The sequence below is a fragment of the Argentina anserina genome, chromosome 7 (assembly GCF_933775445.1).
Source record: "Argentina anserina chromosome 7, drPotAnse1.1, whole genome shotgun sequence".
Lineage (NCBI taxonomy): Eukaryota > Viridiplantae > Streptophyta > Magnoliopsida > Rosales > Rosaceae > Argentina > Argentina anserina.
This window is the reverse complement of record NC_065878.1, coordinates 8,676,665-8,748,753: the sequence shown is the minus strand read 5'-3', so window position 1 is coordinate 8,748,753 and position 72,089 is coordinate 8,676,665. Positions and strand designations below refer to the sequence as shown.

General features: G+C 36.9%; 4 protein-coding genes and 1 long non-coding RNA gene across 8 annotated transcripts; 3 read left to right on the top strand and 2 right to left on the bottom strand.

Annotated features, from left to right (window-relative positions):
- Positions 1–6,779: 6,779 nt before the first annotated feature.
- LOC126802021 (glycine-rich protein A3-like) lies at positions 6,780–8,818 on the top strand. 2 transcript variants are annotated; one of them, XM_050529541.1, is made up of 3 exons: positions 6,780–6,861; positions 7,426–7,755; positions 8,378–8,818. In XM_050529541.1, exons 2-3 carry the CDS (start codon positions 7,458–7,460, stop codon positions 8,620–8,622), a joined length of 543 nt encoding a protein of 180 aa, XP_050385498.1. In that variant the 5' UTR covers positions 6,780–6,861; positions 7,426–7,457; the 3' UTR covers positions 8,623–8,818. The 2 variants fall into 2 exon arrangements, with proteins under 2 accessions (XP_050385498.1, XP_050385497.1); XM_050529540.1 differs by lacking the exon at positions 6,780–6,861 and having other exon boundaries at positions 6,869–7,755.
- A 12,079-nt stretch (positions 8,819–20,897) lies between these two features.
- LOC126803157 (uncharacterized) lies at positions 20,898–22,081 on the top strand. Its single transcript, XM_050530919.1, is given in 3 exon segments — positions 20,898–21,237; positions 21,240–21,296; positions 21,828–22,081. Coding segments are annotated over 3 exon segments (651 nt in total).
- Positions 22,082–32,938: 10,857 nt separating this feature from the next.
- Positions 32,939–36,500, top strand: LOC126801758 (uncharacterized). Its single transcript, XM_050529213.1, has 3 exons — positions 32,939–33,174; positions 34,392–35,067; positions 35,692–36,500. The coding sequence occupies exons 2-3, from the start codon at positions 34,460–34,462 to the stop codon at positions 36,383–36,385; spliced, it is 1,302 nt and encodes a 433-aa protein (XP_050385170.1). The 5' UTR covers positions 32,939–33,174; positions 34,392–34,459; the 3' UTR covers positions 36,386–36,500.
- Positions 36,501–38,064: 1,564 nt separating this feature from the next.
- LOC126801871 (tubulin-folding cofactor A) lies at positions 38,065–41,522 on the bottom strand. Its single transcript, XM_050529345.1, has 4 exons — positions 41,324–41,522; positions 40,466–40,625; positions 38,503–38,589; positions 38,065–38,420 (listed from the first exon to the last, which is right to left on the bottom strand). The coding sequence occupies exons 2-4, from the start codon at positions 40,616–40,618 to the stop codon at positions 38,316–38,318; spliced, it is 345 nt and encodes a 114-aa protein (XP_050385302.1). The 5' UTR covers positions 40,619–40,625; positions 41,324–41,522; the 3' UTR covers positions 38,065–38,315.
- Positions 41,523–58,698: 17,176 nt separating this feature from the next.
- LOC126802557 (uncharacterized) lies at positions 58,699–61,415 on the bottom strand. 3 transcript variants are annotated; one of them, XR_007672982.1, is made up of 4 exons: positions 60,666–61,415; positions 59,915–60,017; positions 59,189–59,272; positions 58,699–58,950 (listed from the first exon to the last, which is right to left on the bottom strand). It is a non-coding gene; the product is annotated as an uncharacterized LOC126802557 (long non-coding RNA). The 3 variants fall into 3 exon arrangements; XR_007672983.1 differs by lacking the exon at positions 60,666–61,415 and adding an exon at positions 60,490–60,648; XR_007672981.1 differs by lacking the exon at positions 60,666–61,415 and having other exon boundaries at positions 59,915–60,334.
- Positions 61,416–72,089: the final 10,674 nt, after the last annotated feature.

Sequence of the window (72,089 nt, the reverse complement as noted above, 5' to 3'; positions counted from 1 at the left end):
AATTCAACTTTTAGAGTCGTCACACTTAGTACGACTCTCGTTCCGAGTAAAAGATCAAACTATTATCGCCACGAATCGTAAAAGATTCGGGTCGTAACAATCATCGTTTCCGAAAAGGAAGTGGAAGTTTTATTTATGTTGTTTCGTACATTACATTCTTTTCTTGTATGACAATTCGTCACTTCTTAAAAAAAACTCTTAAATTAAATAATTCTAATCCTATTACACATTTAATGCATGTGCGAAGCAGTTTATTTATAAACAAAATACTGGTCACTCCTTGTATTTCAAGGGTTTCGACAGTTTATTTCTTCGAGTTTCAATTTCAACCAATCACTTCCTAAACTCTCAATTTCTCGACTAATTGATCTACTCCGTTCATTTCCATCTAAAATCTCTATTAGTTTGGTAACGTGGACAGAAAAATCATCTTATTTCCTCAAATGTCCTTTGGTCTCGTGCCTTCTTGTTGTCTTCTTCTGGGTTCGTCTTCTGACTTGAGACTTCATCTCCTCGAATGGCAAGTAACCTAGCAAGATTATGATGTCGAGAAGAGGAGGGCTGAGGCTGCTATGATTAGGAAGAAATACATGTATAGGAAGATGAAATTATGTTTGTAGACAAGTTCTTCCACCAACGGATGGAATTATGTCAGCCATAAATGAAGAGAACTAGAGAAGAATGATGAAGATGGAGTTCCCAAATCCCAAGTTAGCTCCTTGTTTATTTTAATATCAACCCCATGCCATCTTTCTTCCACTTTTGGCTCCTTGTTAAATTGGATACCAACCCCATCTTTCTTCCAAGTAGGGTGTCAATTTATGAAACCTTGTTTCAATATATGAGAGTGGGTGCGTCTTTGAAGAGGAAAGGGAAGATGGATCTATGTTTGAGGTCTGCCATGGTGGTGGATTTGTGTTACACCCCCGCTAATGCTATAGACAGGGGCGCGTAGGGCATGGTTTCACCTTGCACCTTGTCCATGCGTGAGAAGCTTGAAGCAGTGAGTATGAGCGTAGGAACAAGACGGAGAACAAGTGCAGACCCGTGCAGAGCTTATAACCTCGCTAGCAGGCATGCATATTAGCCTCACCAGCAATAGCGCAAGCAGACTGAGACCCCGAAGGCAACACAGACCCAGGCAAGGATGACCTGAAAGCAATGCATATCCGTGCAGGGATATTAGCCTTGCCAGGAGCAGCAGTGGCAGAGGGCAGTGCAGGCAGATTAGCCTCACCAGGCGGGGATATTAGCCTCGTCAGCAGGAGCAGTTGCAGAGCAAAGATAATGGCAGTTACCTAGAGAGTTATAAGAGCTTTATGAGAGGTTACTTGGCTACTTAGTAGGCCGTTATTCAAGGGCAGTTGGCGCATGTTGAGGGGAGGTTATGCAAGGGTAGTTGGTGCACAATTTGTGGGGAAGTTACTTAAGCAGTTGCATGCCTTGCCAAAGTATGACACCTCGTCTTGGCAGTTAATAAACCTAGTAGTGGGGGCTGTCTACTACACATATAGTTAAGGCATGTATGCCGTCTGTCCTAGGGAAGTTGGGGATGTCAACTTCCATGCTAGTTAGTATGTTCAAATAGTTTGTAGGTCAAAGCATGAGACTTTGGGGAAAGACTTGTAACGATCTATGCTAGATTTGTAGGTTGTACTTTGATTCTATAAATGAGAAAATGAGAAATAGTTCCACAAATTCGAGTGTGTGTATGTGCATGATCTTGACCCCCACACAATTGGGAAACACTTGTGTGTAGAGTGACTTGTAAGTTGTGAGTTAATTGCTCATAAGGGTAAACACGTAGAGATTTCTTTTTGTATATGTCCACATTGGAACAAGTTTGGAGTTGTTGCCTTTTATATGTGTTTTAATGCCTCAAAACTGTAATTAATAAATTAGAAACTTGATCATGTTGATGATGAATATGAAGTCTTCTACTTGCATGCTCTTATTAGTGTCATCTCATTCCAATATCAATATTTATACAGTAGCATATGAATTCTTCTACTCGCATGCTCTTATTAATGGCATCTCGTTGTACATGCTCTTATTGGTTTTTGCTACTGTGATTTTTGCATGATAAGCTTTAGAGCATTGTAGCATAGTATTCCTACACTATTTTGAAGACGAAAACAGCCTCTACTAGTACTCCTGTTTGTGCTACCATTTTAACTTTGAAACATAATTTAACTTGAAACTGAGAAGCATATAATCCTTGTTTTGTAATAGTTATGTTTACAAATTAATAGAGATTAAAAAACCGAAAAAATGAAAAAACCGAACTGAACTGATCAATTCAGTTTTTAGGTTTAACTATTGAAAAACTAAACTGAACCGAATTGAAGTTTTGATTCAGTTCAGTTTTCAGTTTTGGTTCAAAAATGAACCGTTTGAACCGAATGCCACCCCTAGATGGTGGGACACTGGGATGAGAGTTATCTAATAGTTTTCTTCATTTTTTGATTTCAGATTTTTCATTTATCATTTTCTAGTTTACTATAATATCCTTCATCTATTAAAATCTGTTCAAAATTAAAATATATTCAGAGGTGTTTCAGGATGAAATAATTGTGTATTATTGAATGATATGAGTGCCTATATATAGGCATTACAAAACCACAATCCCGTAGGATTCGGAGTCCTAATCTATTACGGAGATGCTAATTTATCTCCTAACAGGAAACCTATTAGGCTAAGACACACACAATGGTAGAATAATAATTCTCCCATAACACTCCCTCTTGTATCGCATGCCTAGGTTGCATGGTGCACACATCGTTGCCTCGGTAAAAACCTTGTCAAGCAAAATAAAAACCTCTTGGATAAAACCAAAAGCTTGATCAAAGGAAAAAAGAGCACAACGTACCGTCTACATTTGATAGCATCATGTGAGGTAGACTCCCCATGAAGTCTACGAAACAACTCCCTTGATTAGTGCCATAATCATGGAGTACAAAGAACAACGTATACAACGTTCATTACATGCTTCTCAAACGTAGTCTTGGGCCAATGATTAATAATTAATCTAGCCACACATCCTTAGATCATACATGCTATACTTAGCCAAACTTAGATCTTAGGAAACAAGATTGCATAACAACTCAAAACAAGAGTTTGCAATGAAAATCGGATTCTCGGATAAAATGACCTTCATTCACTTAAACGGCCATATCTTCTTTGTCAAAATAGGTATCAATGAACCGTAAAATGTTCGGGAAAGTAAACACCTGTGGCTTTCCAATGAAATAAAGTTCACAACCTAATTCGACCGGAGCAGTTCACAGTGCTCTGTCGAATTTGACTGACTTGCAAATTTCCAGACAGAACTGTCCTATTTTGCTAAAATGGCCATAACTCACTCAATATGATAGCTATGAACAAATGGTTGGTGTCCATGGAAAGTAAACACATAGACCTTTTCAACGGTACCAATTTCACCATATTTCATCAAGCGAGCTGTCTTGTAGGTCTCGTTGAAGTTGACCTACGAAACTGGACAGATTCTGATTTGTCACATTCAATGTGTCTTTCACAAAAAGAATGGAGGAATGGACCAATGAAGGACTGATTTTGGTTCGAAGCGGAACCTTATGTATCCTTTACGCTACCAGTGTTGACTGCTATATCAAGGCGTACATTGATGTTGCTGGAACTGCTGGCGGCATTGGTGTGGATATGATTTGTGTTGGTTCACTAACTGTAGAACTAAACCCATGTCAAATGAACAATGCAAGTCCAATGACGATGCATAAGCACATAGTTAATCACGTCATAATGAAAGCAATAGTGTCCCAACAACACTTACATATATGAATCTATAGCTCATTGAATCTCTTCATCATCTTTACTTAGACGGAATAGAGAATTAAAAACTAGCTTTCATATGAACACATATGGGTATAAGTTCTTGCAACCGACTGTACTACGTTCTCTCGAACGTCGCAATCTGATTGTATAAGCTCTCCGTGGTCTGGAGGCATTTAAAGTCCCTCATGCACTCTCATATCTGCGTCAAGATCCCTTTACAGATATTCTATGACTACTATCATATGCTGCAAATCAGTTATCATGGACACTACTACTGATCAAGTAGCGGAAAACAATTATGTCTATAACGAGAGAATATAACTCATCGTAGTCAATAGTAGGATAATGAGACAATCTTTGCGCCATAAGTCCTGTATATATCGCATGACTTCATCTTTCTCATTACACTTACGAACAACGACCAACATAACAGGTCTAGTTCAGCCTGTATTGATTCTTTCCACTTCGGTCAAGTTGCTCATCGTTGATGCTTTACAACGGAATAAGAGCGTAAGCGAATACATCATCAATTATGGGAGATCAATCCATTAAATACACGTGCGCGCTGTATATGATGAATTCGTGAGATTTCTATTCTTCTCTAATATCAAAAAAATGAGTCTGTAGCGTCCCACATAAACTTAGTTGATACACATGTTTAGAGAATATCTCTTGATGATGGGCGAAATACTTGTGCCTACGCACCTCGCTTCTTTCTGGTTTTGATTCCAGAGAATAATGGTCTCCCCCTCATCTAGGTAGGAGCCAAGATCGAAGCTATGACCCTTACTAGTCCATCTTTGCGTTTGCCGTCCTTGTTTTGTGGTGCAATACCACAGGCGCCGACAACACCACATCGTACGATGGTGTCATCAACGGCTTCCTTCCCACTATCAGGGATGGTGCCAATGGTGCTAGGACCAGGTCATATGAAATTCTCTCATATTCTGAGAGTTCTAACCTTACCGGAACATCACAGTATTTATGTGCGATCTCGTCACTTTTGCAATATCGGTAAAGTCATTGAGCATCGAATCTTTGACTTTCTGGAGATAGATAATACGTTGCACATTTGCTCACTTTGAGTAGTGTGGGATCTTAATGAGACATAGTGGCACACCACGTCAATTCCTGGCGTTAAAACCGGAATGGGAGCATTCCATATCTCCCCTAACGATGGGAAGTATGTCTCATCAAAGTGACCGTATGCTACTATCGTAGGATAGAGATCGAAGGTTGTAGATTGAAAATAGCGGGCAAGTGTTGGTGATTCATAAATCATAACCAACTAGAATACTTAATCGTTTCAAGTAGACCCATTGAGGCACATAAACAACTTTAACCAAATAGGCGTTTAATGAAACGAACGTTAGGATCGTATGCAGTAACCATCTGGTACGCACTAAACTCTTGGCAAGTTGTGGGTCTAAAACAAATAAAGGTCGCTGTATGCAACATCATTACATATCTCCATGCAAAAATCGGTAGGTTAGTACCCATAACCAAGTCCGAGCTCTGCTAGATCGTGCAATGAATGAACATGAGGAATAATATGTTCAACGACGATCCCAGTAAATATGCAAAACGAAATCATCAAAGTCGTGGAGGTGAACTCTCCAACAGTATCCAATCAAATAGATTTGAGAGGATGGGAAGGGTGGTGAGCCCTTAGTATGATGATCATAGCTAAAAACTTAGCAAATGCAGCGTTCCTTATGGAAAGCAAAGCAACGTGTGACCAATGCGTCGATGCTCTTAACCTATACCATAAAAATACCGAAAAACGTCTACCTTCGGTTGGATAGGGTCCACTAATGTCACCTTAAATACTTTGTAAGAATGGAATGTTCTCGGTTGGAGCCTTAGCAAATAAGGACTTCCTTAAAATCTAGCAAAAGAACAAGCTTTGCAAAATGAGCAATGGGCATCATAGATTGTCATGGAGGCATTAGAAAACACGGGAGGCATCACAAGCTCCTTGTGAAGGAGGGGATGCCGCCACCATCGGCCTAAATTCCATGATGAAATAATTGTGTATTATTGAATGATATGAGGACATATATATAGACATTATAAAACCACAATCTCGTATGATTCAGAGTCCTAATCTATTACGGAGATGTTAATCTATCTCCTAACAGGAAACTTATTAGGCTAAGACACACACAATGGTTATTTAATAATTCTCCCGGAACAAGAGGCTATTTATGTTATTTCACACTCATTTTAGTTGATAAAGTGAGTTCTCTTTATAATTTATATCTATACTAAGAACAAAATATCATAACATGGTCGCTAATTAAATGCATGAACGTTGTGTCTGATAATTAAACTTCGACAAATAATTGAAAGATGCAAATAATTTGTCCTATACCTTCATCTTTTGAATTTTTTTTGTTGATCATATTCATCTTTTGAATTTTGATATGACTTTTCTAATTTAGTTTTATAGACCATGTACAATACTTACAATGTCTTATAAAATCACTCGAAAAACAACGTGGGTGCCAAATTGCCAATCAAATGCATGAATACCTATATCATATTATAATCATGCAAATAATTTATACTTTTAGAACCATAACTCACTTTGTCACATAAATAACAACCATAACTTAAAACAAATTTTAATATATGAAGTATAATATAATAAATAGAAAAAAAGACTATAAATTGTATATATCTTCCATCTCATAATCTACCCATACAATAACTTCTCACTATCCAATTCAGGTATAAAAAAAGACTTTTAGAGGAAAATGTGTCGCACATGCATTACATGTGTAACACGACTAGTTTAGATTTTCGTATAAGATAATTTTTATCTTATCCCAAACTTTTACACAATTTCAATGAAAATGAGGGGGGGGGGGGGGGGGGGGGGGGGGGAAGGCACGCGTTTGCGTGTGACGTGTGTCTTTAATGCCGAAAAGCACACGAAAACGAAGAGAAAATCTTTATTAATAGGAGAACAAGGAGGCGGAGAGCTTTACAAATATTGCTTCAACAACTCTCTCAACACTAATAGTTAGTACCATCCAATCAATTTAGGCGAGCCAATCTCTCTCTCTCTCTCTCTCTACTTTTTTGTTCTTATGATCCCAGTTTGCTTCTTTTGTTTCTGAAACGTGATCTTTGATTCTAGTGACTACTTTTCTTTGTGGGTTTTTGGGTTTTTTTGTTTAGCTTTCTATGTAGACTGAACCGGATGATTGGTTGCAGCCGGCTTTGTCTTTTCATGCACATCAAACTCAGGCTTTGCTAGAACATGGGTTTTCTTGTTTTGAGTATCAATGCTAAGTTTGAGGGTTCTGTGTAGTGTAATCTGGTCCAAGACGATTCTCTTTGTATTTCATGAAGTTTTCTATTACGTGTTTTCGATTTTGGTAGTTATGGTTGCGCAATTTCTGTTGTAATTTGAGAAAAGTGTTCTGTGTAGTGTAATCGTCCGTTCATCCATTGCACCTTTTCCAAGATTGTGTGTTGTTCTTTGCTTGAATTGTGATGAATTAATAAGGCAGGGTGTGATGTGATTAGGGTGTGTGGGTTTTGTGTTCTGTTTCTATGTTGGTTTCTCTGGTTTGACTATTTTGAATTGCAATTTGATGTGGACAGTGGTTTCAAGCTGAAGTAAGAAGAAAGGTGCAATGGATAACAGGGATGATTCAAATGACAAGGACAAAGGGTTGTTTTCACATCTTGCTGGATATGCTGCCGGACAATACTCACATGGAGGATCATACCCTCATCAAGGATATGGATATCCCCCACAAGGATATGGGTACCCCCCTGCAGGCGGCTACCCTCCTCATGGAGGTGGTGGCTATCCTCCACATGGTGGTTATCCTCCATCTGGATATCCTCCTCCTGGCGGTTACCCGCCATCGGCTTATCCTGGCCCTAGTGGATATCCACCAGCTGGGTATCCTGGTTCACATCATACAGGTAACTAGTTTCTTGTCCTGTTACTGGTTTAAACTTTATATGCAAGTTGTGTTCAGTCTAGGTTATGCCGTTAGTAAAGTCTGATATTCTTTTCATTGATTGCATCGATGTGTTTATACATTGCAAGGACCAGAGGATTGTGTGTTTGTTAAGGTTGTGCCGTTAGTGAAGTCTGATAATTTTTTCATTGATTACATTGTGGCATGTATACATTACAAGGGCGGAGGATTGTGTTGTCTAGTATTACTTTGTTGTGCTCGTCAAATAAGAAGAAATTGACTATCTGAAACTTGCTTAGTGTTGGGACATTCAAAAGTAGGACTACTGAAAGTTGCATTTCACCATTGAACATGTGAATTTAGGTTGTTGGTAGAGTAGTAAAAGTGCATATACCATTCACTTGATTTGATATCACCAGCATTGGTTAAACTTTCAGAAATTTATTATTCTTCACCTAAATGTCATTGCTCTTTAAAAGGGGCATGCCTGCAAAATGTCTCTATTATCACTCTAGAATCTGTATCATACTATAAGCTGTATAAAATCAAAAGGTTTTTAGTAGAGTGGTGTGCTACATGTCAGTGCTTTACTGCAAGCTTTTGCTGACAAGATAATGTAACAGGGCATGGACCTAACATGGGAGGTATGCTAGCTGGGGGTGCTGCTGCTGCTGCTGCGGCTTACGGGGCTCACCATCTTGTGCACGGGAGTCACCATGGGGGTTACCATGGCTATGGTCACGGGAAGTTCAAGCATGGCAAACATGGGTATGGTCATGGGAAATTCAAGCATGGCAAGCATGGGTTTGGCCATGGGAAATTTGGCAAGCGCTTTGGATTTGGAGGCAAGTTCAAGAAATGGAAGTAATATATAAGATCTAAATGTGGCTTTGTAAGAGATGTCATATTACAATTGCCTTTCTCACAATTGCTTCAGATGAATAGTGTTTTTGAGTTTGGTATTGCATACTGGAGTAGTTTGTTTGCTTATGATGTTAGTATGTCCGAGTTCTTTCTGCGACTGTTTGCATAGGTAACTCCTATCTTTTTATCTTCCTTTGCAAGTTTTTTCTTTCGTACTTGTGCTTATTACTTGGCTATCATTACCAGTAAGACTGGCTTGGCAGTTGGATATTTTTGTTGCCCTGAGATTTTTAGCCAACAAGCTACACTTCTTCAGGGTGCCAAACTGCCAATGCAGTCAAGACCATTGAGCTTGATACCTTAAGAGTTAGACCTTAAGCCAGTATGTTTCACTTCAAATACGGTTGAGAAACATAGTGGTCTAGCTTAATTGCATAGCACAATTTATTTCCGTTTTGAAGTTATCTAATATGATACCAGTAGATAAAAAAAATAGCATAAGTAGCACATGTACTTGTACATCATCTAATTAAACAAAGTCCAAACTCCAAAGCTCTCCTCTCAGAGACCCTGCCATATTTCAACTTGAAAAGAGAACTCGAGATCCGCTCTACCTATCGGTCTATCACTGTATATACCAAACAACAATATATATGGTCCATCACATTCAAACTCCAATCTCTGACTGATTCTTGCATATGGTTTCTTACATATGGCACCCATTCATCTCCATTCCAGAGGTTGCCGTATGTTGCCCGTATGAGACACCTTACTCATTTTCATGAGAAACCACTATATCTTAGAGAAAGTCTTGTGTCAAACTGTTTCATCATGAAGCTTGTAGCGATTATGACATACCCTTAGGCTACCCTTATGAATTGGCTTATTAGCTAATTTGCTACTGTGGGGAAAACCATTATTCTGGACAAATATAGAAATGGGTTTGTTGAGAGAAAAGGCGTCACTTCGAGGAGAAAACAACTTGGCGAGAATTATCTCAATGAGAATCCCATCAGGGTGAATCATGTTGTGACCTTTGAGGAAAAAACAACTTGACGAGCGTTCGTTCTAAATAGAATATCATCAGGGTGAAACATGTTGTGACCTTTGACGAAAAAACAACTTCGCGAGAGTTAGTTCTAAAGAGAATCTCATTGGGGTGAAACATGTTGTGACCTAAAACAACTTGGCGAGTGTTATTTCTAAAAAGAATCTCATCGAGGTGAATCCCGTTGTGGCCACAACTTCGATGGAATAAATCACATTAGGGTTGAATTATCTCGAGTATGGTTAAAATATTACAATCTCAACATGAAACGAGTATGAACAAATATTGAAATGTGTTAGGATGCTACCAAATTAGGCTACGAAAATCATCTCACGGCCAATTTGGGCTACGACAAATCACATCGCATCCAAATTGGGCTTTGATCAATCTTGTAACGGTAAATTTGGACTTCAATTAAAATCACGCCGTGGTTAATTAAATTAGGCTCTACACGGATTGTGTTGTGAACAAGTAAGAACGTGGTTACATCATATAACAATTAAAGTAAAGAGGAAGAGGTCAACAGGTAGTGACAGGAGGCCATGGGAAAAAGTATGTTGATAATGTGGCACTAAGGATCCACTCTTGCATGACTTACAGATGAATCACACCACAACGTGCAGTAACCAAAGCGCTCACAAAAAGTACAGCTATAAATTCACCCGGATCACATGTTAGAAGGACAACAAAAACAACAACCGTAGCAGCATCGTAATCCCAAGCACCCCACTTCCGACATCCTTCGCCCGAATCACTCAGGCCAACCCTTAAAGAATGAAACCATTACTAAATTAAGTTCGTTATTGATTGAAAAAAATTTCATTCACACTCCAATCTAATGAAGTCAGTGAAAAATCTACTTGCGAATTTCCGCACCTGCAACTAACTTAGGGCGAGTTGTATTGGCAAGTTATAAAATGTGGATTACGGCAATATAAAAATTAGGGTAACAAATTGACACTAATTTTAAGGTAGCAAAGACAATTATGTCATATAAATTTGTACACTTTTAGTGAATTTTCGTGAGCTGATCGGGTTAGGGTCCACGTAAGAGTGCCTCCAAGCTTATCATTTGCTGTGCAGCAGTGTATGTTATACATACACTGATGTGTGGTATAGATTGGATGTCATAACATGCACATGGGGTGTGTGTGTGTGATAATATGTGGAGGATGAGGCTGCTGCATAACATACAGCAGCGTAGGCTAGAATTTTCCATAATTTTGTACACCTAAGATTATTTTCCATCTTCCCTTCCCATTTTCAACAACTCCACTTACTGTATTTCAAGATTTTCAGTCCATTCTTTGATTTAAAAAAAAAAGTTCTTCAGCCAAAAAAAAAGAGAGAAGAGAAACAGTTTCTAACACGCCTTCTTCAGTAGGACGGGCTTGGCAGTTGGATGTTTTCGTCAAACATAGGCTAGATAACCCCGAGACTTTTAGCAATCAAGCTAACTTTATCCATGGTGTCAATGCAGTCTAGACCATTGAGTTTTTTTTATACGACTAGACCATTGAGCTTTGATATGTTTCACTTAAATTACGGTTGTGAAACATTGACTGAAGGTATATTGGTCGTCCATGAAGTTGATAAAGATCAATATTGCAGAAGGAGAAAGAGGTGATCTCACATCAAGATAATTAAAGACGTTTCCTTGTGTGGCTAGGAGATCTTTATGCCACCGAGGTATTGCCAAAAAAGGTGGGTCTCTCTTTTGTTGATTGGAATTCCTTACGGCTAGTTTTAGTTATATTTGGGAGGGTATTCTCAAATATACTTTCAGTTAAAGTGATAAAATATTTGAACAAGAGATTGATATAGAAAAGGATTGTAGATTAGTGGGAATTTTCCTTACTTACTAGTTAGAGCCTTTTTAGGAAGGTTGTTAAGGATGATTTCTATCCTTATAGAAGAGATTGACGTCAAGGGAATTGGTGGATATATATCCAGTGGCTTGACGCAAGACAAAAGGGGTGAAGACAAAGAGAATAAATTCACACCAAAGAAAAGATTAGTGCTAGGAGATCTTTATGACTCCATTGAAAACCTTAGTGGCAACATCAATGTTCTTAGTGAGGTTGATCATCCATGTGACTACAACGATCTTAGTGAGGTTGTATCAACACTTGAAGCAACGATCTTAGTGAGATTGTTTCATACTTAATTGTGACTATTAAGTAAGAAGTATTTTACTTTTGACAATAGTATTATTATTGATTAAGGTGTAATCATTGTAATATGAAGTGTTCAATAGAAAAATGAAATTCTTCTACATATTCCGTTGTTCTTGTTCTTATTCTATTTTGTATTTTCATAGACCACTGAATTGCATCCCACATTTCATTTCCGAATATGAATCCGAAGTTATCTAATGAGATAGAGAAGATAAAAACACTGCATATAACACACATACTTGGCCATCATCTGATTAAACGCAGGTCCACTACTCTGTCATTCATGTTTTTTGCTAACCTTTGCTTTCTTCCTTTCCATACGATTCTCCAAATTTACTGTATTTGATTAGACAAAATCTAAAGCGCTCTCAGAGACGCAGACCATATTCTGCTCCCATATTTCAACTTGAACAAAGTGAGTATCTACACACCCAAGAGAATTCAGGATCCCCTCTAACTATCACTAGATAATAACAGCTACCTATATTTTCAGTCCATCAGTCCATCACATTTTAAAGACAACTCCGATTTCAGATTGATTTTTGCACATATAGGAACCATATAGCATCCATTCATACAATATACACAGTTGCTCATGAGACATGCAAAGTTACATAGATCATTACCTCTTAAAAATGTGTGCACTTAATCGCGTCGATGTGTTTCAAGGGAACTAAGAGTATATCTATTATTAGATATTTGTAAACCTATTATTATTATTATTATTTGCATCTTTCCTTCCCATTTTCAACAACCCCACTTATTTAATGTTTTTCAATTCTTTCTTTGATTAAAAGAAAAAACTTTTTCAGCTAAAATAAGAAACTGTTTCTTAACGCGTTCTATTAAAGGATACAAACAGCCTGCCGCCTGCACATGCAAATATTAACAATAAAACAATACACACTTCCCTCCTGAAATTTGTCACGCAGCAGACGGCAACATCTATTTGGTGATCCAACCAAAAACTCAGACATCATTTTAGTGCGAAATCTCTATCTTTCTCTCTATTCATTCCTTTTGGTTATCTCGGTGATGTTTAATTGCTGTTAACAATTCTCTTCTGGGTTTGTGAATGCATGACTCTCTTCTTGTTTGTTTCATTGTTTTATCGTCTTCTTTGTTGTTGAATGCAGTGGATCATCATATCACTACACCACAAAATAGATTTAACAACGTGTATTATATTTTGTCAAAAGTAATTAACAACACTCGGCGCGTGTTATAGATGTCAAAGTCGTTAAAAGTCTAAAACTTTGAACAACGCAACTTACACGTTGTTGTATTATTTTAACAATATAGATTGTTTGTTGTCGTAATTGTTCAACAACAAACAGGGTGCACGTTGTGCCTTTTAACAACACATTGCATGTTGTAGTAAGTTTTCAACATGCATTTTGCGCGTTGTACTTTTTAACCGCACACATTGCATGTTGTAAATTTTGAACAACATGCATTTTGCATGTTGTAAATTTTAACAACAAACTTTGTACGTTGTTGTAAGCTTTTGAGAACACGCTATGCATATTGTTATATTACTAAATATGTTGTTATAGCATTTCACCATATACACAATTGACACCCAATTTTCTGGGCTATTATTTCCTTTAACTCTTACATACTTCACCATGACTTAACCACAATTACATCACAATATGAGTACACACTTTAAACGAAAATATATAATTAAATGTCTCATGAGTTTTCATACATCATTTATGAAGAAACATAAGTACGCTTACAACAACTAAAATGAGAAAGATCAACAATATTACTCAATTAAAATACAAATAGCTAGTGATTGATAGCACAATTAAAACCAGGGTTGATTATGATCTTGCATTAGACAAGATGTTGAAGATGAACAATTGACTGGAAGAAATTGAAAAAATATAAATAAATAAAAAACATGAGTTGGAAGATTTCTGATTAGGTTAGTGCATTAATGAAGAAATAGAGAGGCAAATAGAAAAGAGGTGTACATGCTATTTTAATTACTAACGAAATAACTTAATGCCTCTGCGATTGACTCAATACAGTAGCTTCAAGTTCTTTAACTTCTGCAATTTTTCCAGTAACTTCTAGAATACCAGCAGCTAATTTGGCAACAAGTGCATAATACCTCAAAGTTGTGCATGTATGATAGGTATCAAAATCATGAAAGCATTATTCAACAACCAGGAAACTAACATCAATCATCAGTGTTTCAGCCTTTTAGGTTATTAAATTGATTAATATGTGGAGTAACATCTAATGGAGACAAGGATGATATGCTTACTATTACTAAATCCCAGCAATAAATTGCCTAAGAGAACACTAGAGAGACAATGTTTCTCAGTTCGATTGATTGGTGATTGAAGGTATCATTCGAGTCCCTGAAATCAATAAAGTGAACAACTAATCAAGCCTCAAAATCTAACAGACCAATTTAGATATAAATACACTATTTACATACCTAAAATACACTATTTAGCTCTAATACTAAACAAATAGCATCAACAATAGGTAGGCATCAATCACATCATAATCTCTTACGCTCTTTCAAAGAGACTGTCTCCTTTCAAATTTAGCAATTAATTTCTTGCAACAATAATGCATATGAATCTGACTCTGTCCAAGAGCATGTTTCCACATTTTCAAATCATAAGTCCTTATCCAAAAAATAAAGTACTACTCAGTTACATTACAACAGACTGAACATAAACTATTACCTAAACTATAATGCAAGCAAATTGATAATATAAATACCTAGATTGTCTGAGGTAGCTCCTCCATGCCTATATCCTCATACCCTTCAAGCAACAATAAAGTCGAATCCCTTCAAATTACTTCCCTTAAACTCCATGACAACTTCCATTTGTTCCTATTATGGTATCAGTTCATCATAACTTCATAGTAGAGAGTTCCCTTCTGCAATAGTTAGGTTAATTAGTCTTCATATGTGTGCTCCAACCATTTAGTATCAATCATATCAATGAAAAATCAGTAATGCATATATAGAGCAAGCATCAGTAACATCTAGCTATCATAACAATCAATAATCCCCCTCAGGTTCAACTCTTATAACTCTAAAGTCTACGTTACAAGCCAATTTTGACTTCATTTGTACATTAGATTTGTTCAAACAACCAATGTCAAGTTTTAGAGAACCTTAATCTCACAATCGAGCCTTCAATTCCTATCTAAAATTCTAAATAACATATTCAATGTCACCTAATCAACCATTTTACACTCCACACTTCCAATTCAGAACTAAAATTCAATTTAACAAAATTACACAGCTTCGGTATAAGTAATTCACATATAGAGATAAAAATAGAGATAAAAGACACCTTGAATTACACAGCATCAGTACTGACTGGAGCATAGACCAATTTATCAACATTGATGACCAGTCTCCGGCGCCGGAGTTGGTGGACGCTGAGGAAGACTTGCTCAACGGAGAGAGGACGTTCTTCCAACAGTACTTACTGTAAATCAAAATCCAGTTGCCCCGTCGCCATAGATAGAAAGCTTTGAGTAGATTCAAATTTTAAAAGCTACGGATCGATTGAGAAGTTAAGTTCAGTCACGAATCATTACCTTTTTTTGAGCCGCTGCGATATAGAAGATGAATTGAGTTGAACAACGGCGGCGTCGTGACCGAAGGCTTCGTCGAATGAACTTGCAAGGTCCTAATGCCGGTGGTGATGGGGAAGGAGGTGTAGGTGATTGCGTAGATGAGGTCGTAGCGAGTGGAGGAGCTAGCGCCGACGTCAAGGGTTTGTGAGATTTGAAAGAGGCAGAGACGATGAAACTTTTTGAGAGAGAGAACGAGATAGATGACTCAGATGAGGAGGGAGGGACTGAAAAATGAGGAATTATTGTACTCGTTTTAATTTTGTACCCCCACAATTGCCCTCTCTGTTTTTTTTCTAATTGTTTATCTCAAACGTTCAACTTTGTATGTTGTGAATATAAATATATCTAACAACGCGCTGCATTTCTACTTGTTGATAGCTCCATTGACAACTTGCAGACAACATCATGCAATGTAAGTTGTTGATAACCATATTAACAACACACAAATAACGCATGTTGTAGTAACCAACTTTCTACAACGTATATTGTCTGCATGTTGTGAAAAACTATAGATTACAACGAGCATTGAGAGCATGTTGTTAACCGCATTTCCATTTGGTTTTCCATTATGATTTCTATATATAAATATGGGTTGATCATGTAATATGTGACAATGATCGATTATCAATTCGACCGTAAAAGAGTTTCTTTTTCTTTTTCGATTCGTGGGTTTACATTGTTTTCATTTCTTTGTTGTTGATTGAATCATTTGAATGGATAATATATTTTGGTTCAATATTTGCCGAAGCTTTCTGTTTCATAAACATGGGACTATGTTCTCATTCAAAACAATCATCTTCAAGTTACTTAATGATCTAGAAATTATCATCTGCTTAAGTCGTAAGATAAACAAGTTTAATATTCTATGGCAAGTTTGAAGATGATGTCGATATTTTGATTAATTCCGTAGTGTGTGTACTTTATGCAAATGCTTCAATTTTAAGGTGTAAAATAGTGTTTTTCGATGGAGTGGTTGTGTATCTGGTGAACAAACCTTTTGATATATTTTGAGTTAGCCTAGTGTAACAGCAGAAGCATTGAAAATAGCCTAGTCAATCTAAACTTCACCAATCCTCAAATCAAAATCTCTAGTGATTTTTAAGCCCTTCAGGAGATCATAGGCCCTTTAAGCATTGAACAAATAGAACAATTCCAAGGATGATAACTTCTTCAGCCAAACTCTGCAATTGTACCTCAACTCCTCAAGAATCCCCCATTACATCAGTATCAAACCTTGAACCTGCCATTTGCTGGCACATTCCACAGTTTTTACCTCAGCGCGCTGCAAAATAACTCTACCAGGTTTTGAATTGCCATCTTATTAGTTATAGTTTAATTGCAAAAATAGAGGGAAAAAAATGTGATGAGGTTGTAAGGACACGTGGGAATATGAAAAACACAATCAAGGATAAGTTTGCCTCTCCATGCAAAATAGTGTCAGGGAACATTAGTGTACAATATGTTTCGATATCAACCTAAGCAGCCAATCAATCACTGAAAGTCATCAAAAGATCAATTAATCTAATAGATTGGGTGAAGATGTAATAACTCGATTTTTCGGGACGATTTAATAGATTATTTCTAAAGTTTTAAAGTTTGTGAAAATTATAAATCGTGTTTGTTCCGCCTTGTGACGTCGGAATCGAAAACGGAAACGATATCGGAACGTTTATTTAGAAAAACGTTATGTTTTGCGACGTGAGAATCGATTTTTATTTTCGTCGCTCGATTGTGAAAACTTCCTTCACGAAAGTTGTAGAGCTCGTCGATACGAGTTCGTGGACACATCACGTGTTCGAATCGGACGTCGGACGTAAAAGTTATTAACGTCGGAAGTTAGTTTCCGATTTTGGAAACGAGTATATAAATGAATTTTATCAGTTTAGGGTTTCCAAAATTGGAAACCCCTCACTCTCTATCTCTCTCTCTCTCTCTCTCTCTCTCTCTCTCTCTCTCTCTCTCTCTCTCTCTCTCTTCACCCCGCGCGCCTCCCTCTCTCTCTTTTCCTCTCTCCCTCCCCGATCTCACTCCCTCGCCGACGATCTCCATCACCGGTCGTCCGTGAACCACACCGTCGGCACAGCGAGCATCGCGCGGCCCCCCGCAGTCGAACCCGAGGTCGACGCATCGTCTCTCACCGTCGTGGAGCCTCGCCGCACGTCACCGAGCCCAGATCGACTGGTCCAAGCACTCCGGCGACTCTCCGGTGCTCCCACGACGTGAATGAGGTAAGGGTTGTGCAATTGAATGGGTTGTGATGTTGTTGAATTGATTTTGGAAGTTTTTATGGAGAATCGGAGGAGATCGAAGTTGGAGGAGATGCCGGCGCCTTAGGCGGCGCGTGTGGTAGCATGGAGGAGGCTAGGGGCGGTGTGAGGTCGTGGGAAGGTAGAGGGGGAGGAGAGGAAGGTTTTGGGGGCGGCAGTGACGTGCTACGCGCCGGCCATAGGCTCGGCGCGTGTGCCCCACGCGCGGCCTGCCGGAGATGGCGCGTGAACAGTGTTTCCGAATGGTAAATTTGTAATTTATTTTTACGTGCGGTAAATGTAAAAGTGATTTACGTATTGTAAATGTAAATTTATTTTACATATGGTCAATGTAAATGTAAATTACATTCAGTAAATGTAAAAAGTAATTTTAGAAGGGTAAATCAGTAATTAATATTTACTGAGACAGTATTTACATTTCAATAGTATTCATACGTACAAAAATACGTAAACAGTATGTATATGTACATGAATACGTAATTGATGTGTATTTGTACATAAATATGTGAATAGTAAAAACGTGAACAGTAATATCGTAAAACCAGAAATTGCTTAACAGTAACTTATTATTACTGTTTCGGCATTTAAGGTTTACGAAACGATTCTAAATTATTTTCTTATATTTTCAAGGTGATCGATAAATCAAGGAAATGAATTACCTTCAGAAATTGTGGAATTACGCTCGAGTTAATAAGGTGAGTAAAATCTCACTTAATTACGAATCTACCCTTGCGGTGATTCAAGATTATGCAAAGTTTAACGAGTGAAATATGACATGTATTTAATATAGTGGAATAAATATATTCGTATTAATGGTAAATAAATACATATATATGGTTTGCTATATAATTTACTGTCATGATTTCGTTGTGAATATATGTCATTTTGATGATGAGATTATATATTGAGCATGTCGATTTAATTGTACAATATGAGGCGATGATTATTGTATGTGGTTTTAACATGGGGTTTATTAAAACGTTTTGTCTTCGGACGAGTTTTCGTCTTCGGACGTGTTTATGTCTTCGGACCAGTCTTCGGACGTGTTTGGCATGTCGGAACCTAGCCTTTGGCCAGGCGAAAGTTACGATACAGTTAGAGCTCTAGTCTGTCTGCCGGAGTATTGCATGTGAGGTAACAGATGAGTTATCGGCTCATGAGTACTCATATTTTTGGACGTTGGGTGGCAGGAGGTTGCCCAATATCGGCGGTGTACTACATGAGGGGTAACGGAGGTGTACCGGCGCTCATGAGTACCCGTGTTATCAATGCATTGGGTAAACAGAGGGGTTGCCCAATTTCTCATGAGCACTTTCATTTTATTATTTATGGACAACCAGATGGGCCGTCCATTGACTCATGAGTGCATTTATAATTGATGTTTTTGTGGATTTTTGTATATGGTGACATACGAGTTTTATTTATATTTTACTCATACGAGCTGTAAAGCTTACCGGGTTTGTGTTTACAATCCCGGTGCACCAATACGATGGTGTAGGGGATAACTCCGCAGGTGTGGATTAGCGGAAAGTGACGGACCGCTCAGAGGATTTGAAGTTATTATTTCCAGCTTGTGGTGAGGATTTATTTGTGGATTTTTGTGAGAATTTGTGAGGACTATGACATTTCCATTTGATGTAACGTTGAATTATAAATTTGGTTTGTAATAATTGGTTTGTCTGAGTTATATTGTGAACTCAGTAATGATCCGCTGTGGCATTTAAAATGATTTCGATTCATTGAGATTGTTTTAGTGTTTACATGACTTCGAAATTTGAGTTTTTATGCTCGAAATTTTAGAGTTGTTACAGAAGAGTCGCCTAAATTCTCATTCCTGCATTGCATCTTTCAAAATTGGGATTAGCAGACTCAATATTGGTACACATAGGACATCGAGTATGGTGGCAGTCCTGTATACATTCTAGATTCATTAGCAAGAAGCCTGGCTCAGAGATTTTTTTAAAAAATAATGGAGGGATTAGGTGCTTTCATATTTAGCTCCAGTGACAACCATGATCAATGATCACAGAAGGGGTCTTATAATCATTTTCCCCTCTGAGTTAAATGGAAATTGGATGGTAAACCCCATATACAAACTACCCTTTACACTAAACACTCCTATATGAAGACCATTTATGATCCTGCCGGCCTCATCAGATGACAGTGTTGTGCCAAATGCAGATTCCATCAATTTCCAGATATATGCTTCACTAATAGTCAATGATTCGAATTTGGAGGACTGACTGAACAACAGTGCATTCCTCAAAATCAATCTTCAGTTCTTCACCTGAGCCACTGCTCCAAAATCACTTTCATGCATGTATGGAACAAAGAATTAGAAAGACAAAGGGCCAATTGCTGATCATTATTATCGTTTTGTCCTTTGTCATACACATGAGCCCGATCATATCATATGTCCGTTTAGGTTCTTTATTATATGAAATATCTTCTAAGAAAATATTCGGTAGTTTCATTTTGCTTCATCCATGTTTGTCGTGTTGATCACTTAATGTGCTCTACCATGCTTCTTTTGGTTGTGCTTAGATTTGTAGTGGTCTCTGTTTCATGTATATATATATCACTACTACCCAAACATCCTTAATTCAGGGCCTATAGTTACACCAGGTTCCTAGTCTATTGAGATTTGTCTAATGTTATCTAGTCATGCTAATTTGCTATCATCAACTTGAACATCCTCCTCTCCTCAACATAGATATGTGCTAGCATTTATGTTTGCATATTCAGCGAGTTGAAACTTTATATTATTTTCCTGGTGGTAGTCCATTGGAAGTTTAATATCTGATGTTGTGCTGCTTGATTTGGAATCAAGCTATTTACATTTGAATTTCTGGACAGCAGTTGTTGCCATGAACTGTACGTAAACCTGTTTATTAAAAATCATGTCGATAAAAAGGTCTCGTCCACAAATTATGATCCTGGTTTAGTAAATTTAATAAATTCCCAGCATATGTTGGACAATCTGGCAAGCTCTCTGTAAAATTGTATGTGTTATTTCTCTTTGGACTTTGTCTAAGTAGTGCTCTTGGCCAATTAGTGTAAACTGTTTGAGGGTTGCTTTGTGACTGCATCTTGTTGTTGCTTCGATCTGTCTCATTTATTTACCATAAATAACGGGTTTTTGCAGGCATTAATTTCAATTAGTAAGATGGGAAGTGGAAAGGACAACAATGACGATACTACTGACAGAGGGCTGTTCTCAAGTCTTGCTGGATTTGCTGCTGGGCACATGCCGCGGCCTGGATCAAATTCTAATCAAGGACATGGATATCCGCCACAGGCATATGCACCACCTGGTTATCCTCCCTCAGGTGGGTATCCTCCTCCTGCAGGGTATCCTCCCTCAGGCGGCTACCCTCCTCAAAGCGGGTACCCTACACAAAGCGGGTATCCCTCATATGAACATTCTCCCCCTATGGGATATCCACCAGCCGGCTATCCCCCATCTGGAAACTCTTCCCCGATAGGATATCCACCGGCCGGCTATCCGCCCCGAGTGGATATCCACCAGCTGGTTATCCAGGTCCATCAGCTCCACATCAATCAGGTAATGCAACCTTTCGCTTGTTGGTCTTTTAGAATACGAAGTTATATATATGAATAGAGTTTGACTAGAACCAGGTTAGTCTTCCATTTTGGTGTGACAGATGGATAGCTCAAAACATACTATTCGTTGTAGTTTTCCCTCTTTATAATCAAATTGCTGACAACCTTGCTAACAAACTTAGAGTTGTCCAGCAACCAAACTTAACACAAGCATATCGATCACTCACTCCAAATCAATGTATTGTCATTTGGAATATATTGACGAGATTATCTCTTTAGTTATATGCATTTAATTTTGGTCCATAGAAGACAATCAAGACTCGACTGAACAAAAACAAGGCTGATGGCCATTCGATTAGAAGATAGTTAGAAGGCTGTTATTTTGGTATGTAGCAAGCACCAGTAAGAATTTGAGAATATTGTTCTAGAATGTTACTGTGTAACAACTCATGCAAAATCAAAAGGTCCTCAGTGAGTATGGGTCATGTGCCTTAAATTCATTGCAGTATCTACCGACTAAAAATTACTGCAGGGCGTGGATCCGGTTTGGGAATGGGAGCTATGTTAGCCGGTGGTGCTGCCGCGGCCGCTGCAGGTTATGGGGTTCACCATCTTGTGCACGGTAGTAGCCATGGAAGAGGTTCCCAGGGCTTTGGTTCTGGGGGTTCCCATGGATTTGGTCGTGGAAAATTCGGAAAACGTCATGGAGGTAAATTTAAGCACGGGAAGTTCAAGCATGGGAAATATGGAAAGCGTCATGGTGGAAAGTTCAAGAAATGGAAGTGAGAGCTGATGTTACCTAATTGATTCTCTTACACTACAATTGACAATTCTATTGTCAGTCTCATCAGGATCCTGTGATTATTTTCCAGTTTTTACAAAAACTTGCATGATAATTGTTACATTTCTAGTTCTTAGTGTACCCACGATGTAAATAATATGTTACCTGTTCCTCAATTGTTATGAAAGTTTTTCCTTTTAACCTTCTTGTTTGATAGTAGAACGAGCTTAGACATAGGGTTCAAGCACCAATGGCAAGATTGTTCTTTGCCTCAAAAATGGATCTAACTTAAGCTTGGTTGGCTTCGCATATGGAGATACTTTGTTTTCTATCCAGTCACATTTGCAAATTATAGAACACCAATTACACATAAATGAATGGGGAAGCTTTTCAAGAGCTGTATTTACATTTGCTTGGCAATAGAAGAATAACTAGGAAAATGCCCGTGACAAGGTTGTGTTGCCCGAACACCCCTAGTTCGATAAATCTTCCCCAATTTCATTTTGAATGTGAGATACAAATATATCATGATAAATTCAAGGATTTTATAACATAAGAAAATTGAAGTGCTTTCTCAAGACTAGAATAGACAAAGTATTTGCATATGGACAACAGCATACCAAGAAAGAACACAATTCCTACATTTAGCACTGTGCAACAATGTACTATATTGTGTCATTAATTGTGAATCTATGACTACCAATTTCCATTCAAATGCTTCAATAAAAATTTCTATCTTAAATGACAATGTTTCACAAGCTTCAATGAACACTCGGTGGATCATAGGCCAACAAAATGAACATGTGAGGATAGGTGTTAAAACATTTAAGGATAGTTATAATTGTGAAAAGAATGTGGAAACTGCTACCTGTTAATTTCCTAGCTAGTTCACTGTAATAGTCGATTGACCCTGGTCAACGGCTACTGATTTCTATACAGTAAAAGCACCTATAAACATTAGAAGTTTGAACATGAAATATAAGCATACCAAAATAATTAAAAAGACAGTTTATGTTCCCTGAACATTTATCAAATTATAAATATCATCATATATTTATATCAATAGATAACTACAAACAAATATAATACTACATCTACACCAACAAAATAATGATGCAGTTCAATGTATGAATAAACCCAATTAAGGAGATGCAGTTCCTTTTGTTCCTCACCATCTACCATAATGATTCAACACATATGCAACTCATTAATACTGATCAAACTCACAATTAAGCCAATCAACCAAGTAAACATATATTGGTTTACAAATTTGTTCCTACCTTTGAATTGAAGGCAATGTCACCCTGATTTACTGTAACTCAATTACTCAAAGCTCCACCTACAAATCAGAAATTTCAACCAAAAAGAGTGAATTTCAAGCATCAAAATTATTATCAGCAACAAAATCACTACAATAACAATTAATCACCAATTATCTATGTTTACATAAATGCAGAAAAAGAAATTGGAAGTAAGGGGAGTACAACACAATTAATCTACAACAAATACTGCAACTGTGTCATTCCTTGCCATTTTCGACCTTTGTTTATAGCATACCTTGTTCTACTTATAAGATTTGACTAAATACAATCTAACCAACACCCACAGATGGCAAATAATAATAATAAACTGGAGAACATGTTTACCTTAGAACTCTCACAGACCAGTCTATGCCAATGTACATGCTCTAGCGGAGGTTCAATGCATTCAACTTCAAATGAAAAGAAAAAAAAAACTAAAAGCAAAACAATGATTTCCAGAGCCTCAACAGTTCTCTTACCTTCCCAGTCTAACCTGTCCACATTGAATTCAATACGATCTATGCACAATTGCAAGAAAACCAACAAAAACACTGCATCTAAATACAGTCATTAATAATAGAAAAAGGATCGGAGTGATACTGAAAACTTCACAGACCTGCCACGACAGTTATAACGAAAACCCAGATGAAAACTTTGATGGGAGTACACAGTAGACATGCCAACACTGAGAACATACTTCTAGCACATAGATTATCATCCTTGATCAACCTTACATCAAAACGGTGCCAAAATCTAAAATCTACATGTATTTTATGGTGGCCGTCATCTGGCGAAAAAGACAACAGTCCAAATCCAAACTATTCGGATCGCAATCCTATCAAAAATCTTCCAACCGATATCAAAATAGTTTCCTTCAGATGGCAGGTATCGTAAATTGAATCCCTCCTGCTTGAAATCGGAATCGTTTCCTTCAGATCAGATCACAACCCTGGGTTCCTCTGTTCCTCACTTGTCAAAATCGAGTTGGTCCCTTCATATGGCGGCCCTCTCTCTCTCTCTCTCTCTCTCTCTCCCTATCACGTTGTGTACAATTTTGGGAGAAAGAAGAACGATCTTTTTATGATCCGAGGGAGAAAGAACATGGAGAGGGATCAGGTCGCCACGTGCATGCAACAGCAACAGGCGTCAATATTTCGTTACAACAAATGTACACGTGTTTCCAATAGTTGTACACTTTGCAATATAATCCTACATAAGGGACCTCCTAACAATTACTAACAATTCGGGGCAAGAGTGCTAATTCAATAGTTATAAACAGTAAACGTTGGGTTCTCAATTACTAGTTAGTACTTGGTACAGTTGGTAGTAATGGTCTAAATATCGTTTTTGGTATCGTATCGGTCGAGAGGTAAAACGATATATTGGGGAATATATCGGTTTTATCGGGAATATATCGATTTTATCGGATTTGCTTATTTTCAATAAAATTTATAAAATTATACTTCAATATGTACCAAATAAACTAAAAAAACTAAAAAAAATAAATATTTGATTTAATGACAATTAAAGTACACGAACGACATCTAATAATAAAAATAAGTATTTAAGAATGATTATTTAGACTTGAAATTCATCATATATATTTAAAAATATATAAATTAAAAATTTATATGAAAAAATAAAAAAATATAAGTTTTTTTTAAAAGAGGAAATAAATATTAAAAAATTAAATAGAAATTGAAAAAATAAAAAAAAATCAAAGTTTGACAAATATTTGACCGTTGACCATCATTTTTGCGTTGACCGATAAATTTTAACTGATATGCTCTTATAGTATCGGATTCGAAATATCGGCGATATATTGGCTATATCAGCGATATTTCGACTATATCAGCGATATTTCGAACAAAGCTTGGTAGTATAACAAATATGACGTCTCCGATCTTTATAATGGACATATAAATACTCCATTGTAAGGGAGGTGGAGCATTTCCAGAACAAATAGTGACATTGTTCCGAAATCATGCTGTCTAGTACAAATGAATGAATTAGTTCACTCAATCATCGATACATCGTACTTGTTTCATTGTTATAGGTTTAATTTTAACATATATGAGATAAAATTTGAGAAAAATAATATACATTCACTAAATAATTTGGTTTTACTTCATCTTTCTTTTTGGGTTTTCACTCCTCAATACGTGTAGTACGTGTTCCGTTCAAATCAGTTGGAAAATGGAGCTGATAAAGATTTTATATTTTATCCTATGTTGTTTTGTTTCTAGTTATCGAAAAACAAAATGTAATGACTTTTGAGGAAAAAAAAAGATTTTATGTTTACAGTTTATTCGTTCAGTAACAGTCTTTCTCTCGCACGCCTTGAGCTAGGTGATGCCTCTTTCATTAGATCCATTTCTCGGTTTTGACAACATGATCAATGAAGTATACCAAATGATCTCAAGTGTTTTATAGTGATACATCAAAGTCTTGGTTGTTGGATCACTTGCATAATCAAATCCTAGATGCTTAATGTAAAAGCAAGGATTAACCAACTAATGTAGTCAAAGTCAATGATCAACTATTTGCAGAATACATACAACTTATTGATCACCTACCTGCAACAAGTTCCCCATTGTTTTTTTTTGGTCTTTCCTTATCCTATATATATATATATATATATATATATTATATATATATATATATATTATATATATATATATATACAGTCCCTATCCAGAGTGAAGTTTCAATTTTGGCATACTTTTCGGTCAAATTTTTTCACCATAAGCGATTCAATATTTAGTTATGCTATTCAAGATCATCTCTATAAAATTTCATTCAATTTGACAGTGATTTGAGCTTTCAAAATTGAGATTTACACGAACGGTTCACGTTGAACAGTTTTAATTCATTCATTGATTTAATCTAATTTCAATACCTTAACGATGTCCGAATTAGATAAAATTTTGTAGAGATGATCTTGAATAGTATACCTAAATATTGAATCGCTTATGGTGAAAAAAATTGACCGAAAAGTGTGCCAAAATTGGAACTTCACTCTGAAACTTCAGAGTGAACCTTCACTCTGGATAGGGACTATATATATATATATATTCCCCTCTCTTTCTATTTATCCACAATACTGAAATGGAAAAATTGAACAACTTTTGGGATTTGCATGTTCTTGCAAACTGAGTGGCTCAAGTGAGGGTCCATAATGATCCTGCCCTCACATGCAGTACAGTTGTCCTTATGTGCATATCCCTTTTGGTTTATAACTTTATATTAAATTGTGGCTTGTTTTATTGACTACATGTAGAGATTCTGGATATTATTAACTCAACAACAACTTTGGTGGTGACATTCCTACCTGCTAAATAATCAATAGTTCTATACCTCTCATGTCCGACAAAACAAAAGTAGCAAATATTTAATATTTCTAACTAAAAATATCCTTCCACACTTGTGAAAATAAAATAGTCAAAAATATTGGTATACAATGATTCGGTGCAATAATAATAATATATTAGTAGTATATAAGTATGTAAATATACACCACTGTGTATACGCACACGCTCAGATTTTAGAATTTTAAAACAAACTATAAAAAAAAAAAACTTAAACTATAATAGTTTAAACTTCTCATAACCCTCTTGTATATCTATTATAATAACGGAGATGTATGTAATCGTTATTCTGACATTTATTGATTATAAAATTGTATGATTTTCTTTAAAATATATATATATATATATATATATATATATATATATATATAACGTAGAAATGATACCAATGCCACGAGAGAACATCACCGAACTATCATCGTCCAACTAAGCACCTTTGTTTATCGGATAGATAGATCATTCGGCGGTGACTGGTGGGTTTATCAACTGATTAGGAGCTTCACGATGGGAAGAATGGTAGGACAGTGAATGGTTGTGTATTGAACTAGACAATAGAGATGTCACCTATGATGCACGGACACGCCAATTTGGTCGCGTGTCCGACACGGACACGCCAATTTGGTCGCGTGTCCGACACGGACACGCCAATTTGGTCGCGTGTCCGACACGGACACGCCCGGACACGCGAATTCGTTTTCGGACACGCATCAGACACACTCGGACACACATCGGACACGCAGTGTCCTCAATAGACACGTTTTCTTTTCTTCTTCTTCTTCTTCTCTGCGGAAGAGTCTGACGCCGTTGTTGGGATCAGGGGGCAGACCCGTTGTCGGACTCTCAAGGTGTTGCCAATCTGAGGTGGAGCGAGGGGTGGGGTGCGCCGTCTTTTGGGCCAGAGGGTAGCATTGTCTGATCTAGGACGATCAAATCAATAGAGTTGATGGGTTCCGGCCAGATCGTCGTCAGAGATTGGGTTGTCTCGGGACGAGCGGGGCTGGGTCGCTAGCGAAGAAATCGTCGAGTTCTCGTTGCATATCGGATCAAGTTCTCATCAGATCCGGTCTATTACGAGTCGGGGCTGATCCGGCGTTGGGGACGATGGCTCTGCTTTGAACAATCGACAGTGAGATGCTTCATTGGGATTGATCTTGATCTGGTTGGAGACTGTTTGAAGTGATACTCAAAGAGGTTGCAGAGGCGAAGGTCGACAATCTCATCCGATCTCAATGAAAGTAATGCCCAGAGTAGATTTCTGGGTGCCCAGACAAATTTCTTTTGTTTATGCATAAACTGTAGAATCTAGGGTTTTCCTTTTTTTTTTACTTTAGATTAAAAACTCAATTGAACGTATCGTGTTGATAACGTGGTGTTTTTCCTTTAACAAATGCTACTAAAATTGTACAGGTTTTTGTTTGACGAAAATGGAGCTCATTAATAGTTATCTTTATTAATAATTATCTAATATAATTTTTAATTAGGTATATATATATTTAAATTAATATTTAATTAACGTGTCCATTACGTGTCTGTGTCCAATAAAATTTTATTTACCGTGTCCATATATCGTATTGTGTCCAATACGGACACTCGTGTCTGTGTCCGTGTTCGTGCTTCATAGGATGTCACTCATGACAAGGTGTTTTTTCAAGCAAGACGTCTCTAAACTTTCGGTAAATAGGGTCATGTTCCAACTTTGGTTGAATATGGACTTTGCAGTGATAAACCGTTTCCTCTTCGAGTAATACTGAAGATCTTCTATTTCGTGTGTCCAATGGGCAATGAGTAGACAACAGTCTAGCTCTATGTATCATTGTGCGACTAATACATTTTCTCGGACAATTCTAGTATACATTGATGCATGTTATACATCTCACATCCGACAGTCGACATTGTTTTATGAGTGAGGTCATAAAAATAATATTTGTTATCAACCGTTGGATGTAGAATGTATATTACTTTTATTTCAATGATAGTTAAAGTGTACATGTATACAAGAAGATGAGCCGGACTAAGATTAATTAAAAGAAAATGATTAATATTTCATTTCATTGTCAAGCTAAATAGGCTTATCAAATCCAATGGCAAGGCTTCAATTTTTATTGATGTAGACTTATGAATCCTAAAAGAGATTGTTTCTCTCTTATTTTGCTCAATTTGTTTAACGAGCAACAAACCAAGCCAAGTATAACATCTTACTTGAGGTTGAAAATTTCCCTGATATTTCAGATTTTTTTTAAAACGATATATTTTAGGGGTAAATATCTTATTTTTTCTTGTATCTGCGATATTTCTTTGATAACATAAAGTATCTCCGATATATCTTCAATAATTTAGAGAAGTATCTGAAAAATTTCACTTAATTTTTTCAATCTCAACTTGAGAATGTTTCGGACTCTCGAAGATGAGTTTTTGATTAATTAATCACCTTGAGCCTCAAGGGATATAAAAAAGAAGACTAGAAGAGTAGTCTCTCAATCGGTTAATTTTTAGTTTTTCATAAAAATATTTAGATGAGTTTCAACTCTTAAGAGTTAAGTAATATAAGTGACAAGTGCTCTCATTGACTTTGAGAGAATCCAAAATAAAGAGTCACATAGTAGTCAATAAAAGCCATAAGAGGATATCCATAATTTCATGAAGTCAACTATTAATTTGGTTATCCTATTTACGATTATGGTCAGTTTGGAGAAGTATATGATCAATTATAGTATATTTCTCATACTAGATAAAGTTAATAATTATATATGTTTTTTTATCCTAGGAACGATATTTTTATCCTATTAGCGTCGTGAGTCTTTTAAGATGATAAATGTGTTGTTTGTTCCGATGTAGCGTGTTTATGACAAGCATGATCTAGATATTGTAATGATCTAGATTTGAAATAATTATTATAACAATTTGTCAATTTTTTTAGCAAATTTGAGCTCCAGCATAAATAATTGTGAAAGGATGCTAAATTTGATATTTACTAAATCTAATTGTTAAATTTGGAGACTGCTCATCCATTGCTAAAATAATAGTTAAATATATGCTTCTTACGTGTCAAATTACGATTTAATAAAATGTAACATTTAACATTATTATTGAAGTAACATTGTTAAATCAGAGTTTTAGCTAAATATAGCAATTTAACATAGACTACCGCTGGAGATACAGATACTCTTATTAGACAATTTTCAGTAATTTTGTGACGAGCTAATCAGATGTCATAAGCTTTATATCATAACTGGGAGACTCTGGTGGTTCACCCGCCAATTATTCTAATTTAGGGTTTGTAGTTCTATGCCCATTCGACTGTTGATTTTCTAGCATCAACATACTTCTATCAAAAGGATGAAAAATAAAACTCTTTGATTAATAAAGGAACCGGCCATTCACTCACTCATGTATCATAAAAAGGTTATCTCACTCCATATTGGACAATAGTCACAGTACAAATTGGCATTTTATCGTGCTTCTAGACTTTTTGTGAACTCTAAGATTGTCCTTTCGCCTAGCTATTGCCCTCTTCCTCTTCCTCTTCAAAAACACAAGGAGTAGCTGCGCTTTATCCCATTCCAACGCTTTCATTGGAGTTTAACCGAAAATCAAACAATGAAAAAAACCAAATTTATTTTGTCCAAAGATTCTGCTATCTTTGGAACTTTATCTCCCATCAAATTTTTACTTGTCTTTTTTTTAGTCCCTTCATTTTTATTCATATTCTTCATGTCACCATGATTTTGTTTTTTAGACTGCAACTGAAGATGTACCCTCTTCGATCATAGTAAACAATAAAAAATATAGTCAGCAGTTCACGGTATTGTCCTAATGTAACCACAGTCTAAAGCATACGTGTTGATTTTTAACGACACATTATTATCTCGGTTTAGTTAAGTTACTTAAGTATAATTTACCCACTCATAAGTTATATTAGATTTGTGATTTTTTCTAAGAGCATCTCCAACATCTTCTTCATATTTTCTCCAAAATAGATAAATAAATTTTAAAATCTCTAAAAAATTTATACTCCAATTCCAACAGCTTCTTTATTTTACAAATTTTTGCATTTATTAATTAAATATTTTTATTTTCTTATTTATTATAACCATAAAATATTATATAATTTCATATTGTTAACTTAGAATATTTATTGCATATTTTTTATTGGTTGTAATATAAGTTTGAGTTGTTGATGAAAGTGCAAACATTTAATATTTAGTTATGTAATTTTTTGCCAAATCTTGTAAATTTGAAGAATCAACTCTTTTCTTTCATCTATTTTTCTATTTTGGAGAATGAAATGGAGAAGCTGTTAGAGTGAAAAATGAGTATTTTTCTCCAAACTCTCATTTTTCTCCAAAATACATAATCTAATGGAGATACTCTAATACTCCATCTCTTATGTACACCATTCTGACTGACTCATACGTTTGAGTTTTGACACGTGCATATCCACTTTTATCCATATTTATAATCAAAAAATGAAATACTAGATGATCAGATCATTACAAAAAAATGAAGTACTAGATGAAAATTGAAAATGAAAATAACAAACAAACAAACAGAATAATGGAAATTATCCAACCACTGCATATGGTTTCCCTACACGAACCTGCTCTAGTAGCCTTGAAAAAACTTATGCGCGTGGTGCATCCAATCCAAACTGAATCAGCAATATGTTATAAACATGGCCAAATGATATCCATTTTTAACTTGATATTGAACTAATAATTTTTGAAATGGGTCACCTCAAAACATGATGTACGAGGAAAGATGAAACTACAATGGAACAAAATGGCCAAAATGGAGCATACAATTCTGTATCATGAAATCTATATCTAATCATAATATCTATCAAAGTGTTATAAAATAGATGAAGTCAGAGTTGAGGTAGGAAAATGATTTCCATTGAATAAGAAAGTGGTGGTAGTACTCATAAACTGAAAGAAAATTCATTAGAATTAGAAAGATAGAGAGATAGACAGAGAAGAAAGAAAAAGAAGCTAGCTAATGTTAGTGTTGGCAACAGCTGTATTCACGAATACCTCTCTCTATCTTACCTCATCTCTTTTATTTTATTTTTCTTTCTTAATACTCTAAGTAACTTCATATAATAACAAAACAAGCGTCAGCTCTATCTTCCCTAACATATTTAGATTTTCATATAAACCACTTTGGCTCAATTTTCATCAAACTTGTTATATTTGTCAATGATGTCCTTCTAGTTAACAAAAGTTTTCAATCTAAGTCACTACCTTAGATTTGGTGAGAAACGGATAGTATGTTCTATAAAGCTGAATGTCTATTTTCGTAGAAGCATGCGAAAAAATATAATCTCACATTACTCTCCTTAACTTCATTGATAGACTCAATAAGAGAGACATACTTGATAGCGGACAATTATTAACGTATCATTATCAAAATTACTAACTTCCTTAATTGCCGACTAAGTTTTACTTGTTAATTTCAACAAATTTTATTAAAAGTGAGCAGAATGAATGAGTGCCTTAAAATGAATCACGTCAGCACTCACTCAACCGGAAACATGTTGAGCTATTAAAATTCTTGACACCCATCATCCATTATCTGTTTATTGAAATAACTAACATAAACATGTATCATCATATAACTACTAAGTTAGCTCATACTAGTTAATTACATTTTTCATCAAATCTATCACATTTATGCCATCAATAAAGCATCTAGAAACACTTTCACGCCGACCTCGTAAGCAGCACAATTCGTCCAAATTTGTAAACGTAGGCCTCAAGTGCAACTTGAGAAAAATTAGAAAGGCCAAATTATAATTAGTCCTATTTTCCTTGTCAAATGAAGAAACAAACAAAGTAACCGAAGGTAGTGATGCAGGGTTGGGGAGGAAAGAAGCGTATGACGGATGGTGCTTGGCTTTGTTTATTGACTTATTCTGAGAGAAGAGAAGAGAAGAGAAGAGAAGAAGGGGTCTTGTTGGGTGTGTGCTGTGCTGTGCTGTGTGTACAGTGTACTCGTGATGCGTGGACGGCCTACGTGATAAGCAAAGCCAGACGCATTAGTACTAACTCTCTCTCGCTCTCTCTCAGTTAAAGTCTGAGACTTTAGCTAACAGCAGCAGCAGCAGCAGCAACAACAATAAATACCCACTTCTCCCATCTCTTTCTGTGTTGTTGAGTTTAACTATAACATTACCCAACCCCCCCCCCCCCCCCCCCCCCCCCCCCCCTTTCTTCTTGCCAAGTTCCCATCAATCATTTGCTCTTAATATTTATTGTACCCACATTCCTGTTTCGATTCTATTCACTCCCAAAAGAGACTTCTCTTATTGGGTTAGCCGATTCTTGGTCTCTCTCTCTCTCACTGGTCCTTGTTCTTGTTTTGTTTGCATACTTACCTTCCTGACTTGCTTTGCTGCTAAGTTTCTGGTCTTGTTTCAGCTCCACCACTTTGGTAAGCAAATTTCTTTCTTGTCTGGTTTTTCTCTTTTGGCTTTTTGGGCCTCCCGGACTCTGTTTTTTTCACCTGAACTATGAATGTTTCTTGCTTTCCTGGGGATTCCATTGGCTGAATTTTGTGACTTTTTCTTTGTTGGGAGTTTGAATATACTTGTGGTTTAAGTTTTGTTTGTTGAAATTCAAATTTAAGTGGGTTGCTTTGAAAGTCTCTGTTGGATGCACAGTTTTTGTGGCCGAGTATATTTGTGACTCACTCACTTGCCCTGTATTCACTACTTGACATTTTGTAGTAGTTTTGAACTGTATTTGTGTTGTGAATTCAAAGAAAAAAGAAGCTTAATTTTGATGTCAAATAGATTTGGTACTAAGAATTCCAACAGATTGATCAATTGATACTCTTAAATTACTCGGAGCAAAGGGATTTTTGTGTTAGCTTTTGCAAGTGTATGATCTTTCCTCTGTTTCTCAGTATATAATGGAGTGCGGTTGACTTAAGTGTGAAGGAATGTAAGTTAGCCTGATTTTATGTAATCTGATTGAGATGTTAGTTGTGTGAAATTTAAAGAAGGCTTGTAATTGGAGTTTCTAAATCTGTGATGATAAGGAAAACGAATGGAACTATGGAAGAAACGGTAATTGATTCCTTTGGTTTTTTTTTTATGGAAAATAAAAGCAATTTTGAACCACCTGTGGTTTTTTTTATTTTTGATAAGTAAAGTAAGTGCTGGGATATTAACACGCATGTTATATCTCCGCTTCTTTTTGGCGTACGAGGCCTGGAAATGGCAGATGGGTGTTATTATCATGATATGCACATGGATCTTTGTTAATGGAGTGAAAGAGTGAAACTTTCCAAGACTTAGGTATTTCCCAGTTAAAGCTTGTTAAGTATATCATCTTCTTCTAGATATGCTCATTCCGAAATAGAAATCAGGAAGGATAAATCATCCTACCACCATCGTTTTTGCTTTATAGCTATGAAAACCATATCTGGAGGGTCAAGACTGAAATACATCACTTGATTTTATATAATTCTATAGCAACCCTTTTCAGCTCAGGACGAGGGTTATCGTAGTCTGAAAAAGAGTTAACGTATTAGTTTTGCAGATGAGTCATTCCAAAGTATCATTATTTCATAGTTTTGTCCGGATTGAAACTATTGTACGTGTTTAGTTCTCCTTGACTTGTTATCTAATTGTCACTCTTCTTCAGATGAGAGGAATTCATAATCTGTTCAAGACTACGGCTGAGGAGAAAATGAGGAAAAATTTGTAACCAGAATGGATCCTCAGGCTTTTATTAGGTTGTCGATAGGCTCACTGGGATTGAGGATTCCTGGAACAGCTTTGAAATCTTATAAGTCTGGGATTCAAGCATTATCTTCTCCATGTTCGTGTGAAATTCGCCTTCGAGGATTCCCTGTACAGACAGTATCAGTCCCCTTACTATCATCTCCTGAAGCTGCACCTGATTCTCATAGCATAGCATCAAGTTTTTATCTTGAGCATTCAGATGTCAAAGCGATGCTGGTACCTGGCTGTTTCTACAACCCGCATGCGTGTCTGGAGATTGCTGTTTTTACAGGGAGAAAAGGATCCCATTGTGGCGTAGGGGCAAAAAGGCAGCAAATTGGTACATTTAAGCTTGGGGTTGGTCCTGAATGGGGAGCAGGCCAACCAGTTGTCCTTTTCAGTGGGTGGATAGGTATTGGCAAAAACAAGCAGGAGAATGGAAAACTGAGTGTGGAGCTTCATTTGAGAGTAAGACTTGATCCCGATCCAAGATATGTTTTCCAGTTTGACGATGTGACGAGACTAAGTCCACAGATTGTTCAGCTTCAAGGTTCCAATAAGCAGCCTATTTTCAGCTGCAGATTTAGCCGTGACAGGTGATATGGCTAATGATGTCTTTAATTTTTTTTCACTAATTTATATTCAGAAGGCTGCAATTTAGGTTCCAATTTTGTGCATGTGAGGGATTACTTAAGAGAGAATATCTACACTTCAAAAAGGAAAGGAGAGAAAAGAAAATAGAGGATAACAATATAACATTGACTTACTGTTAACTCTATCATAATGCTGTTTCTGAACTCTTGCTCGATATATAGTTTTCAAAGGCAGTTGTTCTTCTTAAGTTTGTCCTATATGACAGCGCAGATGCTGGTTCATTGTCATACAAACTTTGCTTTCACCGTCCTGTCTTACTCCTTGCATCTTATCCTGTCCCAAGCTTGTTTTTTTCCCTAATCCTTAATTCTGTTAGAGATCTTTTACTTTGGTTTGTTTATTTTGAATTTGGTATTTAAAGGTAATACATGTATGAGCAACACGAGTGTGTTAAAATTTCCAAGTATTCAGAATTGTTCACAAGAATTAGAAAGTTATGACCAATTTTGATGCTGTTCATCATGTATTCAACCTGTTGTGACTTGTGAACAAGTTGGCTTTCTATTTGATTTCTTCAACTTCCATAATGTAGTAATGAAGTTTCTGATAGCTAAATATCTTGACAGAGTTCCCCAGGTGGATCCACTGAGCAATTACTGGTCAGGTTCTGTGGATGATTCTAATCTCGAGACTGAAAGAAGAGAGAGAAAAGGATGGAAGGTGACGATACATGATCTTTCTGGCTCTGCTGTTGCAGCAGCCTTTATAACCACTCCATTTGTGCCATCAACAGGTTGTGATTGGGTTGCAAGATCAAACCCAGGAGCTTGGTTGATTGTTAGTCCTGATCCTTGGAGGCCTGAGAGTTGGCAGCCATGGGCAAAGCTTGAGGCATGGCGTGAGCGCGGTAGCATCAGAGACTCTGTTTGCTGCCGATTTCGCCTTTTGTCTGAATGTCCAGAAGCAGCGGAGCTTCTCATGTCTGAAATTCACATCAATGCTGAGAAAGGTGGTGAGTTTTTCATCGACACTGACAGACAGATGCAAGCAGCTGCAGCAGCAGCCCCTCCACTGCCAAGTCCGCAAAGCAGTGGAGACTACGCAGCTTTGGGTCCAGTTGAAGGTGGTTTTGTCATGAGCTGTAGAGTACAGGGTGAAGGAAAAAGCAGCAAGCCATTAGTACAACTAGCAATGAGGCATGTGACGTGTGTCGAAGACGCTGCCATCTTCATGGCTCTTGCAGCGGCTGCTGATCTCAGTATTGAGGCATGTAGGCCTTTCCGCCGGAAGATCAGAAAACCATCCTGCCATTCTTCATGAAAAGTTGAAAGATAATAGAGGCACAAAAAAGATGGAGGTGAATAATATCCATGTAACTCGGAACTTGATATAACTTTGCTTGATATCTGATAACATATGGTATTGTGTACAGAAAGCTCTTGCTTAGATGTCCTCAGGACATTCTTTAACTCGTGCATGAAAAGTTTTATTTCATGATAACATTTGATATCTGATAATAACCTGTTCTATTTCACGAATTCAGAACAGCAATGAACTGAAAAACTTGGCGATTCTTCAAATCTTCACAAAACCAAACGTCTTCCCCTTCTTGATTCCTCAAAAAAAAAAAGGAAAAAAGGCCTTGATTATCATACATTTTCCTTGTCAACTTTTTATATTTTATATTATTTTTTTGCAAAGACATTTACCTCGTTGTTTCTGTAGTGCAGAGCAGCACTTATATCGTTTGGGAATTGTTTTAATCACATTTTTTTGTTATTAACACTTTTTATATTTTTTTATTACTTTTTTAATGTATCATACTATTTTTCCTAGGTTCTTATTGACTTATATTATTGATGGGGTGTGTCAATAACACTACCCTATTTCTGGGAATGAACTTATCGTAGTAACTCAGCACTATGGGATTACGGGGTAAATTACTCACATAACAATCGAGGATTACTTGAAAACCGGGTTATAGGAACATCTTGGGTAAAAGGATTTGGATTGGATAATCTTGTATTTATGAGTGGTAAAACTCTCTGAGGATGTAGGTAAAGATATTGACTGAAACTTTGTTGTCTTCTTTTCATCTCTACTTTTGATATTTATGTGGCAGAAGAATTAATTTCGTAACAAAAATTAAGCAGATTCAAGCTAAGTGCTTGCGAATATCTGTAAATCATATAGCCAATTACGTAGTTAAGCTCTCCGGCTATGTGCGACATGACCATCGAATTAGTCTTAAAATGACTTGACGCCTGGAACTTTGGTGATATATAGCCTTGTACTCTTGCGGTTGGCTACTATTTACAACATACGAGCTTTCTTGATTTAAACTCAATTTATGGCCCTCCTCTTTTTCTTTTCTTTTTTCTTTGAGAAGATTCACGACTTTATGACCTCCTCGTAAGAGTCAGTGAGTCACTAATTTAATTTTGCTAGAGATGCTCCAAGTCGACCCGGCTAGTTCGGTTATTTAGAAATAATATGTACACTACAATTTCAGAATACATCAAATCCCTTGGCCGGGTTCATTGCTTTAGTTTTGATGTATTTAGAATTTTAGATGGTAAGCAAAAATGATGGAACATGGGTTGCCAAAAACTATTGTCTGCAAGTATTGGTGAAATGGAACGTGCTTATAAGCCACAAACTTGGGTGCCAAAACTTTTATAATACACAAGTTGTTAAAAGCTAAACTCAATAATAATTAAACTCACCTCAGCCTCCAACCTAGGAAAATATTGACCTTCAGCTCATGAGGAGTGGGAGAGCGCCAGATTTGATTTATACTGGGAAATTTATAGGTATAACCAAGCTTGTTGGTGCATTTAGTTTTGGTTGGCACGGACATAATGTACAACCAAGCGTGGCTGAGGCTGAAGCTACAAGGATAGAAGAAAATCCAAACTCAGAGTTTCAGAAAGTTCGCGTTGTTCAATTCCCCGAACTCATCAGGAAGGACTAAGGATGTTAAAGCCGAGGCGTTCTCTATACTGTTCACTCGAAGTTTGGGATAGTTCCAAATGTATTAAGATTCAAGATTGTCAATGGGAACAGAACTGAAAGACGAGAGTCAGGAAGCTTTCAGTTTACTGTGTTTACATATGCTTGAAGTAAGCAATACAAGGAGACTAAGGTCCTTGCTTTCTCAATGCCAAGGAACTCCTCTTGTTAGGGAACAAATAAAGTCTGCAGATTTCAAACCACAGAAACTTGGGTCACTGTTACAAAGGACGGAAAATCAGGCTTCTGTTGTCTGGAACAACTTATCAACTTCCGCAATAATGGTTTGAGCTTCTTCAATCTCAGGGCCTTCTTTCTGGTTCAACTCCTCTTCTAACTCAGCCTGAAACATAAATGCAGTGCTTAACAAACTATGGAAGAGAGCTGAAACTACAAGTAAGATTAATCAGGACATATACACATACCAAATTTCCTTTTAAGTCGGCTAATGAGGCCTCCAGGCGCTTTCGACAATCGGGGATCATCATCCTTGATTCAGCCAGCACATTTTCCTGTAAGATAATTAAGAGCAGATGACTTTAATTAGATATCAACACATGGAAGTACATCAATGTTGTTCTTAGTAATACCAAAACTGTCCCAACGAAAGAGGAAGAACACTGGGTCTGCTGAACAGGACCCATTGGAAGAAAAGAGTTATATGCCATTTGCATTTCGTAAGGGATCAAAATAAGATGCATTTAGAGGGGTTAAGGTGTGAAATGGTATAAAGTAATCGGACTTGTGAAGAAATGGTATGAAGAGGGAAACCCTAAATGTCGTTAAGAGCGTTGACATGCAATTTTCCACTTACCTTATCTGGGGCCAGCAGACATCAGTGTAAGTTCTTTAATGGTCAAGAAGGTTGTAACTACTAAAGGTCTGAAACATATAAATTTCATTAACTGTCAAGAATGTTCCTTGGCTCACATAGAACAGCATGACAGGATACAACAAATCACAAAAGCATTAAAAATCAAGAGTTAGGATACAATAAATAGAAAATTACAGTATACTAATTCTGCTAGAGTTGAAGAATTTTTGTTTAACTCAATAAAAAGCAAAACAAAATTAATAGGTGACGATAATTTGAAAATCAAGAGTTAGGAGACAATTTTGTACAAATAAAATCAAGACGAAACCAGTAATAGGTGACCGGCAGAGAACATTGCAGCAGATATTGATTCACATACAACACCCAAGCTTTATGATGCACATCTATAGACAAGACTTGACTGTCACTAAAACAACCTAGACAAACAACCTTAGACCACAATAGCAACATAATACAAAGCAGATAAGAAATCCACAGAAATAATAAACGACAACCAGAGCAACAGTCCAAGAAGACTTGATCGCCACTAAACAGACCTAGACAAAGAACCCTAAACAATAATAGCAACATATTACAAAGCAGATAAGAAATAGATGGAAATAATTCAAAATAACTAGAGAAAGACTTGACTTTCACTAAAACAATCTAGACAAGGTCTAGGACCATAACAGCTTGCCAATCTAGCAATAGAGGAAAAATATTAACCTTTAAATTCCCTAGATTAAGAGACCCATAAAAAATTCGCAGAACTCCACTCTCCCCCAAAGATTCTCCAACTCCAAACCACCATAGGCTTCAAAATTCCTTGGGTTCATTCCAACAAAACCAGCTAAATTATAGCCAACACACCCAGCCATGTAGGATTTTGGCCTCCTTTGACTTTTGTAGAAGCATTAGGCTTTTCATTCAAGAAAAAAAAAACCTAATGAAGTTGCCCAAGCCACTCCCTCATCCCTAAGCAATGTTTCCTATTAACAAATGCTGCTACACAATGCACAAAATCGTAATCAACAGTCTCTCCATGAGATTTGCACAAAAGTGACAGAACAACCAAAATAGTTTGGAAGTATTATATCCAGGTTCAGCAGTACTAAGAACCTAAAGAGGTAGGGAGGTCATACTGGGTATTCTGATGGATCAATGGACAACAAGTCCACATTATATGCCATCAGCATTTCGTAGGGGTACAGAATGCAAACCCATGAGTAGAAATAACGGGTTTAAGGCATGCAATTGTTTCAAAAACTTAGAATTGTGAAGAAATGTATGGGGGAATGGTAAATCTATTCAAACCGCATCAATAATATTGCAGAATATCTCTTAACATTGGCACTCGCTCCATGAGTTACATTAGTGGGGGCCAGTTTTAGTTGACAACCTTTTTTTTAACATATGAGGCTCCAACACGTATTAGCATAAAGAAAAACAGACTTCAGTGTCAGTTCTTTTCAAAGAAGCAAACTATGCAAGACGAGATCAACAAAAGTGTGTCATCAGAAATACAAATCTTTAATATTCTATCTGCTGCACCGGTACCAAGTAGTAGTCCATACCTGTTGTTTGAGGTCATAAGGATCAGCTCCTTTGTCCTTCATGTCAGCTGTCTTCGCGGCTTCTCTCTCAACCTCTTTCTCATAAGAATGAAACTCCTTAACGAGACGCTTGCAAGTGCCCGTCTTGATTTTCAGATTCCTTAGGGTTGCCATATCACCCCTATTAAAAACACAAACCCATATCACCCCTATTAACAACAAAAACCCATACTTTGGAATCAACCCAACTCCAAATTACAAATTACTAGCCTACCTGCAAGCGCTTTTCGCGTGCGGAAGACTTTATTTATTGTCAACTTATCCAAGTGAAATAGTACTTTATAATGACCTAACAAACATAAAATTTCTCTTTTCAGCGAGCCTTGTTACCTCTCCCTAATCAATTAAGTTTCTCTTCTCACCTTCCAATTAGGTTTCTGTTTGCACTTTCCAATTAGTAAACACTTGCCTGAGGGTCTATATGTTCCTACTGACATTCATATAATTGTACTGGAAACAGACACTATGGTTAGCTATATCATACTGACCTATAATTAGATAAACCCTCTGCCTCAGACTAAAACCCAATGATTAAAGCCTCTGCATTGCAATTTAAATTCTAGGGTTTTTTTTTTACTTTTCACTCCAAATTGGTGTAACTAATCAAGTCCCCAAGTCCCTAAGACAAAGAACAAGATTAGACGCGAAAATGAGATCGAAGAGCTGTAAAACATAGCTAAGAAACTATAAGCAATGAACCCAGAGAGAGTATTAGTGAACAAACAAGGCTAAGACCCGTCGATTGCAAACAGTTTAAGCATTACTGACCAAACAAACGAAACAAAAAGAAAGCCCAATGCAAGGTTAAGACGTAGCTACCCAACGACGGCGGCGGCGGCACTCGGCAGCTATAGGTTTGAGAAACCGCGGCGGACGTTCGACAATGGCTCCGATTCGTGAAAGGAAAAAGGTTCTGGTGACTCCGGGGTTGCGGTCGTCGGAGATTGATGGGGTCGTTGTATAACCTTGGGCTGGAGAGAGAGTGAGAGAGAGATGAAGACGGCGACGGTTTAATTAAGAAAAGAAAAAGGATTTGATGGAGTTTTTAGCTGTGTTCACCATTTTGCCCCTGGACTCTTTGAACTGGATAATTTTGCTGTTGTTTGGAGATGATGATGCAGGTCGATCCTGAGACCACCAGGTCAAGAAAGGACCAGCGAACTGGATTTTTTTGATGTTTAGAAGCCGTTTACGAATGTAAATAATTACAATAAAATTTCTATAAATTAATAAGTAAATTATACAGCAGTATAATTTCTTATCATAAATTATGAAAAGAGTCATAATTTATTTCTCAATTATAAATAACGTCATCTCAATTAGCTAGAAATTAGAAAATATTATCAAATTTTGAAAAAAATTAGAAAATATTCACTATTTAAATATTTTCCAAACTGTTTTGCCATTTATTCTTCATCATTTTCTTTTTCCTTATTCTCCGAATTCTGACCATAACTTTATCGTCCGGTGATGAATTTCAGCGTGGTTGGTACCATTGAAAAGATTTTTCTCCCCTCTTTCATTTGATATCATACCCACTCTGATCAACCACCGTACAAGGCGTAGCAACCCTTGCAAGGGGATGTCGTCTTCTATGGTGGTGCTCTAAACTATTCCGCCGAAATTGAAGCTCAAAACTCCATAATTCTAGTTATTTTCTTCAATTTGAGCATACTCATACAGTCATACCAATCTCTTTTGAATTTTAGAATCATTTCCCATATTTAGATATTTTATCTCGGCATGTCACACTCACTGTCACACATACTGTCACACCCATTGTCACACCTACTGTCACACCCATTGTCACACATGTTGTTACACCCGTTGTCACACTAACGTGTCACACCCCCTATCGCACCCGTTGTCACACTACCTGTCACACTGTTTATCACATTAACTGTTATACTAACTGTCACACCCCCTATCACGTTAACTATCACACCCTTTGTCACAGTACGTGTCACATCCGTTGTTACACTACTTTATGTGACTATATTGTGACAAGAAAAAAATGAAAAGAAAAAAATGAAAAAAATGACTAGAAATAACGAACTTTTGTTTATTTTTATGGATCTTGAACTTCTCAAATCAACAGATACAATCCAATATCGACACTCATGTTGTCATACATAACACCACCAGTCACACTACCTATCATACTGCTTGTCACATTACCTGTCACAGCACACTGCATATCACATAGTTTATCACACTACCTATCATACTACTTGTCGCAACACAAAGTTAGTGTGACAGATAGTGTGATATATATAGTGATAGGTGAAAACAATTTTAACGTTGTAGTGTGACATATAATGTGACAAGTACAATTCTAACTCTACATCCAAAATCTTGCTTTTATGTAATAATTACAATTCCAACAATGACTTTTTTTTATTTGGGCACCTAAAAATTGCTCTTGGCACCCCATGTCGCAATCTTCTCCATATCTACGTTTTCTGGCAAGCCATAAATCAGTAGAAGCCGTCCCCTCCTCAGCCATTGACACCGTCCACACCCTAAACCTAATTACTCAATGATCCACGACTTGAGGCTCGCGGTTCCTCTGATATGAAATCGGAGTAAGATGCCCAACCCCTTATAGCCTTCATCTTTATTCCTCAACTTGATTTTTGGATAATCTGACACTTATACCCGCTATCACACCCCATGTCACACTACCTATCACCCAAACTGTGGCAAAGTTCAAAATATCGGTATCGGTGGATATATTGTTTTTTGGGCATAAATGCCGATTTGCACCCTAAACTTGGCTGAAATTGTCAATTTGCACCCCGAACTTGCATTTGAGTCAATTTACCTCATAAACTTGGTAAAAATTGCCGATTTACACCCCGAACTTGTATTTGAGTCAATTTACCTCCTAAACTTTGTAAAAATTGCCGATTTGCACCCCATCTGTTAAATTTAATTGTTTCTATCCAATTTTGCGTCACATGTCATACACATGAGGGGTAATGTTGTCTTTTTCTATTTATATTTTTCTTAAAAACAAATAAAATTATTCTTTAAAATGAGGATTATTTTGTTAATCAAATTATTTATTTACATCTTTTTTCTACCTACTTAATTCTATTTTGAATTATATATTCAATATACCCACCCATTCAAATATAGTGTGTTGTGTATAAATATATTTTTATATGTACACATTGTTGGAGGATGAACAAAATGAGAATAATAACGACATAATAGAACAGAACGTAACCGTTTATTGATTGATAATTAGGCCAATATATAAGCATTACATAACCACAATCAGTAGAATTCGGAGTCCTAATCTATTACAGAGATGCGAATCTATCTCTAACAGGAAACCTAATAAGGCTAACACACACAATGGTAGAATAATAATTCTCTCGGAACACACATTTATTTTTAATTTTCAATGTATTTATTTATTTATATTTTTTCTAATATCTTTTAACATACTATGTCACATAAAATAATAAATATATAAATCAATAACATGTTTCAAAAAAACAAACATTGTAGCAAGTGTTCCTCTTAAGTAATTTTATTAATTTATTCATTATTCAATATGAATAAATATATAATGACAATACTAAATGCATGACATGTGACTTAAAATTGGATTGAAAACATTAAATTTGACGGATAGGGTGCAAATCGGCAATTTTTACCAAGTTTAGGAGGTAGATTGACTCAAATGCAAGTTCATGGTGTAAATTGGCAATTTTTACCAAGTTTAGGAGGTAAATTGACTCAAATGCAAGTTCGGGGTGCAAATTTACAATTTCAGCCAAGTTTAGGGTGCAAATCGGCATTTATGCCTGTTTTTTGAAAAAGTGAGATATCAGATATATTGGGGATATTAGAAAAAAATATTGTTCATGTTCCGAAATTATTTATTTATTTATTTATTATTGAATTACATAAAACATATAAAATTATTAACTTTATCTAGTACAAAAAAGAGACTCTATGTGCTTGAAAAGATGCACGTTGGTCAACAAAACTACAATACTTTGTTCAAGATATACGAGTCATATAGTACGAATTATAATTGTTAACATGATAGTCATATATCTCTTTTGAGCTGCAGACAGTTTCTCCCATAAAGAAATAGTAATGATGAATCCAACTCGATAATTGATCATATACCATAATCGTAAATATGATAACCAGATTGATAGTTGACTTCATGGAATTATGGATATCCTGTTATGAGAAATTCCTATAACATGTGGTCCTCCTTACCTGTTATATTTTGACATGTGGATTTATTACACTAAAATTATAATTTAACATATTTTTATTATTTGTAAAATGACTTTCATGAGTATTGATGATTTTGAACTATGATTTCAGGTTTAGAGTTTGAAGTTTAGGGTTTAGAGTGTAGGGATTTAGAGTTTAGGGTATTAGAGTATAGGGTGTAGGGTTTTAGAAAGAAACCCAAAATAGTTTTTGGCAAAATAGCTTAAATATAATTTAACTAATTAAACCTTGCATGTCAAATTGTGATTGGAAAAATATACTACTAGACATTGTCACGTGACTTCTCTGTGACCATTTATTTTCAATACCCTTAAGGTCAATGAGAGTACTTGTCTATGATATGACTTTACTCTTAAGAGTTAAGACTTGAACTTTCACTACTCATCCGAATATGTTTTACGAAAAATTTAAAATTAGCTGATTGAGAGATCACTTTTATAATATTCCTTTTGATATCTCTCGAGGCTCAAAGTGATTAATTAATCAAAAACTTATCTTCGAGAGTTTGAGACATCATCAAGTTGAGATAAAAAATTTAAGTGAAATTTTTCATATATTTCTCCAAAATATCGAAGATATATCGTAAATATCGGAGATAATTTATGTTTTTGGATAAATATTGCAGATACAGGAAAAAAAGATATTTATCCCTAAGATATATCTTTTTTTTTTTAAAATAGATATCAGAAATATCGAGGAGAATTTGAACCTTCACACCCGCTGTCACCCGAAAGACGAGGGTGCCCAGAATAATTTTATAGGTGCCCATCAGAATTTTTTTCTTTTTCATTTTCGTTTCTTAGTTCTTCACTTTCGGTTCTTCTTTCTTCTTCTTCACTGAAAAAAGTGTGATAGGTAATGTGATAGTTAGTGTGGCGGGGGTGTGACAGGTAGTGTGACATGAGGTGTGATAGTTAGTGTGATAGACAATGTGACAACGGGTGTGATAGGTAATGTGACTGCATCAGTAGCTGTTGTCATCATCCTCTCCTCTTCTGAGCGTCTGCCTCTCCCTTTCCTCCAGATCATCACCGTCATCACCACCACCTCCTGATCTTCATTGTCCAACTCTGATGCAATAGTAGCCGACATCGTTATCATTTTTGCTCCCACTGACGCCTCCCTCTGTGCTATCGAGGCGTCAGTGGCACAAATTGCTCTAACAAATTGTGAATAATTTAACATATAGATTAATATAATCACATTAATCAACTCATGATCAATTATTTGTCAAAAGATACTCACTTTCAAAGAAGTGCATGCTCACACTGAAAAGATACTCAGAAATCTAAAGACACTCGCATCAGAAAGAAACACAGAAACATACTCAAACGAGAATTGAAAAGATACTCAAATAGGAATTGAAAAGATACTCACTCTAAAAGAAGCACATGCTCACACCAGAAAGACACTCAGAAATCAAAACACACTCACTTCAGAGTTCAACCCAGAATGATACTCAAATGACAATTGAAAATATACTCAAATAGGACTGAAAAGATACTCACTTTGAAAGAAACACACGCATACACTGGAAAGACACTAAGAAATCAAAGCACACTCGCATCAGAAAGAAACACAGAAACATACTTATACGAGAATTGAAAAGATACTCAAATAGAAATTGAAAAGATACTCACTTTCAAAGAAGCACACGGCCACACTGGAAAGACACTCAGAAATCTAAAGACACTCGCATATGAAAGAAACACAGAAACTTACTACCCAAATATCATTTTAAAACATTTGTACTCATGAGACTCGGGCAGCCCACCTGGTTACCCAAATATCATTTTAAAACATGTGTACTCATGAGACGGGCAACCCACCTTGTTACCCCTCATGCAGTACAAGGCAGACAGAGTATAGCTCTAACTGATCGTAACCAACACCCGACCAAGGTTTGGTTTCGATTTAAATGTCATCACCGTCCGAAGACCGGAAAACGTTTTAACAATACACAATGTTAAAACCACGTACAAAATAACAATCTATGCATGTTTATGTACTACAACCAAGCGACTCTTGCACAACAATATATAACAAGTCATGCCAATAATCCATTATACCGGAAGGTACATTATCTCCATTGCCGGTCCCATCCGCCAAAATTAATCTAAAATAATAAAATTTTATAATTTAAATAAAAACTGTAACGTTATATAATATAACAAACTATATATATGTATTGTATTTACCATTTTTATACACATACACATACACAACTCATTATATTATATCGACGTCACAGTTCACTCATTTAAATAATCACAAATATAAGTCACCGACAATGGTAGACTTATCATAGTGAGATTTACTCACCTTATTTCCTGCGTGCAACTTCTACGACACCAAGAGCGATTCTCTCACTCGTTTCGTCGGTCACATAGTAGCATAACAATGTGCTTAGAAAACGTCCCGCAAAACAACAGGTGAATATTAATTACAGTTAAAAAATTGTTTTCACGCAAACACTGTTCACACAACAATGTTCACGAAACACTGTTCACTAGCTCTACAACTTTCGTGAAGGAAGTTTTCAGAGATGAGAGATGGGTTAAAAGTCAACTCTTGAGCAACTGAAACGTAACGTTGTTCAACCTTAAATTTCCGAAATCAGTTTCATTTCGCAAAGACATCGACGAGAAGGCGTAGAATACGATTTTACTCGAATTACCAAACATAATAATTGCATGAAATTAAAAGATACGAACTGGCTCAAGTTGATGAGTCAGTTCATGAAAATAAGTGGAGCTCAAGTTTGTGGTATTTGTACTGAAGGGCACCCTACTGATCAGTGTCCTCAAGTTGATTCTAGTGGAGGATATGAGAAAATGAATGCCCTTGGTTATCAAGGAGGTCAGAGTTACAATCTGTTCTCACATACCTACAAGCCTGGCCTAAGTGATCATCCAAATTTTCGGTGGTCCAATAATGAGAATGTACTAAGGCCACAACAAAATACCATGCAATATGGGCCTTTTCCATCTGGTTTATTTGCAAGACCTCTTTCTTATGAAGCTTCTTTGTCGACTTATCCAAGATACGAACTGGCTCAACAACAAAGGTGGCATTCTCCTTCACCTTAATTGAGATGTGATCAATCACATGTGACTCATCTAGTACATACTTCCTCAACATGGAAATATGAAAGACGTTGTGAACACCAGACATGCTTGTGGGTAAAGCTAGCCGATAGGCTAAATCTCCTACCTTCTAAAGAATCTCAAAAGTCCCAACATACCTCGGAAAGACCTTTAGGAACACATGATCACCAATCTCAAACTCGACATGTCTCCTCTATAAGTCTGCATAGCTCTTCTGACTATTCTGGGTGGTTCAGATCCTATCTCGAATGATAGAGATCTTCTTCGAAGTTTTCTAAACAACCTCAGGACCCATTAGCCCTTCATCACCAACTTTGGCCCAACAGATAGATGATCTACATGGTCTACCATAAATAGCCTCATAAAGTATCATGCCGATGCTAGAATGGTAACTATTGTTGTAGGCAAACTCAATCAACCTCATGTGATCCTCCCAACTTCCCTTAAAATCAAGAACACAAGCTCTCAACATATCCTTCATCACCTGATTCACCCGTTCTGTCTGCCCATCAGTTTGAGGATGAAATGTTGTACTCATATCTAAGGTTGTACTCAGAGCTTTCTATAAACTACCCCAGAACTTCGAAGTGAAACGTGCATCTCGATCAGAAACAATAGAAACAGGTGCACCATGAAATCGCAATATCTCATCCACATATAACTTCCCTAACAAATCCACTGAGTACTTCATCGATACCGGAAAAAAGTGTGCCAACTTCGTCAATTGATCAACAATCACCCACACTACATCGTGACCCTTCCTGGACCTAGGCAATCCTGTCACAAAGTCCATAGAAATTTGCTCCCACTTCCAAAGAGGAATAGGCAATGGCTTCAACATGCCAGCAGGTCATTGATGCTCTGCCTTCACTTGCTGGCAAGTAAGGCACTTTGATACGAACTCAGCTACGTCTTTCTTCATCCCATTCCACCATAATTGTCTACGGAGGTCTTTATACATCTTAGTGCTCCCTGGGTGCACTGTATAACGAGATCAATGTGCTGCATGAACGACCTTCTCCTTAAGATCTGCACAATCTGGAACACACAATCTTGTCCCAAACCTCAAACCTCCATCAGATCCAATTCTCCACTCGAATGGACATTCATCAAGCAAATCTACCACGAGAACTGGCAACCTAGTTCGTGATAATCTATCTTGTGTCTGACCTTGAATGATCCTTGAAATTAGTGTAGGCTGTATTGAGACACTACCAATAAAGACCTTTGGTTCTCCTCCTGATTACACAAGATCAAACTCAGATGTGGTCTCAATCATAAGCCATTCCTGAACCATGAGAGAAGCTATCATACCTCTCGGACTCCTATCATACCTTTCCAGGATGATAATCCAAAAGTGAAGTCATAATCTTTAAGGAGTTCCATCCATCTCATTTGCCTCATGTTCAACTCCTTATGTGAGAACAGATACTTTAAACTCTTATGATCAGAAAAGAGTTGAAATTTCTCACCATACAAGTAATGTCTCCAAATCTTTAAGACAAAAACAACTGCAGTGAGCTCTAGATCGTGAGTGGGGTAGTTCTTCTCATGACCCTTCAAATGTTTAGAGCCATAAGCTACCACACCTCATGCTGCATCAACACACACCCTAGTGGGAATTGTCAACACTGGTGTCGTAGTCAACCCAAGGAAACTACGAATCTTTCTAGGAGTCTTTGGATGACTCTAACTTTTCACTGCCTCCACCTTTGATGGATCTACTAACACGCCATCCTTCAAAACTCACACTTCTCAAGCTTGGCATACAATCTTACTTCATTTAGAGTTTGCAGCACAATTTTCAGATATATCACATGCTCCTCTTGGGACTTAGAGTATATCAGGATATCATCAACGAACACTACTACAAACTCAACCAAGTATTGGCTAAAGATTTGGTTCATCAAACTCATGAAAACGACATGAGCATTTGTCAGACCAAAGGGCATGACAACAAACTCATAGTACCTATACCTGGTCCTGAAAGCCGTCTTAGGGATATCCTCCTCCTTCACCCTGAGTTGATGGTAACCGGATCTCAGATCAATCTTAGAGAATACCGTAGCCCCTCTAAGCTGATCAAACAAGTCAGCAATCCTATGCAAAGGATACCTATTCTTGATGGTCACCTTGTTCATTTCCCTATAGTCCACAGACAACCGCAGTGAACCATCTTCCTTCTTCACGAACAACACCGGCACACCCCAAGGTGAGACACTAGGTCTAATGAACCCTTGGTCCAATAACCCATCTATCATCACCTTCAACTCCTTAAGTTCGTTATGTCCCATCCTATACGGTGCCTTCGACATAGGTGTTGTACCAGGTACCACATCAATGCAGAAATCAACAATTCTCCGAGGAGGTAAACCTAATATCTACTGAAACAACTCAATATACTCGGACACCACAACAATGTCTGCGATAACTACCTCCTTATCCACAGACTCCACATGTGTTAAGACTCATGTCCTCATGGCATTATCTAACTTGAGACAACGATAACGAAAAGCTGGCTCCTTGGGACTATGGAAAAAGACTACCATGTGAAAACAATCAATCAAAGCCTGATTTGGCCTCAACCAATTAATTCCTAAGATCACGTCATAGGTGTGGTCTGGAATCATTATTAAGGAAGCAGAAAATTCTCTACCTCCGATCACCAGTAAGACAGGCCTTGCAGATTGTCTCAAGCTCAAGAGACACTCCAAGAGGTGAAGTGACACATAAAGGGCTTCCAAGAGATGTAGGGATTAAACCTAACACCTCCACTACTGAACCAGCAATAAAAGAATGTGATGCTCCCGTATCAAACAGTACTCTAGCAAGATACTCAAGCTCAAGTTCTTTATTCACCGTAGATGGAAAGTACTTCTCTCGACAGAGTTCCACAAAACCCTCCCAAGTCAGAGTGAAAATATCCACAGTCCTTCTTGTACTCTTCCACCTTTTTATAGCATCATCCTTTAAGAAGAATGTGGTTATCATCCTCTTCTCGATCTCTTAGCACAACACCATCCCAAAGTAGGTTTCCATACTCTCGATCCAATGATCCGCCACCATATGATCCAGACCCCCATGAAATAATGGCGTTGATAGACTACTGATGTCCTTAATCAGCTTAAGCATAAGACCCTCGTCTCTAACGACAGCCTCTGGGTTAACTTGTTCGACAGGTGGTGCCTCCTTCTCATAAAGGTTCTCCACATTGCGGACTCGGCCTCCACCCCTAGCTCGACCTCGGCCTCTCGCCCGACCTTGTCCTCTAACCCGACCTTTCTCTCAATTCATCACCTTGAAACATTTAAACACTTAGTCAATACATGTATAATCTCGGATCCAAATAAAATCGATTCAACATATATTAACCAAGATATTTAGAGGGGAGAAGAATCATTGAAGTATCACCACAACACTAAACTTTAGAGGACCAAACCTTAAGGTGGGGCTCCTAACACTCATGCGTACCCAGTGACATATCAATACCGAAGAACATATGATGGGGATCCGCTGCAGTCAGGGCATCGCTCCTGGATGAAATTGATAGATCACCAAATACGTAACCTACGTTCTGATACCAACTGTCACAGCCCCGAAATTTCGAATGATAAAAATTTGAATTTGAAGCCATGAAAACTCTAAAAGAATCTCAAATATATTGAAATCATCTTACAACAACAGTGTATCGAAACTGAGTTCACTATACGACTTAGTTGACTTGAATAATACATCACCAGTTTATACACTCAAGTATTAAAATAATTGGAAATGTAATATTCACTCAATTCTCACCATAAACAGAAGAAGAAAACCCTAAGTAATTCTCTGAATAAGCTCTCCGAATATGCTAATCCCCACTTGTAGAACTACCCATACACTATCGATTTGGTACACCGAGATTTTAAACACAAACCCGGTAAGCTTTCCAGCCCGTATGAGTAAACCAACATTTAAACATACATCACATATAAAGGAAATGTACAATTAAAATTTTTAAAGCATGTGTACTCATGAGACTCAGGCAGCCCACCTGGTTACGTGTAACAAATAACATATTAAAATATGTGTACTCATGAGACTCTGGTAGCCCACCTGGTTACCCAAATATCATTTTAAAACATGTGTACGCCAATAATCAATTATACGGGAAGGTACATTATCTTGCATTCTGGTCCCATCCGCCATAATTAATCGAAAATAATAAAATGTCATAATTGAAATAAAAACCGTAACGTTATATAATATAGCAAACAATATATGTATTGTACTTACCATTTTTGTACACATACACAACTTACTATAATATATCGACGTCACAGTCACTCATTTAAAGAATCATAAATATAAGTCACCGCCAAGGGTAGACTTGTCATAGTGAGATTTACTCACCTTATTTCCTGCGTGCAACTTCTACGACACCAAGAGCGATTCCCTCACTCGTTTCGTCGGTCACCTAGTAGCATAACAACGTGCTTAGAAAACTACCCGCAAAAACAACAGGTGAATATTAATTACAGTTAAAAAACTGTGTTCACGCAAACACCGTTCATGTGCTGCCGCAGATGGCCGCGTATGGGGCTCACACGCGACCCTCAGACAGCCGCGCGTGGTGTTCACGCCCCACCCAAATAGCCATGCATGACCTCGCTTGCGGCCACCAAAACCACCCATCTTTCCACCTGCATCAACCTACGGCCTAATACATTCTCTCTGCCGCCCCACTTCCTCCCACGCACCGCCCTTGGCGGCGACACTCGCACCACGAACTCCTCCACCCAAACTTCATTCAATCACAAAACTTTCAACACCAAAAATGTAGATCACAAGGAGTAGAACACAACCATACCTGCAGCTAATTGTAGATCGACCGAAGACGACCAGAATCGCTGTTGCAAGAAACCGGATCAGAGATTGAAAATGGGAGGTGAACCAGTTCGATTCGAGCTTCACCGCTAGTGGATTTGCGCCTAGGTGGAGGGAAGACTTGTTGTCACCACCTTGTGCCCTAACCTCGCCGGCGACATCGAGCTCGTCGGTACCGCAACTGTGCTCTCTCGGTGGTGGCTGAGACGCGGTGCGGGGTGGGTCACCGCTACCACCGGTGGACACGGATCAGTCGTGTCGTGCGGTTCCAACGACACCGGCGGTGTCGAGCACGGCGGCCGGAGGAGGGAGATCGCCGGAGGGAGAGAATCGGCTGTGATGGAGCTTGGGTCGGGGTCGGGCCGGCTCGGGTTTCCTGTTTTGGTTTTTTGATTTTTATTTTCCAAAAAAAGTCCTTTTATAACCTTCTAAAATCGGAATTTCCGTTGCTAACACCTTTCACATACGACATCCGATTAAGGTGTGCCGCATGTCCACGAACTCATATCGATGAGATCTACACCGTTCGTGAAGGAAGTTTTCATAGATGAGCAACGGGTTAAAAGTCAACTCTTGAGCCACTGAAACGTAATGTTTTTCAACCTTAAATTTCCGAAATCAGTTTCAATTCGCAAAGACATCGACGAGAAGGCATAGAATGAGATTTTACTCGAATTACCAAATATAATAATTGCCATAAATTAAAAGAATTTAAACCCGAAAATTTAGATTATTACATTTCTGGATTTATATGATCGAGTTTCTCTAATTTTCTCAGCCACATAGCCAAACTACTCAACACTGTCAAACTACTTAGACTACGTAGTTCCTATTGTTACTATTCTCCAATGATTTCGTTTTGTCAACGGGAGGAACTCGAGGAAGGAATTAGTATTGAGAATCACAGCACCCCTATACTGATTACTTAAAATTAGTTGTTTTTGTTGAACATTCATATGCATCCAAATATTTCAAAGTATTCTCTGTATCTACAATGCACACGTACTTGGCTATGTCAGCTGATGGATTACTTTCTTGAATATTTAGGGACACGCATACATGCAAAGATTTCTCCAGAATTAAGATATGGATTGATCGGAATCAGTTCAATACAGATGAAAATATATCAACATTGTCAATCTGATCTTCATCGAAATACATTGTCAATCTGACTTTTTATTCACCTCTGTCCAAAAAGAAAGATGCCTTTCCCAGATTACCAGAAGTGGAAGACATAGTGTAAAGTACTTGTACCTAATTACCATCTATATCTTCCTTCTCTATTCTGGTTTCCTATTCTGTACCTAAATAAACAGAATGGTTTTTTATTTTTCTTTTTTGGTTTTTATTCTTTTGCTGAAGTTGAAATATTACCAGAACGGTTCCTTCTAAAAAAAATAAAAAATTTACCAGAATGGTTAGTAAACAAGCTAGCTAGGATACTATAAGTAAACCTAAAAGATTCAAAAAAAAAAAACCTTTACGTTTGACAGAAAACGAGTAAGGGACTGTTAGAAACTTAGAAGTGACATATTTTCAATTATGATCTTGAGTGGCAAGTTATGTTTGTTTACAATTCAAACAAGATGTTACTATGCAAGTTGTGGAATCACTATCGCTGAAGCACTTTTATGAAGTCATGGAGGGGAGAGGGGAGAACCACCCTTTGTTTAACTCCAATTATTAACCTTTTGAGTGAAAAAACTGGGAAGAACTGTAATACTTCAAATTTTCGGGTTTAAATTCGTATAATTCTTGTAGATTATTAAACTTAAAATTTGAGTAAAAATTGCATTTTTCGAAACTGATCTCGGAAATTTAAATTGAAAAAACATTACGTTTTATGTGACTTGAGAGTTGACTTTTATTCCGTCGCTCATCTCTGTAAACTTTCTTCACGAAAGTTCTAGAGCTTGTCGATACGAGTTTGTGGACACGTGACACACCTAAATCGGATATCGCATGTGAAAATTATTATCAACGGAAGTTAGTTTCCGATTTCAGAAGGCTATAAAAGGATTGTTTTTGGAAACTTTACAAAAAAACATATTTTTCCCGAGTTTCTCTCTCCTCTCCCCCTATCGACTTTTCTCCGCCGACTTCACCACCGGCGATCTCCTTCCTCCGACCACCGTGCACGACAACGCCGGTGTCATTGGAATCACACGGCCGAGACGCTTCGACCCATTGCAGCGGCGACCCACCCCGCGCCGTGACGCGTTGCCACTGAGGAAACGTAGTAGCAGCTCCGGCGAAATCAACAACGCCGGCGACACAAGGGCTCAAGGTTGTGACGGAGAGTCCTCCTTCCTCCACCTATGCGCGATTCCACCGGCGGTGAGTCTCAAATCGAGCCACTTCAACTCCGATCTACTCTCCCCAATCTGGGATCTTACGGCGGCGATTCTGGCATTGCCGGCTGGCTTTTGATGAACTGAAGGTATGGTTGTGTCTCTCTCCTTGTCATGTTGGGAGTTTGTTGATTTGAGGAGTTTTTGGCGGAGGTGTTGGTGGAGCGCGTGCCGCCGTCTGTGGTGGAGCGCATGCCGCCGTCTGTGGCGATGCGTGGGAGTAGGTGAGGGTGGCAAGGGATCGGCTATTGATCTAGGACGGTGTAGGAAGAGGAATGGCGGGTTTTTGGGCTACGTGTGAGGTCATGAGCGCCTGTTTGGGCGGCGCGTGAGCCCCACGCACGGCTACTGTAATTTTAGGAAGAGTAAAATTATGAACAATACTGAATCGACACCTAAGATTTTACGTATCTTTTTCTAAGCACTTTATCATGCTATTAGGTGATCAACGAAACGAGTGAGAGAATTGCTCTGTGTCATGGAAGTTGCACGCATGAAATAAACTGAGTAAATCTCACTATGACAAGTCTACCTTTGGCGGGGACTCTTATTTACGATTTCTTATAAAAATTGAACCGTGAGATTTATATAAAATAGTGGGTTGTGTATGTGTACACAAATGGTAAATACAATACATATATATGGGTTGTTATATTATATAATGTTACGGTTTTTATTTCCAAATGAGATTATATTGTGGTGACTATATTTATATTTTGTGCAGGAGTCGCTTGGTTGTAGTACAAAAAACATGTGTTGATTGTTATATTGTAAGTGGTTTTAACATTGAGTCTTGTTAAAACGTTTTATGGTCTTCGGACGTTGTTGGCAGTAATCGGAACCAAGCCTTGACCAAGTGTTAGTTACGATCAGTTAGAGCTCTAGTCTGTCTACCGGTGTACTGCATAAGGGGTAATAGATGGGTTGCCTAGGTCTCATAAGTACCCATATTTTTTAGTGATATTAGGTAACATATGAGTTGCCCAGTGTCTATCGGCGTACTGCATGAGGGGTAACATATGAGTACCCGTGTTTTAAAATGATATTGGGTAAACAATGGGTTGCCCATTGTCTCATGAGTACACATATTTTTTTTCAAATATCTGGTTGTCCAATGTCTCATGCGTACACTTATCTTTAAATGTTATCAGTTATCTTCTTTTGTATGTGATGTATGTTATACTATTAGTTTACTCATACGAGCTGCAAAATTTATAGGATTTGTGTTTACAATCTCGGTACAGTTATTCGATGGTGTATGTGATAGTTCTACTGGTGTGGATTAGCAGATTTGGAAGACTTACTCTGAAGATTGTCGAAGTTTATTTCTTCTATTTGTGGTGAGGATTGAGTAAATTTTACATTTCCATTTGTCATAATACTTGAGGTATAAACTAGTTATGTATTATTCAAGTTGACTGAGTCGTACTATGAACTCAGTTTCGATACATTGTTACTATAAGATGATTTCAATATATTTGAGATTGTTTTAGAGTTTTCATGGCTTCGATTTTGAGTTTTTATTATTGAAATTTCGGGATTGTGACAAGAAACTTCTTCAATCACTCCTGGTGGATTGAAATTGTTGGGGGATGGTTAGAGAGCAGATCAAATTTGCATTGTAGATGGCTATTTTCTATGCTGATTTTTTTGTACTCGCTTTCCATGATTTCTCGTTTGTATTCTTTTATATCTGTAGGTGGTGGAGGCCTAGTTTTTTTTTACCCAAGAGACTACAGAGACGACGTTGTCGTAGGCGGTGGGGTTTCACAAAATAGAGAAAAATAAGGGTATAATCAACGTTTCCTATTTTGGGACAGTCAATGTTGAATCCAGGATTCATAACTCTAGGATTTGAATATTTTTTCTTGACAATCGAATGATAGAAATTTATAAAGCATTAAATATTTAACTATATTATATTAGATCAATAAAGTATATATGTGAAGTTTGCGATTCATCCAAAAATACTGTTAGTAAGTAAATATTTTTTTTTTTAAATTGAGCAAAGAGAGTTGAAGAAATCAAGGATGATAGGAAGCAAATAGAAAAAAAATAGAGCCAAAAGTTTGCATTTGTTGATATTTGAACTTCGGTGGGGCTTGATATTATTAAAACACCAAAACCAAGCCCACAAATAAATCTAATTCTGACTTTAAAACATGGATTTTTGATATTTTTCTACAAATAGATCTAACTCTGATATTTTTTTTTTTGAGAATGACATCTAATCCTGACTTTAAAATATGGAGTCCCACAGATTACTCAGTTTAAAAACTATGTACCCAGCCCTGCACAGGATGAGTAACATGTGTATTTGTGCAAAATTAGAGCAAAACATATTATTAACTCAATGCAAAAAAGAAAACAACTCAGACATAGGACGAGCCAAAGTAAAATAACAATAAAACCAAGTCTTGCTACTCATGTAGCGTAAAATAAGTCATAAATCATTTCGCAACTTCGCATCACATACACATAGTAGACACAAAGATCCTAATACATAAGGGGATAACACACAATTAAAGAGGATGCATGATGTAAAACTGAAGCAGATCATCACTTCCCCTCCATATTTGGAAGACTGTGAAGCTGTGAAATCCACTCCACAGGTACATATCAGACAGCCATGACGACACTCGAAAGACTGATAAAGTTGTCCATCCAACAATCACCTGCAATGGTGTGAAAACTCCAAATTTTAACATGATGTTTCAAATTATTCATCTCACAGAACATCGCAGGTGACCATAAATAGTTATCCTGCCATGTATTTATGGCTATAACAAAATTAAGGTTTTTTTATGGGTTGTACCATCTGGTGTCACATAAGAAACAACTTGGTCTGAACAACCTACGCAATTGCTAATTCCAGATCAAGAACTTGCATTTATATTGCAATTTAGTGGTTGATTTGTGAAAGGTAGGGTTTTGTGATATAATTTATAGAGAAAATGAAGAAGAAGCAAAAGATAAAGAGAGCTATTTGATTAATTGAAGAGAAATCTGTTACAGAGAACTATATAAAGGTTTGGACAACATCAAGATAATAATGACACGTGTCAGGTAACGCTGAGACTAAAAACCCGCTTAATAGAGCCTAAACATCATATTAAGCTAATGAAATCTAACAATTTGTACAATTCTGAGTCTTCAAAATATTCAACCACAACCACAATTATCCACATTGTCAAATCTCAGGGAAAATTTCACTATCCAAATTTGAGCTCAACCTAGCACTGCACTCGACTACTTGTATATCAAGATAAGTAAAACCAATTTTCTGCCAATCTAACAATACTTTCTATACCTAAGAGCACTTATCGGTGGGTTGTCAACCAACCACCCCATTGAGAACATCTGATTAGCTTATCTTTTCACAGTAGCAGGAAAATGATCATACATACTTGGCTCTAAGGTTGGAGGATTCTCAAACTTGCCAGCCAGGCCTGTTAGACAACTATTCACTAATTCTTAGTTTATTGTTTAGTTACTAGCAATGTTGCCCGCGCTTTGCTGCGGGTTGTGAACACAGGTACTATAACTCCATTTATTCAATTGATGTTGTTATGATTAACAAACTTATGATATAGTATAGATTATTACTTACAACCTGAACATATCATTCTCAAATACTCATTTATATATTTAGGAGTGTATCCAGTGGAGAAGTTCCACCAAGTTCACAGATTATTACTTACAACTCAAACAAAAAAACATATAATAGTTGGGTCGTTCCTTTATCTATTTATATGTGTGGTCTGAGCGAAATCCATGTCAAGCTCCTCCAGCAATTCCCTTAATCCTTCTTGTTTTCAATAGAACAAATCTCTCGATTTTGAGCTTTGTCCTGAATCTTGATAATATAAATGGAGTAAATGAGTCCCACTGTGATTAAATAAAAACATATAACAGATGTTTTAAAAAGAATCTCAATCATTGTTATCCCCATTTTTTTGTTTTTCCAATCTCGTAAACGATCATCTCAGATTCTCAGTTAATGACAATAATTAAAGACACCCAAATCTATACAGACGTCATTGCAAATGGAAAAGAAAATTTACTGCATCAATTGAGATACCACAAAAGTTTACCTCAGACTAAATTGTCTTGTCATTTCAGCTTTCCATGCGTATACAAATTTCAAGCTGGTCTCTTGTACCGGCTTGTGTCAAAATCTACAGGAAAAAACATTGAATTACTATAATGGGAAAATTTTAATATTATTAGTAATTTAGTATACAACAAACAGAGCAAATTCACATTTATTAACTGTAAAACATGAAGCTTACACAATCCTTCCATGAACCTTTTATTACGGACTTGAGTATCTATTAACTACTACAAATTTACAGTTTTCATCGATTTCCAAAACACATAAAAGCAATTGTTACATTTGTGATTTTCACCGTCATTTGATCTTTGGATCTTTAATTTTTCAGCCGATGTGTTAATGTTATCTATTTAACTTCCTATCAGAACATCCCCACAATTCCTTATTCAATTTGACAACCAACTTTTGGGAGATCCTCTGTACACCACCATCAGAAATTTTAGTTTGAAGGGAAAACCTTTTATCTTAGGCAACTTTTCTCAATAAACTCAAACGTAATACTGCTATAGACAAAGCAGTGAAATAAGTTTGAAACATTGCTATAGCCAAAGAAATGAAATAAGCTTGGCAAATGATTTGGAGAAGTATTTTATATGTTTATCATAAACATGACTCCCCTTAAAAGTTCCATGAATAAAAGTAAACATATATGATCAAATGCCAATACATAATCAATAACTTGCAGGGGTTAAACACAGCTGCTTACTTGATTAAAATTTTGTGGTGCTCAGTTATTCTGACCACAAAACAATTCCAGTACTTTTTGCAAATAATTTCAGAGTAGGCCACAATAGCTATACATCAACAGTCTGTAATAAAAGGAAAAATCCAAAATGAACTTCAAGTTCTATAAGCATGACTAAACTGATTAATGAATAACCATCTCCCTTTCACAATATAAATTTCAGAGAACAATAGTTCCTAAAAAAATCTTTACCATTTAGTCAAGGATGATTATAAAATAATTGCCAAACCCAAACCACCTAATCAGACAGTGAAACCTAATGTCAACCATTATGTTCCCTTATGGTACAAATATGGTTTTAAAACATCATCTATAGTACTCTTGGTTATACAGAGAATTGAAAAATCAAACACAAACTTTATATGATGCAATATATCAGGAGATCCAGTACACCTTTGGTGAAGTTCTAATAGATTAGCAGCAAGAATATAAGACAAAGAAAAACAATATAGATTTTAATTAAGCAACACATTTGATAACGAAAACAGAACCACTTACTTATGAGGCATAAGTCTTGCATAAGTCTTAATCATTACCTTAGTTTTGTTAAATAGTTTAGATCAAAGGCATATAAGATGGGTAGACTGGTGCACAACATCATGACTAAATGACGCCCTGAGAACTTGACAGTTGTTAGATATCTATATCATAATGATACAATGACACGATAAGGGGAGTATTAATGGTGAAATCAATACAACATCTATCTCACCTCTTACCGTTGAATTGGTCACAAGAAAGAACAACTTATTAGAGATTACAGCTTGGTAGGTTGCAGCAGCAAGGGCCAGATCTGTCCAGGGAAGAAAACTGAATTAATCAAGAACTAAATTAAGAATTGACATTTTTTTAAATATAGCTCGGGTATGAAGAACTCATCCTCTTCTTTCATTCTTCTGTCTCTCCCTCCTCATTACTTGACTTTTGACTCTGAATTAATATGACAGAATCACACAATAAGCTAGAATATAGTAAATTAATATCACAACCTATAAAAAACCTTACCCATGTGACCTTATAAGCTATCAAGAATTCTACCCAGAACGATTAAGACTGAACCAAATTGGATATTAAAGATTAGAATTTCATGTGCAATGACTCTGATAAGTTGTACAGTTGTATTTTTTGTGGATAGGACTGTAAGCAAACATTGTATGATTTTATCACTGTGAGGCAAAGAAGGCAAATTGACTTTTAAATTTTTATAGTTGAAGCTGCTTATTTTGTAGGACAAATTATGTAGTTTGTTTTACAAAATGGCTAAATCACTGTGCTTAGATCTGAATGACAAATGTCTAGTTAATGTAAGATGTGGTCACTGTACAAACCAATTTTTCGAAAGGGAAAACTAAAACTATATCATTGTTCTAACTATTGAAATAATAATATCAAAACTCAAATTAATAGGCAAGCCAATAAATTCGACACTCCATATTTAAGATGTAATTGGAAACCAATCCATTCCAATTACAGCACGTCGGTTTCCCTCTTCATTCTTTAGTTATGATTATTATGATGTTAATTCGAATAAGTATGAATTTGATTGTGTGATTGGGTTGGTTAAGCTGAATTTGTGATTGTTAGTCCTTGTGGTAGGTTGTAAGGACAATGAAAGTATTTGATGACAAAGGTAAACTGGAGACTGTGGGATTCCTGAATCTGGTAAGGGTGTATTACTAATTGATGACTGTGTGTGATTTTTCAATCTATTCGTTTAAGGCCACCTGTCTACCCGTTGTGATGGACATGATTTATTTCAGTTTATGCAGCGCGAGTGTGGTGGCATTAAAACAGCTTGTTATCCCAGAGATTTCAAATCAACATGCGAATCCCCATCAATCACTCAGATTGCACCAGTGGAGGAAATGGGATTTGGGCCACTTATGAAGATCGGGTGCTTAAATCTTAAATGGGAGTTGTGCGAAATGGTTGTTGATAACCTTGAAGTCCAAGGCAAAATGTGCAGCATAAAGATTAATGGGAGTTATGTCCCGGTAAGTGTTGCGGACTTTGGACGTGTAATGGGTATAAAGAATTATGGATCAGCTGTCGTTAGTGACTTTCCTGATGTTGTAGATGATCCATATCTGAGAGGACTGCAACTTTCTGGGGATAATGGAGACACAATTGCTGAGAGGTTGAAGCATGCACTATGTAGGAATGAGGAAGCAGACGATGAATTTAGAAAATTATTTGTCGTGTATGCTCTATTTACATTTTTATGCCCCAACATGCCAGACAAGGTAGAAAAGAAAATTGCAGCTGCAATGCGCGACATCCCAAACATTAGTGGGAAAAATTGGGCGACATTTTGCTTTGAACACCTATTGCAGGGTGTTGTTGAGTACAAAGATAAAAGGTGTGGTTATATGAGGGGATGCATAGTTATTATATTTCGATTTAATTGTGGATCAAAGTGTGGTAGACATTGATATATCAGTTGACCCTATAGTTGCATGGAGCAGAAAGAAGTGCAAGGAAATTTTAGAATGGATAAGAGGACAAGGCGGATTCCACAGCAAATCAATTTGTGCTGCCGCAAGCCGTGGTATGAAAGTAAGTTGCAATAATTCAGAAGTTATTACTTCCCCTATAGAAGTAGTTACAGTAATGCACGAAATAGAGATTATTGAAAAAGAAGTTTTGAAGATGAACTCAATGTTGGATAACCTTGAGGGTAAGATTGAGGAAGTTACAAATAATGTCACAGAAATAAATAAAATGGCTGCTCTGATGACGGAAACAAGGATCAGATGTGTTTTTGTGGAAGCGGGGGAATTTTTGTTTTATAAGGCGGGGAAGTATTCACCAGTAATTGAGGAACTAACTTACAATAGCCTTAACGATGGAACAGAAGAGGTGGGCATAATTATACACCCACTAATATTTTTGTTTATTACGCCATTCATTTATGAATTGCAAGTCCTTTGGTGGATGGTAGCATTTTTCGGGTGTTCCCCTACACCCTAGTAGTAGGAAAAATTTCTATTTGCATACATATTTTATGATGGGAATAATTGACTTTGCTTCATGGTAGGAAATGGCATGTGATGGAGCGGGAAATCGAGGTGGAGGTGAAACAGAGCATGATCCTTATGGGAATGAGCACGGTGCATTTATAAATGACAACCTCGTTTTCCCATTTGCTGGGGAAATGTCTCCCACTAATTTGCAAATAATGAGATTTTTGTTCATCCAGTCTGACCGAGCAGAAGAAATTTCAAGGTAAAATTCAAACTAAATGACGCAAAATCTGACGTGTCACCGTCCGATAGGAAATATTTTTAATTTAGTTTTGTGATTGAAATTTATAAATAACGACCTGAAAGGGACGTAATTGCTCGTTACGGTGAATTTGTCATGAACAAGGAGGATTTTTGGTGTATTAGACCGGACAACCGAATAACGAGAAAGGTATATTTGATATTTTTGACGCAGTTTGCGTACATTGTTTCTCAATCAATATAGATATAATTATTACCTTGTTGTTTATGGATAATGTAAGGTGATGAACCTGTGTGCCGCATACTCATATGAAACTGAGTCCACTTCGTGGTTTTTCCCCTCCAATTTCAGTGTAGATATATAATATACGAATTTATGTAATTTCTAACGTTTAACTAAAACACGTTTCATTATAATTGTATTATTTATCTATCACCTTCTCAGGAACAAATCGGCCTATCACAAAAATAATTGGGAGCTGGGCCTTCATTGGGTATCATTATAAGGGATTGCGGTCTCCACAGGTTCAATAGGCAGTTGAAACGGTGTTCCAAGGTATAACCTCACGCATTATCTAAATCTGAATATGATGTAGTATAGCTATTGTTAATGGGCTGGTGTAAACTTTGTGCATATTTTTATTCCTGTACATGATGACAATTTGGAGCGTTGGTTTTTGGTTGTAATCAAATTGGGTGAGAAGGTTGTGGAGATATGGGATGGTTGTTCGGATCCTGCATCATCAATTCCGCGGCGTGAAAAAGCAAAAGCCGTGGTAATTATTTCAGTCTTGTGTCATGTTTTAACTATTTGACATTTTTATCTACTAGGATTTTGACAACTACGACCTTTAATTTCAACGCATGTCCAATTGGTACAAAAAGTGTTTGCCAGTGATATGAAAAAACCCGGGGATATATATTATAATTTACCAATGTTTGATTTCACAGTTGGATCTAACTGTCCATTGATGACCGACGATTATGATACTGGCGTTTGTTTGATAAGGAACATGCAATGTTATGGCAATCCCTGGTTTGAAAGGGTATGAGTTGTTAATCCTAACATATTTTTTTGTCTTTCCCAACTCTCACCGCATTAAATGAATACCATCTTCTATATTTGATTGTCGATTGAATTTCTCGACAGTTTCAGTCTAACAAGGAGAGGAGTGTAATAGCCCTCGGAATTGTGAAAAATCAGAAGAATGAGGAATTAAAGTCAGTTGCTGCAGCCCTTGGTTTGTCTATGAAGGCTTTATTGCAGGAGCATGTCAGTATTGGGGAAGGTGACAACCAAGTGAGGCCTAATCAACCCGGTGAAAACATTAGTAATGGCCAACACTATGTTATTGACAAAAAGGTTCCTACAGGGTGGAAGTTACGGTCGCACCGCAAGCGGAAGGATCGCGTGTGATTTGGTACTTTTTATTGGCCACATAAGAAACTACCGGTTAGGGCATGGATTTTGTAGGTCGTGTTGTGTAATGATTTTTTCTTTGTGCTGATACAAGTAAAGTGTTTTGCCGAAACCTTTGTCTGTGTTGTTTAAAAATTCAACTATCAAGTCCACAGCCTTTTTAGAAGTCGTTGTAGTTCGTACATGTTTATGAGTCAAGTTATGCTTCTTCTAGTAATTAATATTGGCCGACTGAATCAAAATATTAGAAGCAACCAGATTGATAGATTTTAACGTGAAATTATAGTGGAGTAGTAGCGATAATAATTGCCCTTATAATATCCTAAAGCTTTCATGATACCAGTGGCGTTTACCTTTTAAACCAAGTTTTAACAAACTTACCTCTTCCGAATACACTTGAAACAAACAGGTGTAAAGAAAAAAGAAAATAATTTCATTATAATGGATTTCAGCATGCACAAAAGTCCGGCATAACTTGCAGCCCAGTTAATATTGGCCCATTTACTCAGTCTAGAGCAAATAACAGACGTTCATGAGTAATGTATTAGTTAGGCCCAACAGGCAGGCATGGCCATCATCCGAGATATTTTTGCACCGTTTACGCACTTATTCCTTCCCAATATTACCATCCATTTAAAATAATAATTCAGTCATTGTTTGACTAGGGAAAAAAGAAATAAGTTATATGGTCTCAGACAAATTAACACACATAATCATAAAATGCAAAATTACAAATGTGAAAATGTCCAATTAAAAATGTCCTCAATAGGCAATTAGTGCGGTAGCAAGTACCCTTGACCTGCAGTGGGGAAGTGGAACGACATGCAACTGGGTAGGTCTGTTGCCTTATCGAGTTATGAGCATCAAGTTTGTTGTTTCAAGCAGACCTTGTCCGATTTGCCATCCCATGCATGATATCAAACTTTTTTTCTGAACAAGACAAATACCTAGTATTATGTACCAGCACATTGGTTGACATATGAGGGAACCTTGATTCAACCGGCTTCACGTCTTTATAGCAAATTGATGGCTGGGAATTCAGCAGTATTGCATCTGATGCAGATCTGGCACTATCAGTATCTTGGTCAGAAGCGGAAGTGAATCCCGTTCTATTACATGATAATGTATCACCATATTTGTCAGATGTAGCTTTCAAATCACTCTTACCCACCCTCAAACTAGATATGGTAGGTACGCACTTGAATTGGTCAGGGATAGATTTCTGTATATGAATAAATATGAACTATTTTATCCAATTGGAATGGTAACATAGAACATCAATATCCACTTAGTATTGTTTTGTAGCATGACTGGCCCATCACGGCATAATAATCTCATAAGTTAGAATTGTAAAACTCAAATAACAAACCCAGAATAAGCTCATGAATGTTAAGGTAAACGAGGATTACCTCCAATTCACTTTTAGTTGTAAGAAGGTTGTGTAGACTTTGTATTTCCATTTTCTTATCCATCTCATGGATTTCCTAGATAAACAAATTTGATGTTATGTGGGTATTTTAGTTGCACATAAATCCTGAACAATTGTTAAAGTGATAATGATATTCATAGTAATGACATTTAAATTGGTGAAAAAGAAAATTTAATAAACATAGTCCAAAGCGTACCTGAAGATGCTTGATATTCATAAGGATGTTCCTTGCGTCTAGGGACCGGCTTCGTAGAAGTGAAGTTAGTCCTGCGATTTGTAGTAAGAGGCCATTAGCCTTATCTGCCGACACCAGCCACATTGAAAATGAAATTTAATTTTGTCACAAGGATAATGGTCTATGGGAATTCAATTTAGCTACGCACATATGTAAATTTTTTGTTTAGTTCTACATATTTGGAGGTCACATTCTGCGGCAGATCTACCATCTCAATGGTCACACCTGGCTCCAGCGAAACTAGAGTGATTGTACCTGGCGGCATGTTGTATGTCCCCGCCATGTTCATATTCTCTATTCCAACACCGTCATGAGACGGTTCTAATTCTATCAGTGCATTAGGATATTGGTTACATCGTCGACGTTTTGCAAGGGTTTTGTTTCCAGCAACTAATGTTTGGACCTGAGATTGTTGTGTTTTACGGCTACATCGTTTTCCTCCTCGTCGTTTCATTCCTCACCTGACAATCATATTTGCTCATAATTTACTATGGATCAAAAACAACAAAACACCGAACCAAACCACTAGGTTTGTCCAACCACACATCTCTCACCCTCCTAAATAGAGTTTGTGTATTTAACCACTCTGTTGACGCCATAAATTAACATAGTTCCTCCAAATTCATCATATATAATATATAATAAACGTGTTTCCTTGATTAGTAATAAATCCATGAGAAAACAACCCATTAAATTATGCCATTCCTGATTATCATTCATGGTCGTGTGCAGATGAAGGTAATATATTTTGATGAAATTCATTACTCATATAAAAACATTATAATCATTTAAATTGATAAGTAAACACACCTGTTTGTCTCAAACGATAAGATGTATTGGGAACCTTACCTGATTCTAACCCGTCACTGTGGTCGTACCTTGATCCTCGATATATCAGTAAGAACTGGGATATCCAGCCAGATCTACTTTTGAGTTTTCATTAGGGGTGGGCACGGGACGGGATGGGACGGGACGGAGTTCATCCCACGTCCCGTCCCACTCTTTTAAATCGAGACGGGATCGGGACGGGACGAGGGTTTTTAAGAATGCATCCCACTCGAGATTAATCCCGGTTTGGACGGGACTGGACAAATCCCACCTTCCTATAAAATTAAATAAAAACCTATATTTTTACTTTTTCATTAACAAAATAACATTTAATAATGAAATTTTAACTAAAAAAATACATATTATGTTCAAAATATTATAATTTACCATTATTAGTTGATTTGATATAATTTTGGAGTTATTAAGAACATAAGTTAGTTTCATTTTGATACAAATATATAAGAATTTTTATGTTTTCATTAAAGGTGGGACGGGACGGGACGAAGCGGGATCGAAATTATTCGTCCCACGTCCCACCCACTATTATGAAACGGGACGGGATCGGGACGGGACGAACGTTTTTAGACCTCCGTCCCATCCCGTCTCTACGAATTTCGAGACGAAATCGGGATTTTCGTTTTTTATGCCCACCCCTAGTTTTCATAAGATCTCATTCGAATAAGAAGTTGTAAATGTGTGGGTTTAAATGTAAGATGCAAATTACAAACGTGACCTTCGTTTTATTCCTTTCTCCGCATATACATGACGTTCAGTCATTAATTCAAATCAATACATTTAATATACTGCATTTTCTTAGAAAATCAATTTTCCATGACATTCTTTTGTCTGTCTCCAATAACATAATGACAGGCCCTCCTTGTAGTCTAGTTTTGATGTCAAAACTTTCACAAATTTATCAACATTTATAGATAAATACTCAATTATGCATACTATTAATAAATGAAACCCACTTTGACAATCAAAATGCAAGTGAAAATATGTTAATCAACTATAGATTTTTTTTTAAATAAGCGACAAATTGTCACTGATAGGAAAAATATAAGTATAACACAAACATGATCCACACGCATTAGTATTTCGTCAAATTAACATAACCATGTGAAATAAACCAAACAAAGTGTATCAATGTCAATATTATGAATCCTAAGCTTTGAATCCTAAACATAACCCAATAAATGGCATACAAACCTCACTCATTGCTTAGAAGAAACCTTCATCAGAACATTCAGACCATGGCCCACATAGAGAAGCCCAAGTCCATAAGACATGATGATGTGGACACCCAAGAAGATGGATACCCAAGTAGCAGCAAACAACCACAGACTTCTGTCGCCACCATATGTGGCGGTCGACCTAGCACCCAACAAATATTCACCATCAGAACAGGCCCACCAAAATCTAAATGATGTAATAGTTAACAACATACGAATGATGTAATAGTAAAAAAATGATACATGTGAATATATAGGAATAAAAAGTGGTTATAAGTTATCTGAAATAACTTCTATATCCCCACTACTTCCATACTTTTAAGTAATAGAAAAACTAAATTATGAGATGCTGCAATTAAATAAGGTTAGTTTTGGTAAGATATTATATTACCCCAACTTTGATTCTAACTAGAAATTACATACCCAATGGGTGTGTGAGTGGGAAAGCGGGTTGTTATTGAGCGAGTGAATTTGTGATCTCCCGGTTTTCCTCCGCATATACAGAATATTTTTCTTTAATTTTTGGTTTTTAAAATCATAGCCCCTAATTATAAATTGGGAGTTTGTGATAGATGGGTAGATTCTGAAGTTCACAATTTGGTGAAATTCTAACTTCTCATTTTATATTAGTAGAGATACCCACCTCCTCAAGTTTCAAGTTAGGGGGTTTGCAAGAATCGATTCGTAATTTAGAGGTTAGATCCATATTAATTCTAATTCATTCATATATTACTAAACAATATAATATACTTATCTGTAATCATTTCATTAATAATCAATTCAATTCTAAATTAATAAATGTGCCATATGTTTTTGGGTTTTTAGTCTGCTCAAATAAAATTGTTAATTTTACTGCCACTTTTCTAATATATTAATCGCCATTTTTATTAACAATTTTGGCATATGGAATTGCCAAGTTGCTAATTCATTTTGTTTTTACCTTAGATATATTAAACAGCTTAAATTTAAAAAAAATTCATACAGAAAGAGTAAAAATGAGAAAAAATCCACACATGAAGTAATAGTTTCCTTACGCAGTAAAATTTTTCATACAATAACTAATTTCGAGATCTCCTCTTATCAATGAAATTTAGGGGTCACATATTCATGAAATTAAAACAAAAACAATCATACACACATCGGAAAAATACTAGTCGTCAATTAAATGAATTAATCATCTAACCATCGTCTTAAACTCGCATTTTCCAAACATCCATTTCATCCATGTGCTTAGGAAAGGGCTGCTAGGGGTACATCTCAGCATTCCCTTTTATCCGGAAGTCACCCACGATATGTTTCAATGGAGGTTTCCATAGTTGGGCCGTATGGAAAGGCATGTGAATGACATTTTATTTAAAATATTTCAACTATTGTGTCTCCTAATATGGACCATCATTGTATTATAAACCTAAATATATCATTGTGATGACATATGTTAAAACAATTTCAACCGTGCTCCTATATTCAAGCTGTCATTAGACATCCATTCTCAATTATCCCCATACCTTATTAATGACCTCTTAACTTTCGGAGTAGAACTAATATAATAAAATAACCACCTAGTGCATTCATAGGATCAAGCCATTGCTTATGCAATGTCTACCGTTCAAGGTCGCTTTGGACTACATTGCCGGTAAAAAAACCCTAACAAAAGACTTAATCAATAAAACTACATAAACCGATGCACATCAGGCCATTAACTTTGCAAAATTATAGTACTTTTCAGGTAGTTCCCCTGACATTACCATCAATTTTCCCTTTTTCTGCACCATAAACTCCCGTTCACCAATTGCCCTCATTGTGATTACGTCTCCCCGCACAATTCCTTGCGAAGCACAGAACTGTGTCCATCCCCCACCGAGTCTCACACTTACATTGTTCCTGCGTGTTTTAACCCAAGTTTGATCAACTCCTCCTGGTCCAGCCACTAAAACTCGAATGTTATATTCACGGATGTGAGCTCGGAAGAAATGAACCGGAACTGTCTGTACAACATTTCAATACCTTATTATTCATACAATTTCATTTTGTCCACGATTAAAACATTGCAGCCAATACTATATATATACTAAATACACAATAATGATCATGACATTTAATTATGACTTACCGGTGGACTACTCCTAACAACCATTGTGCACTGTGTGGCATCAACCACGACATCTTCGTCATCCTGTTGACCAACTTCCTCTTCATGCTGTTGCTCCTCCCCTTCCAATTGCAAACCCATATCCATTGCCCCAACCTGATTCCCATTATTGGGCTCCTCCAAAACCTCAGCATTAGCAGAAATGTTTTTCTGAAACACACCCTCATCCTCATCCAAACCCTGTACGCCATCCTGAGCGTCACTATCGTCCTCATCACTGCTGCTTTCAGCCACATCAGAATCCAAGCTCGCCATACTCATGTAAGGGTTGATATAGGGGTTCAAATAAGGATTATACTCAATCCTCATGCATGCATGTCTTTCAAAAATAAGCACGTGGAACCTTGATCCTCCCTTGTATCTGAACACTAAAAATTGGTACTCTCCCAATCCATGATCATCCATAAACTCCCTCCATCCAGTTTGCAATTGCAGCCCAAACACCATATCAACTACCTGCACATTACATTGTCTAAGTACTGCACCCTGGACACTGAGGCAGACATTTCTAGATTCGAACATAACCTGATGGGCGTGCCTCCTAAAACCATGAGGTAGGGTCTGCATTACAGTGAAATAAACACATTCTAATAAGTTATCATCCTACAAATAGTTACCTATATTGTAAAAGGAATCAAACTGCTTCAAGTTCTTTGTTGCCTATATTATCCTGTTTTGCATTGTTGTTAAAGTACAACTCATATTCTTCACTCCAACATACTCACAAAACATCTCAATACAGAGCACATCTTCAGAGAAATTAAAACCAATAATTCACCTATAATACCAAGGAACTACACGCAGAGAAATATTCAATGTTAATTACAATGAGACTGTGCACGCAGTATTTCCTTTATGTATATATGACATCAGCTGACAATTTACTCTACTGCAATAATCGGTTCATACAAGACCGGTCCGACATTCAACTCCTCAATTTTACGCCTATGGCCGCACCTAACCTCCATGTGCTTCTTCTTTCTAACCATCTATGTGTATCATGGATCGTTATATTCATTATACACACATTCAACCAAATTTAAATGGTTTGCGACAATCATATACTAATTTCAGCTCAAATGACGTCCTACACGTCCAATGTATTTTCCGGTATGGTGTTCTTTCTCCTGTTCGAATAAACGTCATTTAACCTGCACAAATGCATCGAGGCAGTGGCACCTCAATTAGAGGTGGGTGGCATGGCTTTGGCTTCCCACTATTACCTCCACTTTTTAAGATGTGTGAGGGGCCAGTGACCTTAAAAGGTAGGTACAACTGTTTCTTTGTCGCCGGCCACTTGCAATATTCCGCGTAAGAAGGCAGACACTCTTGAATCAATTGATGAATTAACTTGCGGGGGAATTTTGAGTCAGTTCTGTGGCATCCTTTCCACTCTTCGATGATATAATCCCCGGCGTAGGGCCGGTACTTCCATATATCAAATAAAATCCCATTATCGTCCACTAATGGGAATGAATCTGGTATGGTCCGCATGCCTGTCTCGTGTGCACGATTAATACCATTTAGTATTTCATGATATGTGTTGCATTCCAGCCCTCTCATTTCTTCTCTGTCATGTGGTCGACTCCTTGTTGTCCACATAACGAATGTCCGGATTT

Excerpts from the sequence above, each read along its gene's own strand:
- LOC126802021 (XM_050529541.1), top strand. The coding sequence starts at position 7,458 with ATGGATAACAGGGATGATTCAAATGACAAGGACAAAGGGTTGTTTTCA. Across the intron at positions 7,756-8,377 it reads TCCTGGTTCACATCATACAG|GGCATGGACCTAACATGGGA; the intron begins GTAACTAGTTTC and ends ATAATGTAACAG.
- LOC126801758 (XM_050529213.1), top strand. The coding sequence starts at position 34,460 with ATGGATCCTCAGGCTTTTATTAGGTTGTCGATAGGCTCACTGGGATTG. Across the intron at positions 35,068-35,691 it reads TGCAGATTTAGCCGTGACAG|AGTTCCCCAGGTGGATCCAC; the intron begins GTGATATGGCTA and ends ATATCTTGACAG.
- LOC126801871 (XM_050529345.1), bottom strand. The coding sequence starts at position 40,618 with ATGGCAACCCTAAGGAATCTGAAAATCAAGACGGGCACTTGCAAGCGT. Across the intron at positions 38,590-40,465 it reads CTTATGACCTCAAACAACAG|GAAAATGTGCTGGCTGAATC; the intron begins GTATGGACTACT and ends ATTATCTTACAG. Across the intron at positions 38,421-38,502 it reads CCGACTTAAAAGGAAATTTG|GCTGAGTTAGAAGAGGAGTT; the intron begins GTATGTGTATAT and ends TTTATGTTTCAG.